General features: G+C 35.2%; 2 protein-coding genes and 1 long non-coding RNA gene across 3 annotated transcripts; 1 reads left to right on the top strand and 2 right to left on the bottom strand.

The window, feature by feature from the left end:
- Positions 1–26,002: 26,002 nt before the first annotated feature.
- Positions 26,003–30,297, bottom strand: LOC114754202 (uncharacterized). Its single transcript, XM_028942974.1, has 2 exons — positions 30,130–30,297; positions 26,003–26,457 (listed from the first exon to the last, which is right to left on the bottom strand). Exons 1-2 carry the CDS (start codon positions 30,265–30,267, stop codon positions 26,359–26,361), a joined length of 237 nt encoding a protein of 78 aa, XP_028798807.1. The 5' UTR covers positions 30,268–30,297; the 3' UTR covers positions 26,003–26,358.
- A 29,818-nt stretch (positions 30,298–60,115) lies between these two features.
- Positions 60,116–61,624, bottom strand: LOC114754204 (uncharacterized). Its single transcript, XM_028942975.1, has 2 exons — positions 60,522–61,624; positions 60,116–60,198 (listed from the first exon to the last, which is right to left on the bottom strand). Exons 1-2 carry the CDS (start codon positions 61,609–61,611, stop codon positions 60,164–60,166), a joined length of 1,125 nt encoding a protein of 374 aa, XP_028798808.1. The 5' UTR covers positions 61,612–61,624; the 3' UTR covers positions 60,116–60,163.
- A 48-nt stretch (positions 61,625–61,672) lies between these two features.
- Positions 61,673–62,191, top strand: LOC114754205 (uncharacterized). Its single transcript, XR_003741133.1, has 2 exons — positions 61,673–61,713; positions 61,753–62,191. It is a non-coding gene; the product is annotated as an uncharacterized LOC114754205 (long non-coding RNA).
- The last annotated feature ends 9,898 nt before the right edge of the window (positions 62,192–72,089 follow it).

The following is a 72,089-nucleotide window of genomic DNA, read 5'->3' as shown; positions in this document are numbered from 1 at the left end:
ACGGATAAGTTCAGTTTGATATTTTTCTCTTAAAGAGAATTGAAGGAGCTTTCCCTAGAATTTTAGAATGACTCAATACAATTTTTATGGAATTAATTATGATTTCTCAAAATTGGACCTGAAATCTGAATTAAACAGTGAATAGTAATCTGAGTAGTTACGTTGAAATTTTAAATCAACGGGCTTGGTTCAAGCTTGTGTCATAACCTGCTTGAACCATAATGCTTACTAATGTGCACTCTGAGGAGTTAAAGGTAGGATGTTTCAGTCTGCATAGACTATAAAAACTTAATGATGCCATATGAAAAGATCACTTCCCTATCCCTTTCACAGATCAAATGTTAGAGAGGCTTCCTGGTAAATCACACTATTGCTTTTTAGATGGCTTTTTGGGTTATTTTCAGGTCCCTATAGCCCCTAAGGATTAGGACAAAACCACATTTACATGCCCCTTTGGTACCTTTGCTTATTGTAGGATGCCATTTGGGTTGTGTAACGTTCCACGCACCTTTCAAAGGTACATAATGGCAATTTTCAGTGATCTTGAGGAAAACATAGAAGTCTTCATGGATGACTTAACAGTCTATGGGGAGAGTTTTGATCAGTGCTTGAACAGCGTAAAGCAGGCTCTTGAGAGCTGTGTAGATTAGAAGCTGGTCTTAAATTTTAAAAAATGCTATTTTATGGTAGATAGTGGGATAGTTTTAGGCCACCTCATCTCCCAAAAGGGGATTGAGGTTGATAAGGCTAAGAGTGAAGTCATTTCCTCACTTCCTTATCCTACTTATCTTAAAGATTTGAGATCCTTCTTAGGGTATGCAGGGTTTTATTGGAAATTTATTAAAGATTTTAGTAAAGTTGCCCTACCCCTTTCTACTTTGTTGAAAAAAGATGTGGAATTCAACTTTGATGACAATTGTAAACATGTCTTTGACACTCTTAAAGCTATGCTTGTTTCGCCTTCAATTTTAACTACACCTAACTGGAATTTACACTCTGAACTATCATGTGATGCCTCTAATTTTGTAGTAGGTGCCAGGCTTGGTCAAAAGGAGGAGAAGCAATCCAAAGTAATAGCTTATGCTTCTAAAACACTTGACCCAGCTTAAGTCAACTATACCACCACTGAGAAGGAGATGTTTACTATTGTTTTTGCCTTAGCTAAGTTTAGGCAATATCTAATCAATTCTCAAGTGGTGTTTACAGATCATGTAGCTGTTCGCTATCTACTCAAGAACCCACAATCCAAGCCAAGATTGATAAGGTGGGCTTTGCTTCTATAAGAGTTCGATATTGATATAAAAGATCGAGTCGGGGCAGTGAATCAAGTAGCCAATCACCTAAGTAGGCTACCAAAGGACACAAGGGGAGTAGACTCTTCCAAACTCACTTGTGATTCTTTTCCTAATTTCGCTTCATGTGCTGTGGTTGTTAAAGAGCCTTAGTATGCTAATATTGTCAATTATCTCATGACTGGACTCACCCCTCCTTTTATGTCTAGATTTTTGTCACAGAAGCTTTGAAGCAAGTCCAAACACTACATATGGGATACGTCTCATCTGTAGAGAATGTGTAGTGATCAAGTTATTAGGAAGTGCGTGCCGAGTGAAGACTTTGAGCCCATCATTTTAGCTTGCCATTCCATGGTTTGTGGCTGTCATTTTAGTGCAAGGAGAACGTCTAGGAAAATCTTGGATTCTGGATTTTATTGGCCAACCCTTTTTAAAGACTCCTTTACATTTTATCGGTCCTGTGACAAATGTCAACGTTTTAGAGGGTTGGGAAAAAGGCATGAGATACCTCAACAGCCTTTGTTGTTTTGTGAAATCTTTGATGTTTGGGGTATTGATTTCATGGGACCCTTTCCTTCATCCTTCGGTTTTGTATATATCTTGTTGGCTCTAGATTATGTTACACCTTACTATCGAATCTACTTAGGGTTTAATCAAAATCATTTTGGACCACATTGGATGGTCTTGGGCTCAATTTTTCACAAAAAAATGCTAATTTTCAGATTTTCACTATTCATCAGGTAAAAATCCAGTTTTTCTATCCCAACTTCAAAAATTCATAACTTAATCTAGAAAAGTCAAAATGGAGTGTTTCAAAATTTTATAAAATGCTCTTTGAATTTATTTTAAGAAAAAATATTCTTTTGAACCAATTCCATTTTAAAAAGTGTCAGGTTTTTGTGAAAGTCACCTCTGTCTTTTTGGTAAAAACTCTTTTTCCATATTATAAACCTTAAATTTGAAAAATCATTAAAAATCATGTAGTTGGCTATTTTTAACTTGTTAGCTATCAAAATGAAGCTTAGGATGTGATATACAGTCATGCCAAATTTTGTGGTTAAAAGCATTCAGCAACATAATCAAAATGTCACTTAAAGTTGGTAGTGTCAATAGGTTTACAGCACTGCCCAAGCTGAATATTTACATAACCAAAAGTCCATGAATTTTTATGGTTTGACACCATAATTTAACCTTCAATCTATAGCTTGCCCTTGGAAGTTTCAGGTCCTAAAATGTTAGATTGCATTTGGGGGATGAGATTTTAATGAAATCCCAGTAGCAAGATCAATCAACTAAAACATCAACATCATCATTATAAAGCATTTCAACATTAGCTATCATAGGAGAACTAGTCTTCTTATAAACAAGCAACCTCAACATGCAAGGCCATGACAATAAATGCAAGGAGTAACCATATCACAAACATCATAGTTCAACCATATAATAGCAAGCATTCATGCCATAAATAACAATGCAAAGTTAACATTAATGGCTAATTAAATCCCACTATCTTGATCCAATGCTCTTTAATTTTCTTGTTCTTCTTTCTTGCTTCCACAAATGCAAAAGCCCAACATGGCAATTCATAAAAAGAGCAGCCAGAATCACCGACCAAACCATGGAAAAACAAAAACACAACTCAAGGACAACCATTGTTCCTTAATTCCCTCTTATCTCAATCCTACATGATTTTTCATGTAGATTCCAAAAATCTATTTGGATTTAAGAAAATAAAACTCCTCTTCTGGTTTCAGCTTGGCCAAACCATAGAGTTCATTTTCTAAAAATTACAACTTTAGCTTTAATGCTTCCAACCTTTGTTCTTTAGGTTTATCCTACACTATTTTTCATTTTGAACACAATGGAAGCATCAAAATATTGAAAAACTCATCCTAGGGTCCATTTATTATCTTGGATGAACTGAACCTTAAGAGAAACATCAAAGAAAACACTTCAAAAACAACCTATAACCACTTGTAACCACTAGGATCTAACCATGCTTTAAAGTGTTTTAACATGTTGGACCAACAAAACTTCTTTTCTTCCCATAAACATGTTTCAACTAGCACAAGAAAAAGGGGAGAACCATGAATTTCTAACCATACAACTCAAGTAAACAAAGCAAGGCAAACTTAGAACCAAAAACTAACCTTAAACCTTGCTTGGATGATCAAAGTTGATGGCTTTCTCTTGGTTTCTCCTCCAAGTTCTCTCTTTTCTCTCTTGCTCACCCTTGACGAAAGTAATAATCTGAAAATAGGGGTGGGAGAGCTCCTTTACTAAACAAAAAATATCCCAACCACTGTAACATCCAAACTTTTGGGCCTAGAAGTACCAGAAATAGCCTAAATTGGATGGGCTACTAGACCCCTTTTGAGCAGAAGTCTCAAAGATGAGAAAGGAAGGCAAAGCAGTTTCAGGGACTAAACTGCAAAGTAAAAGTTTTAAGGGGCTAAAGTGTAATCAAAGTTAAAGACTCTAGTAAAGTCTCGAAGGCCCAGAGAGAGAAAAGAGACTAGATATAGGCCAAAGGTTAAGTTAGAAGCCTCAAAGAGAGGATTATATGAAGCTAAGTCCAAGCAGGGACTAAATCGTAAATTTAGAAAGTTATAACCAACAGGGATAAAAATGAAAGAGTATACAAAGAATTCCAAGAAAATCCTAGAAAATGAGAAATAATATTCTAAGGCTCTTCTGTTAAGAGAAAAGACGAAAATACCCCTGAGGCAGGTTAAATGGAATTTATGAGGTTATGGCCGATAAACAGTATACCGTTTGAGGTAAATATTTAAAATAGCAAGAGACCTAAAAAATGTATACAAAAATGAGGTTAAATGGTTGAAAGGTTGTACTAATTTATAAAATTAGTCCCGCAACCAAAAGGCCAGTGGAGTGGCTTTAATAAATTAAAGAGTCGGTTTTGCTGATAAAAAGGCATTTTGGTAAATGAATTTTTATGCAAGGCTTAAAGAGAGTGTTGTGGCCTAAGAAAATTTATAGATATTCTCTAGAATTAAAGGGAATTTATGAAGCAGATAGAAGAATTTTCTGAGCTCCGGAAGGTCATAAAGGAAGCCGGAGAAACGTGGGCCAAGTAAATTCGGAGGAATTAAGTTTGATCCAACGGCTAGGATCTAATCTCCCATCTCCTCCACCACTTTTATGACACTTGGCATCTTCTACAAGGTTGAGGTAAGCATGATGCAAGAAGATGATGCAATGATGATGTAAAAGTCAACTTGAAGTTCCAAAATTGCCCTTACCCTTTCTACTAGCCACCAAGGGTATTTTGGTCCATTCAAGCCAAAATTTTGGCTATAAATAGGCATTCCCTCCCCTTCATTTTTGGCCAAGCAAGGATTTATAGGGAAAACTCTGCCACTCTTCCATCTAGAGAGAGAAAGAGCTATTTCTAGTGAGAGAAAGTCCACCTAAGTTCAAGCTTCAAGATCAAGGTATATGGTGGCTGTAGCACTTGATTTTATACCTATTTCGAATTATTACTGTTCATATCTGATTATTATATTTTGGATGGTTAAAGTACACTCTGTGAGCTTTAAATCCATGGGTAGAACACTTCATTTGGACATGTGTACAATTTATGGTGATTTTTCAAATTTAGGGTTTGAAATCTGGAAACAGTATTGATCTTTTGGAGGAGTTTCAAGTTCCGTACAATTCCGGTACTGTTTGGCATAGAATTGGATCCTAAAACTATTTTTCCTTTAAATTTAACTTAAGGAGCTTTCAGTGAGACTTGGAACCACTCAGTTTCTATTTTTCTAGAATTAATTATGAATTTTCAAAGTTGAGAAAAAATTCTGGAGTTTCTGCGTGAACAGTACCCGCGAACCAAAATTTCCAGATTTGATCTTCTTGAATCTAAGGCCATCTAAAGTGGTCCTAATTGACAAGAAATGGATCTTAAGGATGGGAAATGATGAGATTTATGTTAGAGAAGCTAGAAAGAAAACCCTAAAAGTAAGAGAATGGATTGAGGTTCAAGAGAGCTAGTCTTGAACTTTATGTAATTTAGTGGTCCTAACGGATTGTATGATCATTATGGTTATGTTTAGGACCTTTGGAACATCCAAGAGGATGTTTGGTGATGTTGACTGAACACCCACATGGTTGGAAAGTCAAGGGAGTCAAAGGAAAAGTAAGAGGAAAGCTTGAGGTGCAAGGTAGTGAACTTACCTATTGTCATTGCTTGATATTGTATACTTGTGTGTTGCTGTGTACATGTTATTGAATGTTATTGTGACATGTTTTAGCTGCTATAATTGCTATTCATGATGAGTAGATTATGTCTCCATGGCCATGCATCAAGAAGTTAGCTTTGAGCATGCTAATATGTCACTAATTAACAAGAGAATAAACAAGTTACGTGTAGTGTATTAGCATCCATCTAGTATGATTAATGTGGTATTGTTTGCTACTGAGATTCCCCTGAATCTTGTCACATCCAGTAATATGGCAATTAGGAATAAGAATATTCCTAAATATTTAAAGGCCAAAAATGACAAGGAGAAATAGAAGAATTTTGGTGGAAAATAATTATTATAATTTTCCAAGCCAATTATGAAAAGTTTGACTAATTAAGGAAAATTGGTCAAGAATAATTATGGAAAAATATTTCCAAGCCTCAAAAAATTAAGAAAAAATAAGGACAACGTTCTTTGAGAATTATATGGGATTATAAAATTGGTTTTATGACCAAACTGCCCCTAGAGAGATTACAAAAGAATTTAAGGGCAATTTAAGCCAATTTAAGGTCTTTATTTGGAAAATTCCAAATAAATATATTTAAGAGGAATAAAATTCCAAGAAAATTATTATGATATCCCAAGGAATTATAAGAGATTATAAAATTAAAAGAAGGCCTTCAAGTATCCAAGATTTTTCCCAATTCCTTAGAAAAGTGGAAAAATCACTAAAGAGAAGGAAATTAATTTTCCATTTTATTTAATTATTCGAAAATTTAATTTGAGACGAAGAGGGAAATTTGGGAAGATAAAAATGAGAAGAATAATTTATGGATTTGACAGAAAATAATTACAGGGGCCAGAGTACTGTAATTATAGAAAAGAAGGTAAACCCGGAGTAAAAGTGCACCGATAAAGCAAGACTAGAGTCTTGCAATTCAAATAGTTCACGCTTAGCCATGTGTCAAGCCTCTAATGGATGGTAATTAAAACTTTTCAAGTGTCAAGCCACCAATGGAGAGGATCTTGACTTTGGAATTTAATTACATTATGATTTAAGTTAATTAAGAGAGAAGTTTAAGACTAATTAGGCACTTGACACTTGGCTCCTCATTAATGATGGTTGGTGGGATATTTTGGTGCATTGAATGAGCTTCTCCTCCCCCTAAATCTGATTCATATTTCATGCAAGGCATGAAGAGAGGGAAAAAGAGAGAGTTCAAAGCAAAACCAAGAGAAAGGCATCAACTTTGGTCATTCAATCAAGGATTCAAGGTGAGTTCTTAGTTCTAGATGTGTTCTTGCCTTGTTTTCCTTCTCTTTTATGGTTGAAAAATCTATTCCCTCTCTCTCTAATGGTTGGCTGAACTGAATAATAAAAGGAGAAGGGAGTTTTGTTCATCACACTTGCTAAGACACAACAACACAAGTTAGATCCTAGTGTTTGCAAGTGATTATAGTTGGTTTTGAAGCATTTTTCATGGTTATTTCCTTGAGTGTTATTTTTGGCCAAAGCAAGATCTAAACCTTAGGATATGTTTTTCAAAGTTTTAAAGCTTCCATTGTGTTCAAAATGAAAAATAGTGTAGGGTAAACCTAAAGAACAAGTGTTGGAAGCCATGGAAGCAAAGTTGCAATTTTTGAGTTTTAAACCCTAAGGGTTCGGTCAAGCTGAAACTGGAAGAGAAAAATTTATTTTGTTAAATCCAAGTAGATATTTGGAATCTACATGAAAAATCATGTAGGATTGAGTCAATAGGGAATTTTTAGGGTTTATGGAAACTAACTCTAAAAATTCAAGAACAAAGATGGAAGCTTTAAGGGGTTTAGGAGTTACTTGAGTTATGTTATTGATTTTATGAGGAATGGTTGATGATTCTTGCTACCCTTTTTATGGATTTCCATGTTAGGGTTTGGCACTTGTGGAAGCAAGAAGAAACAACAAGAAAAACAAAAAGCATTAGATTAAGGTAGTGGGATCTAATTAGCCATTAATGTTAACTTTGCATTGTTATTTATGGCATGTATGCTTGCTATTATATGGTTGAACTATGAGGTTATGATATGGTTGCTCCTTACATTTGTTGCCATGGCCTTGCATGTTGAGGTTGCCTATTTATAAAAGATTAGTTCTCCTATGATAGCTAATGTTGAAATGCTTTATAATGATGCATGTTAATGTTTGGTTGATTGATCTTGCTACTGGGATTTCTTAAAATCTCATCCCCCAAATATAATCTAACATTTTAGGGCCTGAAACTACTATGAGCAAGCTGTAGATTGGAGGCTAAAGTATGGTGTTTTGCCATAAAATTCGTGGACCCTTTTTGGTTATGTATATATTAAGCTAACAGTGCTGTAAGCACACTGACACTGTCATGTTTGTGCAACTTTTTGATTATGCTCTCGGATGTGTTTAATCACGAAATTTGGTATGATGATAGATAACTTCCTGAGCTTCAATTTGATAGCTGAGACGTTAAAAATGGCCAAGTATACGAATTTTAATGATTTTTCAAAGTTAAAGATCAGAATCTCGGAAAAAGGGTTTTTGGCAATGGACAGTGTTGCATTTCACAAAAACCTGACGCTTTTTCATAAGTAATTGGATCATGAGATTATTTTTTCTTGAAATAAGACTTAAAGATATTTAAATAGAATTTTGAACCACCCCATTTGGATTTTTTGTGGAATAAGTTATGAATTTTTGAAGTTGGGCCAGAAAAACTGGATTTTTACCCGATGAACAGTAAAAATCCGAAATTTTGCGTTTTTAAAGTAAAAAGTGAGCCTAAGACCATCCAATATGGTCTAAAGTGGTTTTAAATGAAACCTAAGTGGATATAATAGTAAGGTGTGACAAATCTCACCCCTCCCTAATCAACCATTTAGGTCAATCATCAATGGGCAATAATAGCATGAGAAGCAAGAAGAAGAAAGTGGAGAATTATTGATGTTAATGAATGATATTATTATTCATTGTGTAATTCTCTTACGATGTAATTTATGTGTATGGATGGATATGATGCCATGTAATTAATTATAATGCTTATGGCATGTATAGAAATGTATGAGCATGAACGGGAAAGAGTAAGCCCATGTTATGTATGCCAAAGAAATAAAAAGAATTTAAGTAAAGAGATGCTAAGAGATAAAACGTAGGTCCTGGAGCAGCGAGTTTGTAGCTCCAGTTTGACCCATCAAACAAATGAGTTAAGTAACGAGATTTGTCAGACTTATAGTACACATCCCAAGCTTCAAAATGAGAGGTAGATCATCTCAATTGGATGTGTACACAAGGAGATATGAATTTCCAAAGTTGAAGCACAGAATCTGGAAGTTTCAGATTTTTGAAATGAATAGTAATATCCATGTATTTAACTGTATGAATTGGGCAAGGATAAGTCTCATTGGATATTTTTTTTCCCTTAAAGAGCATCAAAATAGCTTTCTGTAGAATTTTAGAACACCTCAATACGATTTTTATAGATTTAGTTATGAATTTTTGAAGTTGGACCTATAATCTGGAAATTTAATAGTGAATAGTAACCCAAGTAATTAATTGGAATTTTTAAATCCGAACGCTTGTGTCATAATCTACTTGAACCATAACGCTTACAAATGCGTGCTCGAAGGGGTTGAAGGCAGGACGTTTCAACCACTATCATAAATGAAGTTACAAGTGTCATTACCCCTTTTTGTCTTAGTTTCTCTTTCTTAATTAAATAATTCCAAAAGAATTTAATTACCAAAAGTCAAAATCCACTCCATTTGAGGAGTGACACTTGGAAAATTCAAGTCCTCTCCATTAGGGGCTTGACACATGGCCAAATGTGAGCCATTTGAATTGCAAGACTCTAGTCTTGTTTTATCGGTGTACTTTGACTCCGAGTTTAATTTCTTTTCTATAATAACAATACTCTAGCCTCTGTAATTATTTTTCATCAAGTTCATAATTTATTCTCCTCATTTTTATCTTCCCAAAATGCCTTCTTTGTTTCAAAATTGAATTTCCAATAATTAAATAAAAAGGAAGACTAATTTCCTTCTCTTTATTATTTTTTCACTTTTCAAAGGAATTAGGAAAAATCTTGGATACTTGAGAATCTTCTTTTAATTCCATAACCTCTTATAATTCTTTAAGATATCATAATAATTTTCTTGGAATTTTATCTTCCTTAAAAATATTTATTTGGAATTTTCCAAACAAAAGCCCTTAAATTAGGCTAAATTACCCTTAAATTCCTTTATAATTTCTCTGTGAGTAATTTGGTCATAAAACTAATTTTATAATTCCATATAATTCTTAAAGGATATTATCCATATTTTTCCTTAATTTTTCAAGACTTGGAAATATTTTTTCATAATTATTTTTGAACAATTTTCCTTAATTAGCCAAATTTTCATAATTGGCTTGGAAAATCATAATAATCATTTCCCACCAAAATTCTTCTATTTCTCCTTGTCATTTTTTACCCTTAATTATTTAAGAATGTTCCTTATTCCTAATTACCCTATTGCCGGATGTGACAGATTATGTGTCCAAATAGATAGAAGCGATATCTTCTAGAAAAGATGATGCCCAATCTGTTTCAAAATTTCTTAAATCAAACATTTTCTGTAGGTATGGGATCCCTAAGGCTATAGTGAGTGATAGGGGTACACATTTCTGTAATAGGATTGTAGATAATCTATTTGCAAAATTTTGTGTTACTCACAAAGTCTCCACTACCTATCACCCGCAAACCAATGGTCAAGCTGAAATTTCAAATAGAGAGGTGAAGCATATATTGAAAAGATAGCAAAACCTTCCAAGAAAGACTAGAGTTTATGCTTGGAAGAAGTGCTATGAGCTTACCAGACTACGTATAAGTCACCTATTGGCATGTCCCCTTGCCGTTTAGCTTTTGGGCAAGCTTGCCATTTACCAGTAGAGCTCGAGCATAAGGCATATTGGGCAGTCAAGCAATGCAGTATGAACATAGAGTCTTCAGGAAAGGAGAGGAAATTGCAATCGTAAGAGTTAGAGGAGCTTAGACTTGAAGCTTATGAAAACTCCAGACTCTATAAGGAGAAAACAAAGTTAGTTCATGACTGAGGGATCTTGCAGAAGCATTTCAAAGAAGGTGACCGAGTACTATTGTATAAGGCCCGGTTCACTTTCAAGCAAGAGAAATTCAATACCCGATGGGACAGGCCCTGTATAATCACAAGAGTGCACAACTTTGGCATGGTTGAGCTTTTGCATGAGGAGACTGAAACAAGATTCAAAGTCAATGGCCATCTATTGAAACTCTACTATGAGAATCAAAAGCCTCCTTAACTGCCAGGTTGTTTCTTTCCTTCACTCATTTACTTACTTTTTCCCTATTATTGCTCGTGATATATTCTGTGCATTGGTATGCCGATTGAGTCTGGGAGAGAAACCATCTCAATAGTATAGTTTTAGTGTAGTTAGTAATTTTTCTATCTAATAAGTTTCCCTTTTTGATTTTGACCTCTTCTCCTTCTCCTTATGTGCTTAATTGTTATAGTGCTGCAAATTGATACATTATCTAATTTTAATTTTGGAGGAAGTTTGCTATTGTGAATTTGTGTGCTGTGTTGCCTTATCTTGAGCTTATTGGGCACCTTTTGATCTCATTTTGTGTATTTGAAAGTTTTTGAAGTATCCAGCTGCCATTTTTGTTTGCGTGACTTTGTTCCTTTCCTGCTGTGTTTTTCTGCTTAATTCTGTGTTCCTGGCTACTTTCATCGCAGTGAAGATGCCTAGCTTGTTTGTGATTGCTCTCGGGATGGTTTAGCCTCAGTGAACTCCAACTTTCATCGTGACGAAGCTTACCCGGTTTCAGTGTGTTGTTCTCGAGACACTTTTGCCGCAGTAAACTTCTAGTTTCACTGTGGCAAAACTCCAGATTCTGTGCAAACCGTCTCTTCTAAAACCCTACTTGTTAGTGTTAAATTACCATTTTACCCTTTGTAACTGCTTACCTATTTAATTTCTTTAACTCCAGTTTTGTCCTTTCACTTACCCACCACCTCTAACCTCTCCAAAACCCCCTTATGTTACTTTCTCCTTCAAAACCGTCGGCCATACCCTCTCCCCTACCTTCAGATTCACCTCTCCCATTCCTTCTCTAATTTCTAGTCCTACCTCCCTCTTCTTATCCTAACCCACTTATTTTTCTTTCTCTATTGTTGCATCCCTCCACTCTCTCTGTGTAAGACCCTCTTTTCTTTTTCTTTTTTTTCCTTTTGTTCTTTCTTTCCTCTCTTTTCTGTTGTGTTTAGGGTTTATATTGTTTCTCTGTGTAGTTCTTTTAGGTTGTTGATTGGGTTGGGTTATTTTACTTTCAATTTGCAGTTTTGTAGCCCTTAGGCTATCTGTTGATTCATAGTGCATTTTGTTTTTCTATGATTCTGCTGTTCATTTGTGAAAATTTTTGGTAAATTAAAAACCTATGAATAATTGGATAGCCATTTGCTACCGTCTAGGTTATTTATTTTGGTTTTTAAGGGGTTTTTTTTGTTTCCTGTCTATTTAGTGTGTTTTGTGTATTGTGTTCAGAGAATGTCTCGTGCTAAGAACCCTGCACTTGTATTTGAATCTAACGATTCTTGGGATGAGTAAACTTTTTAGGAGCTGTATGAAAAAATTGACCAAAGAACTCTTCTTAAGGAGCGACCTTTCCCTTTAGGCCCCCTAGATAACTCCTTTGGTTGCCAACTCCAAGCATCCTAATTGACGAGTTTGGTCCAAGAGTGTTCCATGGGCAATGACGCTTTTGGTCGTCATTTCTACACCTATGCTTGATTCCATGGTGCCATGATCATTGATTTTCGCAACGTCCATGTCCACCATTCTTTTACCACTAAAAACATGTGCTACCATCACTACCTTCCACCTTGTCGCCATTTAGGTTATTCTAAATATAAAGATAACTATCCTTTTGACGATGTTGTCCAAACCCTGTGTCATAAAGGTGCTACTTGGCATCGCCCCCGCACTATAGAACAATACCTAAAGTGATCCGAGTTTCGACCTGAGGCTCGTCCTTAGCTACACTTCGTTTGCAACAACTTAGTACCCACCACCCACCTAACCAACGTCCCTAAGCACCAAGCCCTATACAACTACCTTCTCATACTAGTTGATCATTTAACGTAGCCGACACCATTTACTCAGCTCTCCATGATGCCATCAACACCCTCAAACTTACCAACAACATCATTTTTCCCCACCTAGTCACTGACCTTTTCTGCGCTGCCAATGTCCCTGAGTACAACAATGACAGCTACTTCGAGCCAGCCCCCTTATTTCAATATGACTGCCTTAAACAGCCCGTCATTGGCCCACCTCCTCTTATCTAACCAATCTATGATGTTAGAGCAGCCCCTGCAGCTGGTGCACCAGCCCAAGAAGGCCAGGAAGATCAGGAAGCCCCTGAACCTATTATATTGGACACCCTGGCTGATGATATTGATGAGCTAGCTGAACATGTCCACCAGTTACACGTCATACTCCTCCAAGAGATGGAGGCAGAAGGATCGCAATGCTCTTTATGATTGAGACCGATATTGCCACCATCGTGTGGATGCTTTGATTGCTGACTGATTAAACTTCCTCTTACCTCTCGAGGAGGATGACCCTCAGAGCGGAGCCAGGATGTCTGGATCAAGTACTTCTGGTGCAAGACCATATGGGTCTGGGGTGAATGATGTTAGGATGCAGTAGTAGGTCTTTCTTTGTTTGCTTTGTTTCTTGTTTTTATTTCTGTTTTGGGTCGGTGTTGCTGGATACTTTTTTAAGCTTTTTAATGTTTTCGTCACTTTGCACTTGCCTGGTTGGATTGGATGTTAGTTTAACTGTTTGGCTACTGATGGCCTTCTTACTTTACTGTTATCTTTCCCATTGCATTGATCCCATATCTATTTTCACTTATCCTTTTTGTTTTGCCTGCAACCTGTCACCCTTCTCCCTCCTCTTTATGAATTCGATGTGTTGTGCTTCAATTTAAAATTGGACTTCACAACTTTCATTTCACTCATTGATTGGTTTGCATGTACTGGCTTAAATATTGAGGACAATGTTACATTTAAGTACGGGGGAGGGATTTCCATTTTTTACTTCAGCAAATGCTTCTTCATGCATTTAAAGAGCTTTCCGTGGAATTTTAGACCACCTCCATACAATTTTTCTAGAATTAGTTATGATTTTTCAAAGGTGGACCTATAATCTGAAAATGTGCAATGAATAGTAATTCTACATAAATCAGTGGCCAGTTATGTTTTTATGAGCTTAAGGCTATCCGAAATGGCTCTAAATGGACTCTAAGATATGATATAAGTAAGGTGTAACATGTTTGCTGTAGCAAAGATCCATCTTCACCATGGCAGAGCCTAGATCCATATAAAAAAAAATTTGCCTTTTCACTTTTCTTTTTGCTTTGCAATTTTACTGTCTTTTTTAAACCTCTCACATCAACATCTCTCCCAACTTAGATTTTTCACACTTTTTTGTTTTGAAAATTTTAAAAATTCAAAGTCTTACATGTGTTTTTGGAAAACTATCCATATTTTTAAATGATAAGTTGATTTTGGTTGATTTCCTCTTCAATGTTTTCAAAGAGAAGTAAGTGATGTTATGCCATGAAGGTAGTGCTACATGTTTTTGAACCTTGAGGATGATCACTTGATATGCTAACCTTGTTGGAAGGATAGTTGGGCCTTAATTCTTTTGTTTGTGTGTGTTTGCTTAATTTCATATCTCTCTAGAACCTGTTTTAATTTTTAATCAAGGCTTGATGAACTAATACTTTATGAGCACGATAGAGGCATTCATTTCAAAACACTTCTCACCCAAACACAAGCCCAAACACTTAACCTTTGCTAGCCATTTTAGACCACCTTTCGAGTACATGCATATTTATAGAAATTGTTGTAAGTATCATGTCTTTAGTGTAAAACAAAAGAGTAAATAAATAGAAAAATGAAAAAAATGAAAAATGATGAGATAGAAATAAATAGCAAACAAAATGTTGTTATATTAGAATCTTAAAGTCATTCTTAGAAAGATATATGCTTATTTCATGAAGAGAACAACTGAGATGCATGGTGCTCATATTTTTCTTTTATTCTATCCATTTCACTTGGCCTTCACCAATCATTACAACCCTTTAAATCCTCTTGATTCACAATTTATGGTCTTATAGTGGAGAGCTAGAACTATTACAAGTTTATGGTAGAGAATGGATTAAGTAGCTCTTAGAATGGAATTATCCTAAATAAGTGAGCTGTGAGTTAAACACTTACCCTTGAGAGAAATCTCATTTGCTCAATCTCTTAGTTTAAACACTCATAGTGGTTACTTTCTTGGCATTTCTTCATTATGCTTTGGTTGACTTCTGAGAAGGTGGTTTAACTAACTCTCTACTTTCATTTTTAAGCATTGTTGGTATTTCCTTGCACACTTGTACCTCTTTGAGTACTTTTAAGGGGCTTTGTCTAGAAGTACAAAGGTTTAAGTATGGGGGAATTGATTGAGCCTAGTTATTTTATATTATTTTTAGGGTTTTTATTATAGTTATTGGCTCTTTTTGGTGATAATTGTGCTTAACTGAGATTAAGAATCCTTACTTTAAGTTAGTATCTCTTTAGGGATAAAATTGTCATAATTGGTTATTTATTGCATTTAATTGATTTCTAGGACAATTGATCCTTTGTCTTTCATTGCAGGACACTTAAGAATTAGAGCCAAGATTAGCAACTAAGGGATTACATAACACAAAATCAAGAGTATCAACACTGCAACCTTTTGCTATGGCCAAGAAAACTCTTCACCGCAACGTAACTTGAAGATTTCTATTCAACTCTATCCTCAAAAGGGATCTTGCCTGACTCTACTCTTTCTAACTTCTTTTACCTCCTGATCAATCATTCCTATGATAAGATATTGATCATCATACACTGATCACATCACACAGTAAATATTTAATCATCTTACTATGTTGTATCTAGGCCAGGCACCTAACTTATCAATTCTTCATTCAATATCATCTAATCTGTGTCCCTCTTGATTTTCTATCCCTTAGGGACTTCTATCTTTATTCAAGGATTTGAACAAACCTCAAGCATCTTGTTCTATTACGTTGCCTCTATTGAGGTCACATCGATTGCTTAAGTTTAGGCTGCTGCTCGGTTCCCCTATTAGGACACTGACTCATATGCCTGACTGGCTCATTGTACTCTTAGTCGCTGGGAGAGTTTTTTGACTTTGATTCATACCCTAGTCAATGATATGATGGGACATAACGGACCGGCTAGAGTCAAGTATAGGATGGAATGAGACCCCAAGAAAACTTGCCTCTTGTAACCCCAAACACAAGAAATCAAACAGATGATCGAGCTAAAACCTTAAGAGAGCCTGTCTCTTACAACCCTAGCTATGAAGACACCACAAGGTTAATCACTCCCTTGATACTATCGAGTATTCTCACAAAAATACGAGGATGTAAGCAAAGCTCACCTAAAGAGAAATAAAATTCTCATATTATTCAAAATCATCTCTTCTTTTGAAAAGAGTACATATTGAATTATTTATATACTAAGACCCCTTGAAAACCCTAAAATCAAAATCCTAATTGATAACCTAAGCTCTAAAAGCCCAATATAAGTTTTTAGAGCCTAAAACACTAACTAAATAAAATGCATCAAAAATAGATGTAAAAATACAATAAAAATAAGAAAATCAAAAGACCTTCTAGAATACCCCAACTTGCTAGTCAAGATAGAGTAATCTAGATCCCATACTACCTAGAAGGATCTTATTTAACTCATTACTAGTTAATGCAATAAAAAATAGTTAAGTCTTTTTCTTCAAGAAGCAATCAATACAAAATAGGAAAGTTTAAATTAGGAAACTACTTAAGGTAAATAGAATCCTAATTAATGTCATATAAAATCACTCTTGATGCTTCTTGAATCTTCTTAGACTTTCCAAATGGATCTTCATAGATGCTATTCACGTTCATAAGCAAGTATGCGCCTTTTAGACATCTATTTGGGCTTGAATCTGGGTGAATCACATTCTAAAACTCCCAGATCTATAACTCAATGCATTTGGGCCCTAATTTAAAAGATTACATCTCCAATGGACTTCTCCATGCATATATAATTGTGTTGGACCTTTAATAACGTAGGAATTAACTTCAAATGCTCCTTTTGGGCTCTTAGAACGTGCTCTTGTCCAAGTATCCATACCCCAATGATTCACATGCTATGGTGGCTTTCAGGGTGGCCTTCCATATCCTTCTCTATATAAGTATTCTCGAGTTATAAATTCCTTCAATACTCTGGAGGGCTTGTTGGGCCTCTAACTGAATGAATGCTATTTGGGCTTCATGACCTCCATATTGAACGCCTCCTGGTATGCTATCATTTCCTCCCTCTTTAAAAAGATTTGTGCTCGAATCTTGACCTGGATCAAAAGTAAAGAAGTTAGAATTCACAAAAATAATTTGAAAATAATATTTACTGAGTAGAAGAACCATGTAAGTTATATGATGGGTCCTAGCAAGATCTTGAAAAGGATCTTGATTCCTTGAAGTCACATGAGGATACTCTAATATCAAAAGATGTTGAAAATTGGTTTGGGCTAGAAATCTTTTCTTTCCCACATGCACTCAAATATAAATGATCATATGTATCCCTTGTGCACCTACAAAATAACCTAAAGCAACAACCATATTCAGGTAATAAGAAAGCCTCTTAACCACAATATGCATATGATAAGAGCACCTATGAACAATAAAATTCATGTGACAATTAAAATCTAATGCGTGAAGTTCATGGCATCCTAAAGACAATAAGTCATTAGGAATAACAAAATTTAGGCCATCAGAATGTTTTTCAATATTGTTTGAATGAAATGAGAATCCATCGAGTGACCCTTTGGAAAACAAATCAAATACCTGCAACACAACATAATCACAAGGCAAAGATTGATTAAGATTATTAGTAATCAAAAAAATATCCTTACAAGCACTCTCAGCCTTATTTTTCACACAATACTTTTCATTTTGTTCACTCAACTCAACATTCACATTTTCACTCTCTTTCAAAGTAATATCTTTCGAATCATTCTCAACTTCACTTTCCTCACAATTGATTTTATTTTTCTTTTCACTCAACTCAACATGTTCATTTTTACCCTTATTATTTTCACAGCACTTACTACTCTCTATTGCGCTTGTTTCTTTACTCAAGCTCTCTTCTTTTTTACAATTATCCACAATAATGGAGTTATTGTCATTTGAATTAAATGTGGAGATGACATCTTTCTCTTGGTTCTTCTTCTTTAAAGAGGAGCATTGCTTTTCTAAATGCTTCTTTCTCTTGATTTCTTGTTCATGCTTGCTAAGTAGAGAAACCAAATATTCAATCTCCATGAAGTTGCACATTTCTGCAACACAAGCTAATCTAGGATTAACCCCATATATAAAATGATCCATAATGGCTTCTGGAGTCTCTTTTATACCAGCTCTAGTAATCGCTAACTCCATCTCATGATAATAATTCTCAACATTCATAGAGCCTTGTTTTAACTCCTATAATCTTCTATGTAAATCTCTTTTAGACTTGGAGTTGCAATTAGACTTCAAGTGGTCTACTTCAGTATTTAGCTTTTGGACTTCTTTTAGGAAGAATTTGAGACTTTTCCTAAGTTCTTTGTGACCAAACATATTTGGTACTTGAAAGGTTAGAAATAGGGAGAAAATAGACCTTACCACTCTACTCATGTGCTTTGCTCAAAATAATTTATGACACTCATGTTTTTCTCAAATTTGGCTTTTAAACTGATGTATAACACTTGCCTTTTACCACTCAAGCTTGCCTCTTATAATATTCTTGATTGAAACTAAACAAGTTCAAGAGACAATAGTAGTTTGTGGCAATCTTCACAACCAAAATTGGTAAGAAACTATGAGAGAGAAGATAGGAATACGGGATAAAAGTGGGGGATAAAGGGGAAAAAAGTGAAAGAAAAGTATATGCTGAAAAATTAAGGATAGGAAAGAAAAAAAACATATAGAAAAATAGTAGAAAATTTATGGACACAAATATAGTGTGGAAAGAAAGGAAAGTAGGAATAAAGACTTTAGGAAAGGTGCTACCTTGAGAGCACTTTAAGAAAGTGAGTACCTTGCAAGAAAAGACTCAAATTAAGCAAATAGTATGAAAAAGGAAGGAAAAAGAATAGGAAATTAAAAAAAAACAGAAGGAATCTTGAAGAAAGAGAATAGGAAAGTAGTATGAAAAGGAAAAGAATTCAAAATAGGAAATTAGATAAAAGAACAGAAAGTAGAAATGGGAAAGTAGGAGTCTTACCACCCAAGCATAAAGATTTAAGAAATTAATTTGTGACTTGCAATGGAAGATCTTTCAAATTAGGAAACTTGCCTTTTATTTTGCAGTCTCTAAAACCTGAAACTCTTTCTTTTTTTCTTTTGATTTTTGAATTTAATTTTTTTTTCTAGCAATTCTGCAGCCCCTTTTGTTCCTGGATACAACTGCACCTTTTTTCCTTTCTTTTTTTTACACGATTTTTTTTGCTCAACACAGCTGGACCTATTTTTTTTATTTGCTACTAAAAAAACAAAGCAAGTTAAATGAACATAAATAATGGGTGGGAAGAAGATAAAAAGGAAAACAAAACAAAAAGGATGGAAACAAGGAAGACAGAATAAGGAGAATGGAAAACAAAAGGAAAACAGAAGCAACAAAAAATGAAAGCATAAAAAGATAGAACTTGAAATCTAACAAACCTGGCTCTGATACCACTTGACATGAGGGGACATAACGGACCAGCTAGAGTCAAGTATAGGATGGAATGATACCCCAAGAGAACTTGCCTCTTGTAACCCCAAAAACAAGAAATCGAACGGATGATCGAGGTAAGACCTTAAGAGAACCTGTCTCTTACAACTCTAACTATGAAGACACTATAAGTTTGATCACTCCCTTGATACTAGTGAGTATTCTCATGAGAATATCAGGATGTAAGCAAAGCTCACACAAAGAGAAATAAAATTCTCATATTATTCAAAATCATCTCTTCTTTTGAAAAGAGTACATATTGAATTATTTATATACTAAGACCCCTTGAAAACCCTAAAATCAAAATCCTAATTGATAACCTAAGCCCTAAAAGCCCAATATAAGTTTTTAGAGCCTAAAACACTAACTAAATAAAATGCATCAAAAATAGATGTGAAAATACAATAAAAATAAGAAAATCAAAAGACCTTCTAGAATACCTTAACTTGCTAGTTAAGATAGAATAATCTAGATCAGATACTACCTAGAAGGATCTTATTTGACTCTCTACTAGTTAATGCAATAAAAAATAGTTAAGTCTTTGCCTTCAAGAAGCAATCAATACAAAATAGGAAAGTTTAAATTAGAAAACTACTTAAAGCAAATAGAATCCTAATTAATGTCATATAAAATCACTCTTGATGCTTCTTGGATATTTCAAGGTCCTAAACATAATCACATTGATCATACAATCTATTAGCACCACTAGATTACATGAAGTTCAAGACTAGCTCTCTTGAACTCAACCTTTTCTCTAAATTTTTGGATTAATATTCTAGTTTTGTAAAAATTATTCGCTTAGGCTAATCCTACACAATTTTACCCAATGAATCCAAATATAAGCTTAGATTAATGAAAGGAAAACTCCTTCCCTAAGAAACAATGTTGGCCAAATAGGGGGTCATGAAATCCAAAAATTTCAACTTTAATTCTAATGCTTCCAATGATTGTTTTTGAGGTTTACCTTACACCATTTTTTCATTTTAAACCCATTGGAAACCTTAGAATCATCAAAATCACACCCTAGATTATAGTTTTCATCTTGGCTGAACCATACCCCTAGTGAATCAACCATGAAATCTTTTCAATAACAAATTAAAACCACGTGAAACAACCTTGAATCAAAGCATTTTAACTAAATATACCATCAAAACTTCCACCCCCTAACATTATACATTTCGACCAGTACCAAACCCTAAGGGAAACCAAGCTTTTCAACCATATAAACTAAGGAATCAAGGCCAGGAACAACATAGAACAACCTACTAACCTCAGATTCAAGCTTGATTGATCAAAGGAGGTAACTTTCTCTCAGCTGTTCTTCAAGAATCCAAATGGCAAGAGTTTCCCCTAGTGTTCTTCAATTTGGCCGAAAATGAAGGGGGCTTGATGGCTATTTATAAGCTAAACATTAACTAATTGTCATCCAAGTTTAAAGAAATTATGATAATGATGTGTCAAGCTAGGATTTCTCCTCGCATTTTCTCTTTCCTTTATTTAAATAAAAAAGAAATCGATTTTAGAAGTCAAAATCCTCTCCATTCCTAGCTTGACAAGTGGCACAATATAGGCCAAATAAAAAGCAAGTGTACCTTTAACTTTATCAGTGCACTTTTACGGTCCCCTTTCTCAATTTCAATCTCCTAGAGCACTGATATATTTGTCACATCAGTTTTGTCTCATTCCACTACCCTTCTCTCCTATTTAATGCCTTCACATGTGTCATGATTGCCTTACATGATGCATTAATAAGCTATCATGACTTTTGTTTTATCCTTAGATATTTTTCTTGATTTACTTGGCTCTCGTCTTTTGGAGTTTCTTTATGGCTTTCTAGAACTCTGAAAAATTATTCTGTCTACCCCAAAAATTCCTTCTACCCTTAGAAAAAATCTATAAATTTTCTCAACCCATAACACTTCCTTTAAGCCTTGCATAAAAATCATTTACTAAAATGTCCTTTTATCAGTGTAATCGGCTTTTTAATTTATTAAAGCCATTCCACTGGCCTTTTGGTTACAGGACTAATTATATAAATTAGTATAACCTTTCAACCATTTAACTTCATTTTTGTGTACATTTTTTAGGTCTCTTGTTATTTTAAATAGTTATCTCAAACGGTATAATTTTTACTAGTCATAATCTCATAAATTTCATTTAAGCTGCCTCAGGGGTATTTTCATCATTTCTCTTCACAAAAGAATCTTAGAATATTATTTCCCGTTTTCTAGGATTTTCTTAGAATTTTATGTATACTTTCTATTTTTACCCTGTTAGCTGTAACTTTCTGAATCTACGGTCTAGTCTCTATTTGGACTTAACTTCATACAACCATCTCTTTGAGGTTTCTAACCTACCCCTTGGCCTATTTCTATTTTTTTTCTGGGCCTTTAAAACTTTATTGAAGCCTTTAACTACCTCAGTCCCTGAAAACTTTCACTTTGCAGTTTAGTCTCTAAAACTGCTTTGACTTCATTTCTCATATTTGGGACTTCTACTTAAAAAGGGCTTAGTAATCTACTTTTTTTAGGCTACTTCCATGACTTTTCGGTCTAAAAATTAAGATGTGACAAACAACCTACGAGTATGAATAATAAGTGGAAAGTAGTTACCTCTTGCCCACTAGGAAAATGATTACCACAAGATTAACCCCATGCTCAAACCAACAATCCAATAAATTTAATCTACACAATCAATATATTTGCATATCAATACACAAGCTATTTAATTAATTACTTGAGCTAATATATATATATATAAGTTAAAGTTTCTACTTTTATGCTAAAACCCAAACCTCTCATAACCCATATATATACAGATTTTTCTCAAATTTTTAAAAATCTGAAATTATAATATTTAAAATTTAAAAATCCTATCTCAAGTTTAAATCTCAAGAACTAGTCATTAGAAATTCAATATACATCAGATACACTTGAGTAAAATTTAGTCAACAGTTTCATAGTAGAAATATCATATTTTTCACAAATAAATATCTGTTTAACTAAAATAATTCATTTAAAAATATTAGGTCAATCAAAAATAAAACTAAACTGATAGAAATAATCAACTAAAATAGCTCTACAATACTATGCTCATCTATCATCAAAACTCAACACTTGTTTCAAATCCTAAACCCAAAAATTCTCTCTAATCAATACAAAACTATCATCATTAGATAGTTAAAGATTAGTAGAAAAGCTTTTACGTAGAGAGTTTGATGAAAAAAATTCATTTGACTTACCAAAATGACCTGCAAATGTTGAAATCCTAGTGACAAATGAGAGAACGGCGCTGGAGAATGAGAAAAAAAAGGAGGATGACGCCTCTAGACCCCACCGCAACGGGTAAAAAGAAATTTTGGAGTAAATTCCTGTTAAAGACCCCGTGTTAAGATGAGCCGAGATTACAGTTTAGAACCCTGTTTTTTCTTTTTTCTGTGCATTTCCTTCCTTTTCCTTTTTTTTTTAATCCGTTTTGTTACTATTATTTAGTAAATTTTCTTGTATATATAATTTATAAACCTTATTTTCAGAAATTCTCTTTTCTTAAATAACTAGAGAATAAAACTCATTTATTAAACATTAAACTACTTCTAAACTTGTTTAAATACTAGAAATAAAAACTAGGAAATTACCTTATTACATTTAGATTTAGTATTTTGCATTTTAGTTTAGATTCATTCCATTACACTTTTCATCATCTAAATTCATATCTAAATAAAGCCCCATAAATTGCTCCTTCGGAGAATGACCCAGGTGGCTACTATGTTGCATTTGTAGTTGATCTTAGTTTAATTAAATACTTTAGTGACAAAAGCATCATTATCACCAATGAATATGCACCTTCGATCTCCAATCTTTGATGACTACACAACCTAACTAAATGGCAGCGACAAAATCTATGTTCTTCTCATCTTCGCAATTTTCATCTCTTTTGGTTCTTTGATTTTCTGACATGGTGTTCTTCAATCGTCGATCTCTATGCCTTGATTTTCATCTCTGATTTCTTCAAGTTTTGGATGCTTTCAATTTCACTTTTTGTTGCCGTCGATTTCATTCTTTGATTTCTTCAATTGAATGCTTCCAATGATAATAAAGGTTGTTGGATATTGGAGAAAATTTTCTGGGTATTTTCAACGAAAGAAGTGACATGAAGCGTGCTTTGAGATTCTACCAAGAGAAAATTTCGATTAAGGACCATAAATGAAAATTAATCTCAAACAGCCTCCAAAAACTTCTGAAATGTCACTGCAGGACCAAAAAACAAAACTGAAATTAAAATTAAAAGTAATATTATAATAATACCCCTTATTTTTTAAAAATAAATATTAATAGTCGCCAAAGTTCCAGCCACCGGTGCTCAGGTGGCTGCCGCTAGAGGTTAGAGCTGCGGTAGCCAAAAGTTTTTTTTTCTTTTTTTTTTTTAATTTTAATAAGGTGGCCAAGTGAAGGTATGAACACATGACTCCTTGGCACACTAAAAGTGATGTAACCACCAAGCCAAGTAAACCATTTAATTATGTGATGCAAATAAAAATATATATATAACAAAGCAAACACAAGTGTCCAAGTGTAAGTGAACAAGTGAAATTCAACAATTTACAACAAAAATTTAGCAATTTACAAATAATATAATAGAATTCATAACCCAAAATGCAAGTGTTTAAGTGTAAATGAGTAAGTGAAATTTGAAGATTACAACAAAAGTCTATGGATTTACAATCCTAATTTGGCTATTCACAAGAAATACAAAAGAATTCACAACTCAAAATATAAGTGTTTGAGTGTGAATAAACAAGTGAAATTTAGCGATTTACAATAACAATTAAAATATTTACAACCCAAATTTAAGAATTCATGAGAAATATGAATACTTGTATTTGAAGTTATGAATTCTCTTATTAGTTTTGTAATGTTTATGTTTTTTTACAAATCACTGAATTTAGGTTGTAAATAGCTGAATTTCACTTGATCATTTACACTCAAATACTTACATTTTGGGTTGTGAATTCTCTTGTGTTTCTTGTGAATAGCCAAATTTAAATTGTAAATCTATAAACTTTTGTTGTAAGTTGTCAAATTTCACTTTGCTCATTTATACTTAAACAATTGTATTTGGGGTTATGAATTCTATTATGTTATTTGTAAATTGCCAAATTTTTGTTGTAAATTGGTGAATTTCACTTGTAAATTATCAAATTTCACTTGTTCATTCACACTTAAACACTTGCATTTGGAGTTGTGAATTCTATTATGTTATTTGTAAATTGTCAAATTTTTGTTGTAAATTGCTGAATTTCATTTGTAAATTGTTGAATTTCACTTGTTCATTTACACTTAAACACTTGCATTTGAGGTTGTGAATTCTATTTTGTTATTTGTAAACTGCTAAATTTTTGTTGTAAATTGCTAAATTTCACTTTTAAATTGTCAAATTTCACTTGTTCACTTACACTTGGATAATTACGTTTGCTTTGTTATATATATTTTTATTTGTATTACATAAATAAATGGTTTGTTTGGCTTGGTGGTCACATCACTTTTGGTGTGCCAATGCGTCATGGGTTCAAACCTTCCCTTAGCCACCTTATTTAAAAATAAAAAAATTCCAACCACCGGGTCTATAATAGTAGCCACCAGAGCTTCAACCTCCAGCGGCGGCCACCTGAGCACTGGTGGCTAGACCTTCGGTGGTCAAAACTCTGGCGACCATTAATATTTATTTTTCTAAAAAAATAAAAATGGGAGGTATTAAGTAATCTTCTCCTAATTTTAATTTCATTTTGGTCCTTTGATCTTGTAGTGACGTTTCAGAATTTTTTGAGGACTGTTTGAAATTAATTTTCACCTGTGGTTCTTAATCGAAATTCTCCCTTCTACCAATGGGGAAGTTACCCTGCAATGCTGGATGTGCGTTACTTCACTTTTTCGATCTTGATACAGCTTTGAATTAACCGCCAACTTTTTTTTTGGGGGGGATAATTTCAGTTTTTTGTTTTAATTTGATTAACACTTAAGTTTGTTGATATGGGATGATTTTTTTTATTTAATTTGGTGATGTGGGACGACTGTTGGTCATGCAATTTGCAAATTTGAATATGGTTATGTTAACATGGGTGAGTGATGAATAGTGTTTTTGAGAAAGTGAATACGAGTGACTGCGCTGACCTAGACACTAGCATGGCCCAAGATAAGACGGGTTTAGGCAACGATTGTGATATTTTTGCCCTCTTTTACATGTTCATGAGTATTTTTACATCTAATAAAAAGTTCATTGTGCTTAACACACATTAGATTAAAATTTATGTACAGATTTGCATCTTTACTCAAAATAATAAATGATAACGTCCAAAGGCACTTGCACTTCATAGCTGCAGGGATACATTATGGCCTCCTTGGATTATCACTTCATCTCCAGCTAAGTTTAATTTGAATTCAAATTAAGATTTCACAGGATTATTTAGGACTAGGACACTAAAATCTGTGCTGCATGGTCATTGATTCACATCAAACCAGTAGAACTTTGTTCGCGTCAGAAGACTTCATTTTTCTTCGTCTCTTCTAAACCACATGGGGTGCCTACCATATCAACACGTCAGAAAATTCTGTGAAGCACGCAACGTCCAGATACTTTGACTACACGTAAAATATTAGATCCAATCTTGTTTCTTCCACCAGTAAGCAATGTTCTTCAATAAGTCGCATTCAAAACCAGAAGAAAACCGCATATACTTAATGGGGCACTGCCATACTCATTTTTCATGCAATCGGTAACAGTCCCAATTAGAGAGACATGTGCAAGCAAAAATGTAGGATGTTCCGTAACGATACTATTCTAAAGCTCTTTTCTGTAAAATTCAAACGAGAGCTCAACTGCTGCAATGGAGAATAGCATGCAGCCATATATTTTGATGTCTGAATCCTAAAATATCAATGATACAACCTACAGACTGGCTTTTTGTTGTCCAACAACATAGGCCCTTCAACTCAGTTTCCCTTCGCAATGTTTTCAGCACCTTTAATGGCACCATCGGAAGTGGTTGTTGATGGAGTTTCTTCAGCACACGCCTTTAAGACAGCTTCATTCTTTAATAGAAAAATACAAATTTTCATAATATCAGCCATTGAATTGAAAGTAGAAGAAAAATCATACTCAAGGTATAAAAACGAGTTAGGCAGTTTTCATTTTGGAAACAGAATACGGCAGCTTCTAACAAATGCGGATGCATTAGGCTTGAAGCCCTAGAAGCATGAGACTGAAGGAAATAGCTCATACAAAAAGAAATAAATCAACACTATGCAAATATTTTCTTAGTGTAGTTATTGCTGCTAACGCTGCTTCCAAAACTTTACATCAAAAGTATCCCAAAGGCATAACCAATTGAAGTGAACAGTATCCCAACTGATCTGCTAGATATTTATGTGGGGATGGAGTTCATCACAACATATACAGAACAAAGGAAAAGGAAAACAAGTGTATCAAATCAGAAAAGCTCATTATTCTAACATGTATGACTAATGATTAACAGCCCAAAAAGGAGTATGGATCTCTAAACAAGAAAGATTCTATGTTTTTTTGGGGTGAAAGATACTGTGGTTTTTCTCTCTGTCCTTTTTAGCCAAGGAACCTATGGTTTTCAAAACCAGTCGTCCGTCAGTTCCTCGTTCAAGGACAAAGGACTCTAGATTTGGAACATGAGGAACGGGGTCGATTCACTCCCAATTTTTTGTATTGCATTTTTGCAGAACGCTAGATCTGGAACCTTATAGACTGGGTTGATCCACTCCCCAGTTTTTGGTATAGCATTTTTGCAATGACATTACTTCTTCATACAACAACAATCCTTATCCCGTGAGGTGGGGTTTTATGTATGGAAAAACTCTCCTCTGTTTCTAACTTTAGCTTGGCATTAAGCATTTAGTTTTCTAAATAGGGAAAATAGATCTGGAGGTCCCTATAGTTCACACACTTTTTTAGTCAAGTCCCTATACTTCAAAACCCAAGAAATGGTCCTTATAATTTACTTTGTTAGTGGAATTAATCCTTAGTTTCAAAGGACCAAAAACTGGTTTGAGCAGGGCACATCTAGTATTAACGGCATCAATTACATGTTGAGGTGGAGAAGTTTGCTTACATGGATCACACACATCAGAATAGATATTCCTAATATGCAACTGAGTTAAAATCTGAAGAAAAAGAAATAATCCGCTAGCTAGAAAATAAAACCAGTGGAGAGTTGTGAGCATCTCCAATCTTGCATTAGGCCCTAATGCAATCAAAGGATTTGAAGGGCTGTGTCTTGCAGGCTTCACCAGTCGCCATTGCATTACCGACATTTCGGGAGGGACATCCTCACTCAGGGAGCAAAGTTGAGACAAAACCAAACTACACATCTTAACATCAAAGCATATACTGCTTGACCAAATCTCTCTTCTCAACAGAACGTATTGAAACGTGAAAAAGTTGACCAAAGTATGGGAGACGCATGTAAAAAAGTGGGTTGCGCATGGAGGCCGAGGAAACTAAACAGATGCCAACAAAGGTGAAGCCAAAACTCAGGCATGCATGTATAAACCAAGCAGAAGACAATGAAATTGAGGCACTACAATTTCGAAATTCATCCACTGAAACTAGACATTACCTGCATCACCTTCCAGCTGTGGCATCACCACAGCTTCCTTTTCATGCAGTTGAACCAAACACAGTAACACATAGCACATGCAAGGGGTCGAAGTGTTTGGGATTTGGCCAAACAAAAGTAGAAATTCAAATTCCTCAAACCCAAATTATTTTGCAACGAACTAAAGTAATGCTTTCAATAAAAGAAAGCACACACTAATAATGCTAAAGAGAGAAAGTAATTCTTCGATTTTGCAATGTCTGGCAATATCAGATAAACTTACCATATGGGATTCTTTGATTTCACAACCTTGGGAAAATAGAATTCCCTCCTCACTCAAAATCCTCTGGTTACTGATGATCAACGACTTGCACGTTCACAGCTCTAGTAATATTCATCACTCACTCTTCCTTGCAACAATAGGGCTTTGGTAGGGAAGAGAATAGGTTTTCACCGAAAGCGAAAAAAAAGAGAAGAGAATAGGTGGAGCATGGAGATATGTGTGTGATGATAAAGCGCCCATGTAAGCAAATTTCTCCACATAAGCATGTAACTAATGCTGTTAATGCCAGATGTGCATGGTTGAAATCAGGTTTTGGTCCTTCGGAACTTTAAAGATTAACTCTACTAACAGAGTAAACTATAAGGACCATTTCTTATCTCAATTATAAGGATTTGATTAAAAAGATGTGTAAACTATATGGGCCTCCAGATTTATTTTCCCTTCTAAATTACAGGCCCATATATTCTGCTGTCAGAATTTAGAACTATGTTCTGCTTGTTTTAAAATTAAGGGTTGTAAACAAGTGCAATGATATACAAAACCAATGTCTATAGAGGAATTGTGTTCAGAGAGACACATAACAAGCGTAATGATATTTTAAAATAACATCGCTCAAAAGAAAATGCTAACATTTACTTTTATATTTCAGCTTGATTTAACTGCTTTCCAAGATATCTTGACAGTTAGTTTCATGAATGTTCTGCCAAAAAGGCATTTACTTGGGCCCTACGTTGAATGGTCTTGATAACAGCTATCCACTGCCAATTGGAGGAAATACAAAACCTAACTGCATCAATTCTTCAGGACATAAAAGCCATATATTGGGTGATATAATCTGCCTCATAGCTTCAGTTTTAAAACATTGAAACGTACATTTTTCCACTAAACTTGAAACAGCAGTCTCTCCCTCTCAAAAGGAAGTCATTTATCTGAGAATTGAGATTATGCTACAGAAAGGCGGCTTATATGACAAGCCTACCTCCTCTACTTGCTTGAATTTGGATGTTAAACTGAAACAAAAATTGTATATGGCACTGACATTCTAAGTACATGTAGGATTTAGCAAAGACAGTACCAGCGCTGGCGTATTTAAGAAACTGAGCAAAAACTTTCAAGCCAAAAGACCGTACATGGGCAATTTTGAGGGAATAGATACAATCGGAGATAATGAATTATATTAGAGCTAATGTTCTCGTCTTCAAATGAATGAATAACATTTATACATTTGTCTCATATTTCTCAATCGTCTCATGTTTGACCCTACCTTTTCCGGTGCTTTCATGCAATTCTTCGATTGAATTATAGTGGATTACCAGAACAGGAGGGGAAGAGACAAAAATTTCTGCCCCCTACACAGACATAATGTCACGGCAGCCATGTTAAAATAGCAGACTAACTTGACAAACTAAGGACAACTACATATACTACACGAAGCCCGGAAGAAATTTCTCACACAATAAAATCACTTAAACCAAGCTTGAATTTTATTATGAAATACTTGGCAAGGATTCGCAATTCAAATCGTCAAATAATTGTCAGAGCGCATGAACAATGGAATTGTGATAGCAGTTATTAAAAACAAAACATATGGAATACATAAAAACTTACTACACAGAACAAATTTTGTTCCAGTAACTATAAAGATTTCAACTGATTAACAAGAAAGAATACCGAAATTAAAAAAGTGACAAAAAAGGCCAGGGGCACCAGAAGACACCCTGAAGTAGCGCGCACTATGAAGAGAATGAGTAAGCAACAGTTCGTGCGTAAACCATCAATGGTTCACCCGTAAAAAATGAGGGAGGAAGAAGAAGGGACAAAAACTAAGAGAAACACAGGTAAGAAGGAACTTGCCTGCCAAACTCGATGAAGACGTTTCTTAGCATTGGCTTTACGAGTAGAGGTGAGCTTTATTCTCTTCCACACCAGGCCTCCCGAATCATGCTTCTTCACAATCTCCAGCACGCTCGAACCCCAAAATGCACCAGCCATTTTCCTCCCTTTCTCTCCGCCTCGCCGTGGGTTGAACGATGAAAAGAGAAAGAGCCATTAGGCCGAATGGGCCGAGAGTTGAGCAGATTCCTTCGAAAATAGTACAGGCCCACTGCCCAACGAAAATTACGCAGTGATTACGGCGGAGACGAACTTGATCCACAATGGTGTTTAAGTCCAATGCTTTTTTTACTTAATACTCCTCCAAGTCCTAATTGAAAAATTAATATTGGTCATATATATCACATCTATTTTATATATTTATTAATTTTTTTAAAATTAATCCTAATAATATTTTCTCAATAATAATCAAGTAGAGAATAGAAGAAAGGAATAAAGAAAAATACTTAAAGTGTTTTAGGAAAAAAAAATTATATTAACTTATTTAACTCATATCTTGAATTCATTCAAATTAGTTAATTAGGTCTTACACTACGAAACAAAGGAGTAAAAGATTAAACATTAGGATTAATATAATTTTTGATCCCTAAAGTTTGCCTTTATTTTAGTTTTGATCTTTCAAGTTTCAATTCATATATTTTAGTCTCTCAAGTTTTCTTTCAATTAAAATATTAGTCTCTATAATTTAATAAAAATTTGAACCAATATATCCCTTGAATGACCAAAATCTATAGTCTAAAACTTAAAAAACTAAAATCAAAATGAGAATAAATTTGAAAGACTAAAGATTATATAAACACTAAATATTATGTTAGACTAATAAAAGTAAAAACCCAATGTGGTCAGGTCATACGAGGCATAGTACGGACGCAATTGGATACACAGGAACGAGAAGCAGCACACATGAGACGTGAAGGACTCCAGACATAAGACATATGGCCAAATAAACAAATTGGTCGACTTAAGGGCGCGTTTGGTAGACTAAATTGATTTTGGAGGAAATGGAAATAGATATGGACATGCATGCATATGGAAATGAAATTCAAAAGTATGTCTGCTATGTCATGGCAATGAGATAATTTTTATATGAATGGACCAAAATGCGTTTCTACATTGAAAAAATAAAAAGTCTCCATAAGAACAATAGAGTGAACCAACTCGCATCTCCATTTGAAATCTCAACTTGCATTATTCAAACCAAATCCAATCAAGCTCAACAATATTAATCAAACCTAGAAAAAAAAAATCTCTTCAACATATGAGCAATCGAATGAAACCACAAAAAAAAAAACATTCCATTCACTAATTATGGAAACTTAGATCAAAATCAAGGAAGCAGAAGATTCGGCAATAGATAAAGAAGATGAAACTGTCATGGCACGTTTGGTTCAGCGCATTGCATCTGAATTCCTTGCAATCCTGATGCAATGCCAACTTTCACACGTTTGGTTCGGACATTTAGATTGTAAAGCAGATTACAAGGTGCATCAAGATTACTTTAAATGATGTAATAGGGATTACACTGTTAAAGGTCAAGAATAAGGATTACAACAAGTGGGAATTTGAGAAAAGACATTATTTATCCTTGCATTTTCCATCATATTTCTCCACCCTGATCTCTCGCTTATCTTTAAAATCTTCCTCCAGCTTTCACTCCTAGCCTTTCCACTTAGAGAGAGAGAAAGGTTGATCTAAAATGGTATTTGGGGTTTGAATAGATGACATATCGGAGAGATGTTTCGAGAATTTCAGAATACAAAATGAATCAGTCTTCTGAACTTTGTTTTTGGTTTTTACTTCTTATTTTTTTGATAAATAGTTTTTAATTCTTTCCTGTTTTGATTCAATTTTGCTAAAAGACATGCAACCCAAAACAGAAAAGCTTGTTAGAAGAAAAGCAATAGACACTCCTATTCTCATGATCCGAAAAGAAGAACCTTGCTCACCTGTGTGTGCTGTTTTGTGGGCCCATAAACTGATCAATGGAAAACAAAGAAGTTGCGTTGAGGGTCGGTGATGGATGAGGAAGAAAGAGGAAACAGATACCTAATTAAAATTTTATCTAAGTTTAGGGGTATTTTTATCCTTTTAGTTTTATTTGTGTTTAATTAAATATAAATAATAAATTAAATTTTATCATTCTTAATGTTGAACCAAACAATTTTATTGTAATCATCATTACATTACATTACATTCCCAACTATTACATTCCATTGCATTCCGACATATTCCATGAACCAAACGGGCCATCAAAGATCTGGTGATAGACGATGAAGATGAAGCTATTGTAAATCTGGTCATTGTCTTAATTCGACGATAGTGATAGAGATCCAAAGGTTTGGATAAAAACAAAGGCCATGCATCGATATGCATAAATTGCAAGTTTCACACCCTCAAACGAATAGCACAAGCTTGAAATAGAGGAAGGGGAGATCACTAGTGATATCTTGTCTTGGGCTTCATCAACGAGGGCTTGCAAATTGAAGAGAAGACGACCAGATTTGAAGAGGGGTTTGCTGGAGATCACCACCAAGAGTTGATGGAGGTTGTCATCACTGGTTGCTGGAGTTGTCACTGCCGGTTGCTAGAGGTCGTCGTCAATGGGGGAGACGAAAAATGATAATGATGTGGAGTAGGGTTGAGAGAGTTGAAAAATGAGAAGGACGTAATCTGGATTTCATAGGCTACATGATGGAAGCCAATTCCAAAGCATCCTTCTATTTATCTCCTTTAGTATGCATTTCGAAGTATTATAATTCAAGCGAATTAGGAAACAAGTCAATACATTGAAAATTTAAAATTTGATTCTCAGGTTACTATTTACTGGTAAATTTCATATTTTTGGTTCAACTTCAAAAATTCATAACTAATTACAGAAAAAATCATATTAAGGTGATTCAAGTCTCTATTTAAAGCCTTTTTAATTTTCTATAAGAAAAAAAATACTCATTGGTTCATTTTTTTTACCCATTCATTCCAAAATTATATATGAATTTATACTGTTCATTTGGTCAAACAATACGTTTTCATATTTTTTGCCCTAAGTTTAAAAAATCCTATCTCTTAGTACATACATCTGTGTTAAGTGATCTACCACTTATTTTAAACCCTAGTATGTGTACTAACTGCTGACCAAATTTCATGGGCAGATTCATTCATTTACTTTACCTTTATTTTGTTACAAATTCATTGCTCATAATGGGAAAGTTTATCCCTTTACTTGCATTAACATGCTATAAACTTTCTTTATATTGCATGCTACCATTCCATCATATCATTGATCATTTTCATGCATCATCAAACTCATTTATACATGTCAATATCATCATTTATCAAATAACATCATAGTCATGTTCATTACACACATCATCATAAGAAATTACATAACATAAAATAAGATAACACAACATTTCTTAAACTCTTCTTTTCTTCTTGATTCTATACCTTGCCAATCCTCTTCCTTGCTCATGAAACCTATTATGGTTGGTTAAGGGATAGTGAGATTCGGGAGAATTTCAATAGCGAATAATAACTACCCAAATATACATGGCAAGCTTGACATTCATAACATACTTATAAACTTCACATCTTTATAACATAATGACATGTTTAGAAACTATCATACATTGAACATAAATCACATAGGCCTATAGCATAATTTAAACATATTCACATTCAAAATATATGAGTTCATAAAATCACCTAAACATACAAACATGTCTTACATGCAAGCAAATACCAAGTACATAAGAGTAGGGTAAAGTTTATTATCTTTAGCCTTTTACATTTAATCTTTCTTCTTGTCTCTTTTGCTTTTAGCCATCAAGGTTGCTGAATCAACCTTTCCATTTCTCTTCCTTTATATCTCATGGCCCTAAATGCATCAACACATCATTGTCATCCATTTATTAGAGTCATGGCATCAATGACATTCATACTTTACTCTTTAAAACACTTTAGCCTTTAACTTTTGAGCTTTAATTCCAGTCTTTTCAAAATTAATTTTACATGCTATTCCCCTATAATTTTGCATGTATAATCCATTTTCAAGGTCAAAATTACCAAAATCTAACTCTTTCGCCTTCACCAAGACACGAAGACATGGCCGAAGGGGTTTTAGAACAAAATTTTATTTTCAATTCCAATGCTCCTAAACAGAATTTTTCATTCTAAACACATTGGGAGCGTCAAATCAACTAGAATCAAACTCCAACCCTATGAATCCCTGTTGGCCAAACCATATACTCTAGGTAAGTAATCATGAAATCTTTCATAAACTAAGTTAAAACATAAGTTTCCTAAACATTTTCTATCCTCTTATCCCTATGCCATAACAAGTTATGTGGCATTTTGGGCAACAAGGTTCTCTAGGGTTTTTAGCTATTTTCAATTATCCAATTCAATCCCAAATCATTCACTAATCAAGATAATTAAATCCTGAATGAATGCTTTAACTTACCTTAGATGATTGTGTGAAGGTTCTTAGTCTTCTTCTTCTTTCTTTCCCTTCCTTTTCTCAAATTCAAGAGCAAAACCTTCCTTCCCAGTTTTCTCTAATTTTTTGAAATTAATTTGAATTAGGAGGTATTTATAGACAAATTTTTGACTTGGATTTTCTATTTTTCCCTCAAAGTTGCTTGAAATTACAAGGTTCTTGTGGCTTGATCTCTTACCATCTATTCGAGCCTCCTGCCATGTGTTCACATCCTTTGCCATATGTTATGTCACCTAATGTACATTTAATCATAAAACAATATTTTATTATAATTTAACTCCTTCTAATTATACCCTTAGACAAATTATATAATTCCTTTTATGTCCCTTCATTAAATTAACATAAAAACAAGGAGGAAAATAGGAAGAAATTCATGCTCTATCTAACCCTTGACTATTCCTTTATTTTACAATCTTACTCCGTATCGAGTATTTTTTTGAGTCTTGACATACCCAGTAACATTGGGATATATTCTGGCATCCTTTTTTATCACAAATAACTTCACATGGCATTATATATACATGTAAATAGAGGGAGGCGCTTTTCTCCTTGTCTTTCCATTAAATATTTAATAATATTTATTTTGAAATAAACTTGATTGAGTTCTCTCTGTTGGTTCATGATTCTGAAAATTTGTCTTTGAGTACCAATAACTCCTTTTTATCATAGGAAATTTTTTTGATTTTTCTCAAGTCAAACTTTGACCTGTAAATTGTCTATTTTGACTTTTTCCTGATAAGGTGTAAATAGGCTTTAAATTCTGTTAAAGCCAACCTCTGCATATTACTGGGATGGAATCATTTTTAAAACCTACAATAATTTATCAACTATTTATTCCTCATCTTTTCCTAATCCTCTAAGGCCTCTTAATATTATAAGTATTTCAATGTCGGCTAATAACCCATAACGAGCCAAACCTTAGAAATTTCATAATTTGTTCCAAGGGTATTTTTGTCATTTTTAACCTTATATAGTTAATTTAACCTTTTGCGTAATGCCTTGGGGTTAAGTGCAAAATTAATCTAATGATTGCACTATAGGGTGTAACCTCGGGTCGTTCTCTTATTTCAGCCTTAGCTATTAATCCTAAGTTAACTATATGTCATAAAAATACAAATTGGGGGTCTTCATTAAAACTATCAATTAAGATGAAATGTGATGTAAATATATTTTTGGATTTTCAGGAGATTAAAATAGAATGGATGGAAAACATGTTTAAAACAGTTGATAAAACCTCTTGAAAATGGATATTTGGCAATCATAGTTCAAAATAATTCTGGGAATAGAAATCACTAAGTTTTTTAAATGAAAAACATTAAAGTATCCTTTAAGTCTATGGCCTTAATGAATCGCCATCCAATCATAAAACCATATGAAGCTCACTTAATATGTGTATTAGGATTAATTAATGCACTTGGTTCAATGCAAATCTAGATTAACTTAACAATCAAACAATATCATGCAAGAAAGGGAGTATCAAAAGAATTACACATAAACATATATGTAATCATGTATATTAAAGCTCACATTTAACATTAGCAAATCTAATACACAAGATAATCATCCAAAATTGGTTATAATCATAATCAACATAGTTCAGCCACCATTTTACAAACCTTAGATCTAGGAATTCATAAAGGAGCAACTACAACTATAGATGAAACCAACTCCCCTTTGAAGCTCTTGGAACTCATGCCAATCAACCCAGCTTCAGGAGAATAGATGCTTAGCAATGCATTGGAGTAAGAAGCACCATAACTGATAAGTCTCATATTTTATATATGTTTCCCAGTCCAAACTTACGCTTTTGTGGTCTTTAATTGTGTAATTTGGGTTAGGATAGAGGTTATTGTGCATAAGGGGTATAGGGGTCAATTATGTGCTTTTATATGTTAATTCCTCAGTTTACTTCATTCATTGACTCCTAAGTATCCCACATACCCTAGAATAAATGACTATAAGCTTAAATTGATGTTACAGGTGATCAAAGGTTGAAGAAGATCAAGGGAAGCTCGTTCTACCTACATTCGTTGCGACTATATATGGTCTATGCTGCAACTAATATTTGTCTTGAGGGAAACACCGTCACTTATTCGTACGATGTCGTTTTTAATTTAGTCGCGACCAACATATTAATTAATCACGATGAATATGTGAAATCTCAAGATTTAATTTCAGAACACGTGCCAGTTCGTCATTCAGCAATTTTTCTATTTTTCTGCTTCGTTCCCTCCGTCCAAAGCTCTCCCACTTCGTCTCTCTTCACTCCCCTATCATTCTCCATCATCAATCCCCCATTTTTGCCCCAATTCTTTCATTTCCACCGATTATTCTCCTCTATTTCCCTTCACATCATTGCTGCTGTGGCCATGGAAGTTGCAGAGCTTGGTGAAGCTGTGATTTCAGTCATGAGAGGCTTGATCTTCATTCCTTGGTGTTCAATGAAGCCAATCTGAGTTCCTGGAGCTGCAATTGGGAGTTTCTTCTATCTTAATCTTAGTTTCACTCTCTACATTCATAGATTGTAGTTTCTATGGTTTAGATATGTGATTTGTGATTGTAAAGAGGTGTAATCTAGTTGTTTTACATTGAGACTAAGATTTGGATTGTATTCTGCACTCTAATTGATTAGTTGAATTGATATTTCCTTCTGTTATATTGATTCTTTCTTCTCAAGTGTTTGAATCTCTTGATTGGCCAATTAGGGTGCTAGCATTGTTAATTAAGAGAGCTAAATACCTTCTGCAGAACATAATCCATATTAGACATTTAGGTGAGTTTGATGATTTAGGGTTCTAGCTCATTGAATTCATTATTTGTAGAAGATCTTCACAAACCGAGTCTAGTAAAGCAACTGAACTCAATGAACAGAGGAACTAGGATGATTGGTGGACTTGGCCATCAAGGATAATTCATACATTGTGTAAAACCCTTTACCTTAAAAACGTTAGAACTCATCACAAAGTCCACTACTATGGTAGAAAAGGAGAGCTGTTAAAACGAGCTACCATAGTAGAAGGAAATTTTCATATTTTTAGAAATTGACTTTCAAGCTCGGGTCAACCGTAAGACGTTGCATGCAACTAAAATAATCCATTCATATCTACTGGGCCTCCGAGCCTCCGGCCCGGGTAACACATACATCAAAATCAGCCCATCTAAATAGTTTTCAACCATATAATCCAGAGTTCATCAAACACTAGCAATGGCCTCCGGCCAACTAAAATAAGGAGATACATTCTCTCCAGTTTACAACAAGGCCGGGTAATCAAATATATCAAAAAGCAGTCCTAAATGTGGCAATATATACTAGTCATACATATACAAATGCTAGAGGCCTAAAGCTAACCAAGCTCAAGCCTCTGCGTCTCTTCCCGAAGGTGCACGCCCGGAACCTTCACCTGAAAACATTGTAAACCACGGGGTGAGACAAAGTCCCAGTAACCAACCTTTCCAATACTAAGTACTACTAAATAGGTGCTCGTGAGGTGTCAAGTGGGGCAGTTCACAAATAATATAAAACGATAGCCACAACAATTCATGTAAGTGCAATGATGCAATCCCATCAACCAAATCCCTCACTTTGGGGGATTTTCAGGAGCCGAAGCCGGCCTATCCCTCACTATGGGGGACGTAAGGAGCCATAAAAGGCCTATCCCTCACTCTGGGGGACGTAGGGAGCCAAAGGCCTATCCCTCACTATGGGGGACGTACTAAGCCAACCATCATGCATTAATGGAGGCCTTACCACGTGGTAGTAACAGACAAAACTCTCACCAATTCCCAATTAATGCATCATGCTCAAATCATAATCAAAGAGTAATAATCATTTCACAATTAACCTCATTCAGTGGCATATCCTTCACAATTCCAAGATTTCATTCACCATCAATTAAAAACCCCACAAGACGGTTTTCCCTTTTTATATACAACATACAGTTCGAACATAATTACTACTTAAAGCACAAAACACAAATCTACTCACAGTACCACAGAAGCAAGTACTAAGGATTGGAAAGTGGTTACCTCTCGCCTGAGCAAGGAACAACAAACCAACGATGTGGCCCCGTGCACCACCAAGACTCACAACCGGTCTACACAAGCACACAAACACACAACCATCATATATTAGCTTTCAAACTAATAATGTGGTCAACACAACACTTGGGGACACAAAATTCCTATCTCCCATCAAAACTCTACCCAACTCAAAGGGTATATCTATCAAGGCAACACTCCAAAGTCATACCAATCCATTAACACCTTAATTCCTTTCCAGACATCAATTAAGATTCACAACCTCAAGGACCCACTATGGAATTCTACACCCAAACATCCATTTGAGCAATTAAGGTTCCAACAACAATTCTAAACCGATTAAACATCCAATTTAACCCTTTAACATAACCCAATTCACAAAACCCAAAATCAATCTCTACATTGTCATCCTCAATCCCAAATCATCCAATTCCATAAACCCTAGCTCCAAAAATTCATGATTCTTTAAATCCAAAAAAACTACACTGATTAAATACTTAAACTAACCCAATGCAATCAATTAAACTCAAAACAATCGGTCAAAAACCTCAATTCCATCACAACTTAGAAAATCCTAGGGTTCCACCAAAAATCCTCAGAAATTCCAAGAAATTCCAATAAAGAAAGAAGATTAGAGGTTAAAATCACTTACTTGAGGTAATGGATCCTTAGAAATGTCTCCTCCAAGCCAAAAGTTCGAAACCCTAGCAGAGCTCCTTTCTCCTCCTTCAAATTTTTCTTATTTTCGCACGCTGAACCCTCCCGCGACTATATAGATTCGGGACCTTTCGCCGCGGCGAACCCCAATCTTCGCCGCGGCGAACTAATCCCGAGAGGGATTACTCGCCTGGAAACCCGACTTCGCCGCGGCGAAAGCTTCCCGAGAGGAAACTCTCGCTCGCCCAGAAAACATTCGCCGCGGCATACCCCTACCTTCGCCGCGGCGAAACCTTCCCAAAAGGGAAGCCTCGCTCACCTGAACAACTTCGCCGTGGCATCCCCTAGACTTCGCCGCGGCCAAACCTTCCCGAGAAGACACTCCCCTCTGAAACTCCCGGTGCGTCAACTTCGCCGCGGCGAACATACCCTGAGAGGGGTACGTTCACCTATTCCTCCAACAAACCTCAAATCCAACCCAAACACCAAGATCAAGATTAAATCACTAATCTATCCTCAAAATCAACCCAAAAGAGGCTATTAAAACCCGATAAAACTCAGGATGTTACACATTGCATTCACTTTATTCATTAAAATACAGAAATTACAAAGAGTTTAGATAGTTGTACTTAGGTTTTGATATAATCACTAGTTATATACATACTTCATACATCATACTTGGTTAAATTGATATTTGTGATAAGATTACTAAGGCATTCAAAGGCTCCTCAAGAGATCGAGATCTAGGTTAGTGCTACTATATTGCATTTAGCTTAGTTTTATTTGAGAGTCTAACGACAGGGCTTCGTCAAATTTGGCACCGTTGCCGGGGAGCCTAACTCTTTGGTAATCGAGTGCTTAAATATAATTTTTGACTGAGTTTTGCTGTAGTTTCCCTTACTTGTGATTTCTGGTTTTTGAGAAAATTTTCTGTAAATCCAACAAAGATTTTGGAGTATAGTAGATTCTTTGATTTGTTTGGTGTTCTTGGTTGTGCATCTACTGAAAAGTTGCTATTGGAAGTTATCTTGGTGAATTGGGAAGTGGTTGTGATAGATCTAATTGAAATTTGCTCTATTCTGCACCAGGTATTCGATTCTATCAAATTTTTCGTTGCGACCAACCCCTACTTTAGTCGCGACTAAATCCTGAAAGAGGAGAATTCAATTTGGCAAAAGTTATTCGTCGCAACCAATACTACCTGTAGCTGTGACGATGTGCCATTTTATAGACGCTTTTAGGGACTGTTCTGAACTATCTATCATAGTATTCTTTCAACCTTTTGCCATTCTCTGGAGTATCTTAAGCTGCTATTGACTTGAATTCATTCATTCTTTGATTGGTTCATTCAATTTCTTGATTCTTGAAGATTGAATTGTTTTGGGTACTTAATTTCTTGAAGTAGCCTAAGTATTGTATGACCCGATCTGAAAAAGAAACACTTATGCCACTGGACACTAAAATAAATAAGACTTTGAGAGTACTTAGGAAAGAAAGATTACTTGAGGGTACTAGTGGTTTACATTTTGAACATCCTAAACCTTTTACACCCCTATTTTCACTACATTCTAAATATTCTTGTGATTCATCTGAGTTTTCTAAATCTAATTCTTCACTTGGCAATTACATAGATCATCATTTTATCATGGATTAGAATAATATGTCTAAGGATAATGAGCCACCTAGGGTTAATGAAGTTCATAGAGAGGAAGAAAGACCTAATGTGAATAATAATGCACAAGAGCAACAAGCTAAAAACAATAGAGCTAATGTTAGGCATAGAAGCATAAGAGAAATGAATTCTTCTAATATTGACTATAATCCTTATGGCTTCTACAATTTTAATGCTGATTTTGAATTGAAAGGAGCTTTGATAAGTGCCTTACCTAAATTCTATGGCAATGCAGGAGAGGATCCACATAGGCATCTCCAAAACCTTCACATGACATGCTCATCCATGAAGCCTCCCGGAGCCTACCTTAATAATGCACTGAGTAGAGGCTTCTTGTTTTCTATGGAAGGCAAGGCTAAGGAATGGCTGCACATGTTGCCTCAACATTTTGCAACACTTTCATGGGAGCAATTGAAGAAGCAATTCTTGGAAAAGTATTTTCCAGCTTCAAGGACAGCTAGAATGAGGAAAGAGATCTACAATGTGCAACAAGGGATTGGAGAAAGCTTGTTTGAGTATTGGACAAGATTCATAGCGCTCCTTGCCAAATGCCCACATCACCAGATTTCCCAACCATATTTAGTTCAATATTTCTATGATGGATTGCTAGATCATCAAAAGTCCACCATTGATGCTGCTACTGGTGGTTCTTTAATTGATTTGACTTCTCAAGGTGCTTGGCATTTGTTAGAAAAGATGGCTGCAAATAATCAACAATTTGGAGTTAGAGATATTGCTCAAGTATATGGAGTAAGGGCTTGGCAAACTGACGAAATTCTTAATAAGTTGGCCCTTCTAAGTGATCAAATGGTTTGTATGCAAAAGGCCATGTAAACTCAACAAAGCCACCAAGTTAAAGCTCTACACTCCGCCCCCATGACTCAAGCTCTTGTTCCTACCACTTGTGATGTGTGTGCTAGTCCTATGTGCACTACTTTTAATTGTCCCTCCATGATTAAGTCAAGAGATGTAGCTGCCATGAACTTCCAAAGATCTAACCAATTCTCTCAAAACACGTACAATAATGGTTGGAGAGGAGACTTCACACCTAAGTGGAATGGCAATGATAATAGAGGATTTTAAGGTGGTCAAGGCAAGGAAAATATGTATAGAGGTGCTAGAAATTCTCAAGGACAGTTTGAGAATGCCTCTATGGGAAATTATGTAGGACCATCTACAACAAGAGAGATCTTAACTCAAGAACTAAATAGAGAGAGACACTTTATTAAAGATGATGAGCAAGCTATGTGACAAAGTGGAGCAACTTGAGGTCAAAAACAACAATCTCCAAGCCTATATTACTCAAATAGTAAGTTCTAAAAGTAAGGAAGATGCTAGGAAAGGAAATTTGCCATCTAACACTGCAATTAATCCCAAGAGCCTAAATGCCATAATCTTGAGAAGTGGCAAGCTAGTTAAGAAGAAAGATGAGGAAAGTGAAGATGAAGATATAGGAGTTGATTTTGATAAAAGTTTACAACTCAAGGAGCCAACCCTTACAGCTTTACCTTCATCTAAAAGTATGAAAGAGAAGAACATCTTAAAGAAGAAGGCTACTACACTTGTGAATGATAAAAAGGATGTTGGAGCTGCTAAGGGAAGTCAACCTCACACTCAAGAAACTGCTTACAAAAAAAGTAATGAGGTAAATCTTCAAGAACTTCCCTTTCTACATTCTTATCTTCAAGGTATGAAAAAAGCTAGTTCTAAAAAGAAAGATGATGACTTGTTTGAGTTGTTTAGCAAATTGGAAGTTAATATACCTTTACTTGAGTTGGCCTCTCAACCTAAATATGCTAAAATTTTGAGGGATATATGTAAATATAAAAAGAAGTTCAAGCCTAATGAGATGGTCCAACTACCTTCTAATGTTAGTGCACTTTTTAAGCCCCAACTACCGGTTAAGTGTCAAGACCCGGGGAGTTTCACCATACCTTGCACCATGGGAAGGACCACTATTCTAAAAGCCTTACTAGACCTAGGAGCTGCTATTAATATGATGCCCAAGTCAGTCTATGAGTCCCTAGGTATCATTACTCTTAAGCCCACTAGTGTTATGTTGCAATTAGCGGACCACACTATTAGATATCCACATGGGGTGCTTGAGGATGTGTTAGTAAAGGTTAAGATTTAATTATTCCTGCAGATTTCTATGTTTTAGATATGAAGGAAAGCATGAATGAAGGTGCATTAATCCTAGGTAGACCTTTCATGAGAACCACTAGTATTGAAATTAAAATGAAGGAAGGTTCTATCACTATGAGTATAGGTGATCATTTTGTGCATTTCAACATGTATGAGAGCATGAAGCAACCTAATGAAGATTATCCTTTGCATGATGTGCACTTTATTGATGAAATTGAGGATGATTTGCATGTTAACAATGATAGAGCTTCTCATAAGGTTGTTGAATCTTCTAATACACTTATGGTCCATCACCCACATTCTACCCCCTCTTTTATTTCCCCTTCCCATGGTAGTGATGTGTTGTGTTCTAATACTTGTTCATTGGATTACACTTCTTCCACTCCATGTACTATTTCCTGTGACAATACTATGCTCGTTGAACCTCGCACTAACCCTAAAGTGCTAGAGAAAGGTGCTTCTTATGATGAATTTGCAGGGTATAGTGGAGCTGTGAGGTCTCAACCTAAGAAGCCATTGAATTTGATTAAAGCATTAAGAGAGATAGGGTAACCTGTCAAGGTCTTGTGTGAGATTCATCATCCACCATCAAAAGAAGAGACATCATTAGACCCTATAGCTGAACAAGTGATGAGTCCACTTCTTCCACTACATGCTTTGACATTGGATCCTAAGACACTTGCCAAAGGAGCTCTCCAGGTCGATAAAGAGAAATATGACGTAGGTGACTATATCATGGCTTATGTTCCTAGCTACTCCACACCTCATGAAGACTTCAAAGACACTTGGATAGGACCTTTGGAGGTAGTCTCAAAGATTTCAAATAGAAAATACAAAGTGAAGGATGGCTTTGGCAAGCATTTTCACTCCAGAGCTAACCGCCTCTGTCTCTACCACACTAGTTACCAGCCTCCATGATTAAGGTTGTATCTCTCCTTCTCCTTGTTCTTAGTTATCTACATTGAATTCACTGCTATGTGTCGTTGAACAAGTGTGGGGGAGAGATATGCCAGTAGGAAAAGGGTAGTTTTTAAAGTCTGTGTGACGTTTTATCTTTCCACCTTATTCTTTCCAGTTCCAATCATACTGTTGAGTCTTGTTTTGGGTTTCATTGAGGACAATGCAAGATTTAAGTGTGGGGGAGTGTTTAGTACTTTGTTTGTTTTGTTTTGTGCTATGTTTATTTTGTTTGTGTTTAGTTTTCAAACTCTCTTTATGCAAAAGGGACTCATTTTGGGGGTCAATTTTTCAAAATTTTATGCACTTTTGGATTGAATTGGCATGTCTTGTATCTCAATTGCATTTTGGTTGATTGTGATTCCCTACTTGTTAAAATGAATTGTGAATGTCATATGCATTAAGTTCTAAGAGTGGTGCATAGACTAGGCTTGATGAGTGTGATAAGAACAAAAAGCCTAGTTAGAAGGATGTAGGCCTATCTTTCATTTCATTATGTGTGACTCATCCACTTAGTCTATTGTTCTCTAGAACTTGTCTTGGTTCTTGCTTGAAGCTGCATTTGTATTGACATGATTGAGATGACATAGGCATTCATTTAAAAAGCTAGTTCCACCAAAAAGCCAACCTTGAAAAGCTAATCCTTTGTTTAACCCTTTGAGCCCATTATTTTCATTTCTTCACCTTTTTTATATAGGAATGAACTTAATTGTGTTGTATCCATATCTTTTCTTGAGTTAAAAGACCTCTTACATCAATTGAAGGAAGAAAATGGGTGTGAGATTTAGTTGCGGAAAAGTAACCTTTTAGCTGTGATGAAATTCCCTACAAAGAGGAAAATACAAAAAAAAGAAAGAAAGGAAAATAATAAAAAAAAGAATGGAAAAGAAAAAAAAAGTAAGAAAAGAAATATATATATATATAAAAAGAAAAAAAAAGAAAAGAAAAGAGAATAGCAAAATATATATTATTAGAATAAGTGAGCTTTATGGAGTTGTCTTCTATACTCTTATGCATTCAATTGCATACAAGCATTTAGTTTATTCTAATTTCCATTCTCTTTATCTCCCTTCCATTACATCCATGTATTTAACCCTTCATTCATTTGTCTTTCCAACATTACAACCTAATAAAAGTCCTATAGATCTTTTATGTCATTGCTACTAGTGGTGGAGAGCTTAGAACCACTACAAGCATATGGTAGAGCATAGTTAAGTGGATGTTGAGTGAAATTAACCCTTGAGAGTTTGGAGTGAAACACTTATACTTGGGAGGTTTTTTTAGCATTCATTTGGGTTAGTTTTTGCACCATTTGCCTAGTTCTTTTAGCATATGACATGAGCATGGATTTGATGTGAGTATGGAATTGTGATTGCCAAATGTAATTCTTGATGCTTGCATGGTACATTTAGTCTTACCTCTTGTTTTGCATTGAGTGTTTTGCCCAGGAGTGCAAAAGCTAAGTGTGAGGGAGTTGATAAGTCTCATATTTTATATATGTTTCCTAGTCTAAACTTATGCTTTTGTGGTCTTTAATTGTGTCATTTGGATTAGGATAGAGGTTATTGTGCATAAGGGGTATAAGGGTCAATTTTATATATGTTTCCTAGTCCAAACTTATGCTTTTGTGGTCTTTAATTGTGTAATTTGGGTTAGGATAGAGGTTATTGTGCATAAGGGGTATAAGGGTCAATTATGTGCTTTTATATGTTAATTCCTCAGTTTACTTCATTTATTGACTCCTAAGTATTCCACATACCCTAGAATAGATGACCGTGAGCTTAAATTGATGTTACAGGTGATCAAAGGTTGAAGAAGATCAAGGGAAATTGGTTGTGCCTATATTCGTCACGACCATATATGGTCTTCGCCGCGACTAATATTCATCCTAAGGGAAATACCGTTACTTATTTGCATAGTGTCATTTTTAATTTAGTCGCAACCAACATATTGATTAGTCACAATGAATATGTGAAATCTTGAGAGATTTAATTTCAAAACGCATGCTAGTTCGTCATTAAGCAATTTTCTCATTTTTCTGCTTCGTTCCCTCCATCCAGAGCTCTCCCACTTCGTCTCTCTTCACTCCCCTACCATTCTGCATTATCAATCCATCATTTCTACCCCAATTCTTCCATTTCCACTGATTATTCTCCTCTATTTCCCTTCAGATCATTGCTGCTGTGGCTATGGAAGTTGTAGAGCTTGGTGAAGCTGTGATTTTAGTCATGAGAGGCTAGATCTTCATTCCTTGGTGTTCAATGAAGCCAATCTGAGTTCCTGGAACTGCAATTGGGAGTTTCTTCTATCTTAATCTTAGTTTCACTCTCTACATTCATAGATTGTAGTTTCTATGGTTCAGATCTGTGATTTGTGATTGTAAGGAGGTGTAATCTGGTTGTTTTACATTGAGACTGAGATTTGGATTGTATTCTACACTCTAATTGATTAGTTGAATTGATATTTCCTTTTGTTATATTGATTCTTTCTTCCCAAGTGTTTGAATCTCTTGATTAGCTAGTTAGGGTGCTAGTATTGTTAATTAAGAGAGCTAAATACCTTTTGTAGAACATAATCCATATTAGACATTTAGGTGAGTTTGATGATTTAGGGTTCTAGCTCATTGAATTCATTGTTTGAAGAAGATCTTCACAAACCGAGTCTAGTAAAGGAACTAAGCTCAATGAACAAAGGAACTAGGATGATTGGTGGACTTGACCATCAAGGATAATTCATACATTGCATTCACTTCATTCATTAAAATACAGAAATTACAAAGAGTTTAGATAGTTGTACTTAGGTTTTGATATAATCACTAGTTATATACATACTTCATACATCATCCTGATTAAATTGATATTTGTTATATACATATTTGGTGAGAGAGAGTTAGAGAGGATAAATGGAGGAGGCCCTTGATGAATAGATGGTGTGTTAGGTCGAAAATAGGATTTCTAAGAGTTTAAGGGGGTGAAATGGGTCAGATTTGGTGAGTGGGTACCCTAATTTCATGATTAAGGTCTGAATCTGGTTTGCTGATATGAGGCGTTTGATGTGGCATAGGGAAATGTTTGCCGTGACGGAGCTATCCTAAGAGGAGCTTCAATAAAATCTATGAGATTACTGTGATGAAGACATCCCGAATAGACACTGATACACATCTTCAATTGCACCACAACACAAAATCTTCTTTATGGTCATGGTAAAGCTTCCAAGGATAATATTTTAGGCTCTTCTGTTGTGTAATCCCTTGGAATCTAATTTTGGCTCTAATTCTTAAGTGTCCTACAATGAAAAGCAATAATTTAAAGTATTAATTATCTTAGAAATTAATTGAATATAATTAATAACCAATTATAATAATTTTATCCTCATAAAGATACTAACTCAAAGCAAGAACTATTAATCGAAATCAAGCACAATTATCACTAAAAGAGCCACTAACTATGATAAAAGCCCTAGAAATGATATAAAATAACATAGAAGAATTTGGCTCAATCAACTCCCTCACGCTTAACCTCTTGGACAAAGGCAATACAAAACCAAAGCAAGAGAATAGTATAGATACAAATGGGAAACTCTATGAATTCAAAGTAACAAAGCATTAGTGCCATTAACCCAACTCTTCAAACATGCATTCATAGTGATCTAAGTTAATTAGAAGGATTAAAGCAGAGTACAATCAATGCAATGGGAATGAGCAAAAAAGAAAAATACTCAAGGCATAACTGTTTCACTCTACTCACCAAGCTAGGTAATTCTCTCTTAAATCCACTTAACTACTTTACCATAAGCTTGTTAAAATCCTACCTCTCTACTTTTAATGCATAAACGCAATGATCAAGAGAACTTCTAAGGTTATGATGATGGAAAGGGCTAAATGAAATAAGATAAAGTGAAAAGATATGAAATAATAAAGCACCAAGCATTTCAAAAATGGTTTCCAACTATCAATTACTCTATTCTCCTGAAGCACAATCTTGTTCTTCAAACCACCAATGAACTGCCTTATATCAAAACTTTATTTTTTTGGTACCATTTTATTTTGATCTTTCTTTCTTTAGCTTTTCTCAAATATTTTCTTCTATTTCTTTTCCTTTTTGTATTTATTTTTTTTCATTTCATTTTCTTTCTTTTTCTTTGGCAATTCCAAACCGAAGAAGACAAAGTTTAAAACAACATAAATGTAATAGTAAAGTGTTAGAAACTTGAATGTGCAATGCACGGTTTGGCACTTGAGAGAAGATGAAGGCTCAAATGGCTAGCAATGGGTAAAATTATGAGAGTTTATGTTTAGGATGTAGGGGTTTAGAAATGAATGCATCTATTATGCTCATAACATTAATGCAACTAAGTCTTGAATAAGGACTAGAACAAGTTCTAGAAAGTAGTAAGTGTAGTAGATGCAGCACACTATAAATGAAAATTAGGCTCAAAGAATCTACCAACAAGACTAAATCTTGAATGCTTATGCACAAAGATTAATTGTACTCCAAATTAATCACAATAAATCAACTCAATCAATAAAAAGGCAAGCTTAAAGAATTATGACCAATGAAACTAGCACAATCAACCTTGAACAAATAGTAATTCTCATGAGTGTCAATATAAGTTCAAAAACATTCACCAAAGTCTAAGAATACACAAATTCAAGTATAAGTTAATTGAAGCACAAATTTTCAAAAATTTTAACTTAAAATCTTCAAGTTAAGTTCAAAAATCAACCAAAATTTGAATTTTTTTTAAAACAAGATTTTCCAATAAACACATAAAAACACAAACACAATTAATTACTAAATATCAATCCTTCTCCTACATTTAAATTTTGCATTGTTTCCAATGCTTAACCAAGTAAACAATTAAGCACAAGAGAAGAAAAGGCAAAAGCCAAGAACATAAAAGGGAGATTATTGAAATGAAAAATTGCAAGCTAAAGCCAAACTACTTTATTGAAATGAATCACTAAGTTTTCTAAATGAAAAACCTTAAAGTATCATTTAAGTCTAGGGTCTTAATGAATAGCCATCTAATCACAAAACCCTATGAAGCTCACTTAGTGTGTGTATTAGGATTAATTAATATACTTGGTTCAATACAAATCCAAATTAACTCAACAATCAAATAATATCATGCAAGAAAAAGAGTATTAAAAGAATTGCACAGAAGCATATATACAATCACATATATAGAAGCTCACATTTAATATTAACTAATCCAATACACAAGATAATCATCCAAAATTGATTACAATCATAACCAAAATAGTTGAACCATAATTTTACAAACCCTAGATCTAGGAATTCATAAAGGAGCAACTAGAACTATAGACAAAACCAACTCTCCTTTAAAACTCTTAGAACTCATGTCAATCAACTAACTTCAAGAGAATAGATGCCTAGCAATGCATTAGAGCAAGAAGCACCACAAGAAGTAATGATTTCAAGCTACTAATGGTGGATGATGTCATATCCAGCATTATGGTAATTAGAAATAAGAAATATTCTCAAATTATTGAGGATTAAAAATGATAAGAAAAAATAGAAGAATTTCAGTGGAAAATAATTACCATAATTTTCCAAGCTAAAAATAGGAATTTGACTATGGTCAAATGTAAATAAGGAAAAATATTTCCAAGCCTTGGAAAATTAAGGAAAAATAAGAACAATATCCTTTGAGAGTTATATGAAATTATAAAGTTGGTTTTATGACCAAATTACCCTTACAGAAATTACAAGAGAATTTAAGGGCGATTTAGGCTAATTAAGGGATTTTATTTGGAAAATTCCAAATAAATCTTTTTAAGGAGAATAAAATTCCAAGAAAATTCCTATGAGACCCTAAGGAATTATAAGAAATTATGGAATTAAATGAAGACCCTCAAGTATCCAACATTTTTCCAAATACTTGTGAAAAGTGGAAAAATCCCTTAAGAGGAGGAAATTAATTTTTCCTTTTTATTTAATTATTAGGAAATTAATTTTGAGGCCAAGAGGGCAAATTGGAAAGATAAAAATGAGGAGAATAAATTAAGGATCTGACAGAAAATAATTACAGAGGCCAAACTATTGTAATTATAGAAAGGAAGTTAAACTCAGAGCCAAAGTATACTGATAAAGCAAGAGTAGTGTCTTGCAAATCAAATGGATCACATTGAGCCATGTGTCAAGCCCTAAAGGGAGAGGATTTGAACTTGCCAAGTGTCACTCCTCAAATAGAGAGGATCTTGACTTTTGGTAATTAATTTCATTTGGATTTTGTTAATTAAGAAAGAGAAAGCAAGATTAAAGAGGGTAATGACACTTGAATTCTCATTAAAGAGGGTAGTTGGGATATTTTGGCTCATTAAATAAGCTCATCTTCCCCCCCCCATTTTCAGATATTGGTTCGACCAAGGGAGGAAAGGAGAGAAAAGAGAGGGTTTTGAAGAAGGAACAAGGAAAAGCTAGCATCTTGGATCATACAACCAAGGATTTAAGGTTAGTTCTTGGTTCTAGATAGGTTCTTACTTTGTTTTCTTTCTTTCTATGGTTGAAAAATCTGTTCCTCCTCTCCTTTGAATGTTGACTAAATTGATTATTTTGAGGGGAAGGGAGTGTTGTTGATCACACTTGCTAAGACACATCAAAACATGTTAGCTCCTAATGGTTGTAAGTGAGTATAGGTTGTTTTGAAGCATTTTTCTTTGTTGTTTCTTTGAATGTTCATTTCGGCCAAGATGATGAATGAACCCTAGGATGAGTTTTTCAATGTTTTAAGGCTTCCATGATGCTTAAAATGAGAAATGGTGTAAAGTAAACCAAAAGGAACAAGTGTTGGAAGCATTAAAACAAAGTTGTAATTTTTGGTTCAAGTATCCCTAGTGGTTCGGTCAAGGGTAGCTAAAAGGAGGAATTTTATTTTCATAGATCTAAGCACATATTTGGAATCTACATGAAAAACCATGTAGGAATAGATCAAGAAGCAATTTTTAGGGTTAAAAGAAAACAATTTCAAAAATGTGAACAAAGGTGGAAGCTTTAAGGAGCAAGAGTCATTTTTGATTGTGTTCTTGCTTTTCTCGATTGGTTAATGATTCTTACTACCCCTTTTTGTTGGATTGCATTGCTAGGGTTTGATATTTGTGAGGGGAAAGAAGAGAAAGAAAGAAAGCTCAAGCTTTTGGAGCAAGGTAGCAAGTTAAACCTAGCTACTAACACTAATTTGGCATTATTGATTATTACATGATTAATTGCTATTATGTGATTGAACTTTCTTGATTATAATGTGGCTGCTCTTTGTACTTTCTTGCTTTGGCCTTTGCATGATTGATTTTACTAGATGATAAGCATGCTGGTTCACCAATAGTAGTTAATGCAGTTATGTTGATGATGCTTGTTGGTGATATAGTTGGTTAATTTGCTATTGGGATTTCAATGAAATCTCATTCCACAAATGTAATCTAACATTTTAGGACCTGAATCCTCCAAGGGAAAGCTGCAAATTGAAGGTTAAATTTGTGGTGGCTTGCCACAAAATTTCGTGGATCTTTTGGCCATGTATATATTATACTAACAGTGCTGTAACACACTGACACTACCTCGTTCACACCACTTTTGATTAAGCTCCCGAATGTGTTTAGTCATGACATTTGGCATGATTATAGATAATGTTCTGAGCTTCAATTTGATAGCTAAAACGTTAAAAATGGCCAAGTATATGAGTTTTAATGATTTTTCAAAGTTAAAGGATAGAATCTGGAAAGAAGGGTTTTTGGCAAATGGATAGTGTCACCTTTCACAAAAGCCTGATGCTTTTTCCTAAGGAATTGGATCACAACATTATTTTTCCTTGAAATATCACTTAAAGAGATTTAAACAGAATTTTGAACCTCCCCATTTCAATTTTTTTGGAATAAGTTGTGAATTTTTGAAGTTGGACCAAAAAAAACTGGATTTTTACCCGATGAACAGTAAAAATATGAAATTTAGCATTTTTTCAGCTAAAAAGTGAGTCCAAGACCATCCAATGTGGTCTAAAATGATTTTAAATGGAACCTAAGTTGATAAAATAGTAAGGTGTGACAGACGATGAAGGAAAAATTGAAGAAGATGAAGATTTGGTGAGAGAGAGTCAGAGAGGATAAATAGAGGATGATCTTGATGAGTGAATGACATGTTGGGTTGAAAATAGGGTTTCTAAGGGTTTAAGATGAAACATCCTACCTTTAGCCCCTCAGAGTACACGTTTGGAAGTGTTATGGTTCAAGTGGATAACAACACAAGCCCGTGAATTAAAAATTTCAACATAATTACTCGGGTTACTATTCACTGTTTAAATTTCAGATTACAGGTCTAGCTTTGAAAAATCATAACTAATTATACAAAAATCATATTGAGGTGTTCTAAAATTTTACAAAAAGCTCTTTGAAATCTATTTAAGAGAAAAATATCCAATTGGACTTATCCTTGCCCAATTCGTACAGTTTAATCAATAAAGATTACTGTTCATTTGGTAAAATTTGGAACTTTGAGATTCTGTGCCTCAACTTTGAAAATTCATATCTCCTTGTGTACACGTCCAATTGAGGTGATCTAACTCTCATTTTAAATCTTGGGATGTGTACTATAAGTATGCCAAATCTTGTGGCTAAAATCATTCATTTGCTAGGTCAAACTGGAGCTACAAACTCACTGCCCCAGGACCTACGTTATGCCCCTTAACTACTCTTTACTTTAATTCTTTTTATTTCTTTGACATACATAACTTGGGATTACTCTTTCCTATTCATTCTCATACATTTCTATTCATGCTATAAACATTATAATTAAATACATGGCATCATTGGCATCCATAACATAGTTTACAAAATAAGAGAATTATACATTCATTAATAGTCTCATCCATTAACAAGAATAATTCTCCGCTTACTTCTCCTTGCTTCTCATGCCATTATTGCCCATCGTTGATTGACCTAAATGGTTGGTTACGAAGGGGTGAGATTCAAGAGAATCTCAGTAGCAAACATTACCACATACATGCACAAGATGGATGCTAGTGTATGGTATGTAGTTTTTCATAAACTTAAGTTAACTAGTGACATGCCATCATGCTTTATGCTTGGTATAAAAATGCATGGCCATGGGAAACATATTGAAAAGAGCATTTCCAGCAACAATCATCATGTCACAACATCATTCAAACAACAAATGCAAACCAACACATGAGCATACCACATCAGGCATATAAAGGGTAAGTTCACTACCTTGCACCTCAAGCTTTCCTCTTGCTTTTCTTTTGATTCCCTTGACTTCCCAACCATCAGGGCTTTCGGTCAACATCATCAAACATCCTCTTGGATGTTCCAAGGTCCTAAACATAATCACATGGGTCATACAATCCATTAGGACCAAGAGATTATATAAAGTTCAAGATTAACCTTCTTGAACCTAACCCTCCTCTCTTAATTTTGGATTGATGTTCTAGCTTTGTAAAATTATTCCCTATCATTTTGATAAAATTTGGGCAGCACTTCCCCTTAGGAAAATGACTTCCCATCATCATCAAAGTATCATAAAATCAACATATAACTACCATAAACCAACATAGAGAAGTTTGGAAGCCTTACCTTAGTTCCAAGTCACTTCCCCTCTCTAGAATTCTCTTCTTTCTCTCTCTAGTTTTGATTTTGCAAGAGTTTCCCCTCTTAAAATGGTCTTACATGAAAATGAACTATGGATGGGGGGTATTTATAGGCTTCATACTTTCCATAATGCCACACATGCCCTTCTTGAATAAGAGCTCATCCGAGCCCTCTATTCAACCACCTTTCCATGTGTACACATCTTAAGCAACATAGCCTAAGAAGATGACAAGTGTCTTGGTAAGTCATGACTTCAAGAAGCTTGTAGATGCTTCTAGAGATTTCTAGTTCCCTCTAGGTTCTTCTATACTCTTCTTGATTACTCTAGATTCTTTGAACAACTTGAAGAATTCCTTTCATGCCCAGTCATCAACTTGGCATTAAAATAGGGAGGAAATAAATGGAAAATTCGTGTAAAAATATTTTCTTAATTATTTTTCCACTTATCAAGCCAATCTTGCACCGTATCGGATGTTTTTCGGGCTCTGACTTACCCTATACCACCGAGACATCTTCTTCTTAAAATTTTGGCCAATAAAAGGTACATATATGGTACCATTTTAGAGGAGCATAGATGAAAATAATTATCTTTGCTGACAGGCTACTTGACCTTACTGAGTCACGCAGTAGAGATTTCACTATAACGGGTAGACAAAGGACTGTCTAAAATATTCCCATATTGCGTTCTGATTTTTATGCTGTCCATAAATATCTTCTGCTGACTCAATATGATGACTCGTAGGTGTCATGATTACGCTTGGTGACTCAGCATGATGACTCGTAGGTGTCATGATTATGCTTGGTGACTCAGCATGATGACTCGTAGGTGTCATCATTATGCTTGGCGACTCAGCATGCTGACTTAGCATCGTCATGATGGCTCTTAGATATTTTCTTTGGTTTTATCTCCTATTTAGGGGACAAAATTATTTAATATTTGACTGGAGCGTTTTATTCAATCCAGAGCTCTAAAAACTCATCCAAAAATATCATAAAATTCTTCATATTCTAGAGAAAATCTGTGAATTTTCTCAGGTCATAACTCAACCTGGAGCCCCATTTAAAAATCATTCTTTAAAATGCCCTTTTTCGGCATAACTAGATTTTAAGTATTCTTAAAGCCATTTTACTGGTCTTCTGGGGATGAGACTAATTTTATAATTTTCTAAAGTCTCTTAGATCATACATCCCCATTTTATCATAATTTTCTGAGGTTTCCTTATGACTCAAACAATTAAATCTACCTCTACATCTCAAACTGAGCCATAAACTTATAAATTCCTTTTAAGTTATCTTAGGGGTATTTTCATCATCTCTCTTTACAAAAGAGCCTTAGAATATTATTTTCCATTTTCTGGGATTTTCTTAGAATTTTCTAAGTACTTTCCATTTTTACCCTTGATGGCCGTAACTTTCTGAATTTACAATTTTACCCCTGCTTAGGGTCAACCGCATAAAACCATCTCTTTGAGGCTTATAACTTAACCTTTGGTGTGTATCTAGCCTATTTTCTCTTTCTGAGCCTTTGAGACTTTACTGGAGCCTCTAACTTTGATTACACTTTAGACCCTTAAAACTTTCACGTTACAGTTTAGTCCCTGAAACTGCTTTAACTTCCTTTCTCATCTTTAGGACCTCTACTAAAAAGGGGTCTTGTAGCCTATCCCATTCAGGCTTTTTCTAGTACTTCTAGGCCCAAAAATTAGGATGTTACATAAGAAGGCGAAATGGGTCGAATTTAGTGAGTGGGTACTTTTTTTTAAAATTAAGATTTGATCTGGTTTGCTAATATGAGGACTTTACTGCAATGTAGGGAATTGTTTGCTGCAGTGAAGCTATCCTAAGAGGAGCTCTATTAAAATTTGTGAGGTTACCGTGACAAAGATGAATTGTGGCTGCAGCGAAAACATCCTGAATAGACACTGATGCACATCTTCCAATTAGGCCACGACACATAATGTTCTTGATCGCAGTGAAGCTTCTAGGGACAATATTTTGGCTTTTGTATTATGTAATCCTTTAGTCTCCAATCTTGGCTCTAATTCTGAAGTGTCCTACAATAAAAAGCAACAATTTGAAGCATTAATTGTCCTAGAAATCAATTGAATACAATTAATAACCAATTATGACAATTTTATCCTTAAAAAGACACTAACTTAAAGCAAAAACTCTTAATCTAAATCAAGCACAATTAACACTAAAAGAGCTACTAACCATAATAAAAGCCCTAAAAATGATATAAAATAACATAGGAGAATTAGACTCATTTACTAAGGCATTATGGAGGCTGATAGCTCTTGTTGAAGAAACGAAGGCGGTCCTTTTTTACTCGGAAGAATCGACTTTTAGTGTCCTTCATTACAACCTTCCCATGCTAGCATGTTGATAGAACTTTAAAGGGTCTAATTAATTTGGCCCGTTTCTTAGCTACTAGTGTCTAATAGGTAGACAGCAGACCCCATACTTCAGTACTAGTTTTAATCTTCATAGCCTCCTCAGGAGTTGATAGAAAAAGGCCTTCAGAGACCAGATCAATGATCTTAAAGCAGTTAATCTAGAAGGGAGGGAAAGTGGTGGAGGGTGTCTTAATTTTCTCCTCCTTTAAATAGGACATGGGAGACACAGGCTCCTTGCTCTCCTCCTCAAAATCCACTTTGTCACTATCTATAGCAGCAACCACTATCTCTTGATAAGCTCCCTCAGTTAAGGATGTAAAGATGGTAGAGTGGATAGCAATTGGAGCTGCAACAAGTCCATGCACAGCATTCAGGGCAGGCAACTCCCTGAAAAGGTTGAAATGTTTTTTCTCCTTGGAAGTCTTTTATGCTCTACTAACACCTGTAATAGCATCAGAAACAAAGCCTTTGTTGAGCTTATAAGGGTTAATAGAAGACTTCTTATCACACCTTCTTAGTTACCTCATTATATATCAATTGGAACCATTTAAAGTCATTTCCCAAAGCTTAGGAATGGAAAATTTTTCATTTTAAATTTTTAAATTTCAGATTTTCATACACTATTCAATGAATTCTGGCCCAACTTTGAAAATTCACTTAAAGCTTTCCATGAGTTCTTTAAGGGGAAAATACTCATTGGCCTTGATTCCGTTAGAAACAACACCAAAAAATTTGAAAAATGCTTTGTTCATATAGTAAATTTTTGAATTTTCAGTATTTTAGCCCAACTTTGAAAAGGCATAACTCTTAGCATAAAACTCTAAATTTAATGATTTACCTTTAAAGTCATTTCCCAAAGCTTAATGAAGTTAATAGAATAATTCTGTATATCTTATTATTGAATGAGAAGGAATACATCATATATATAACCGAACTAAAGATAAGATACTGCTATCTATCCTATCTAATCTAATACGGAAAAGATAAATGAGTAACTGAAAAACTAATTAATAAGTAAAACTAAGTTTATTTGGCTTGGGCCTTGGGCTTTGTCTTTCAACACTCCCCTTCAAGCTGGAGAATAAATGTTGACCATTCCCAGCTTGCTCTTTAGTCCTTCAAATGAATCTCTTGGTAATGGCTTAGTGAGTAAATCTGCTACTTGACTTTTGGTTCCGATGTAGGACAATTTGATGTTGCCTTCTTCAATTTTCTCCCTGATGAAGTGTCTATCAATTTCAACATGTTTTGTCCTGTCATGATGAACAGGGTTTCTAGCCATGTCTATAGCTGACTTATTATCACACCATAGTTTCATCGGTGCATTGTGCATAAGTCTCAGTTCTTTTAGAACTCTGATTATCCAGATCCCTTCACAGACTCCGAGAGCCAAGGCCCTTAGTTCTGCTTCAGCACTACTCCTAGAGACCACGGGTTGCTTTTTACTTCGCCAAGTCACTAGGTTGCCCCACAAGAAAGTAGTATACCCTGTGGTGGATCTTCTATCCAACCACGATCTTCCATGGTCTGCATCAGTATAAATTTCTATACTTCTAGACCCATCCTTTCCAAAAAACAATCCCTTTCCTGGATTCATTTTTAAGTAGTGCAGAATTCTCTGGACAGCTTCCATATGATGCTCTTGGGGTTTATTCATGAATTGACTTACTACCCCTACAGCATAACTTATATCTGGACGAGTATGAGCTAAGTAGATAAGTTTTCCTACTAGCCTTTGATACCTTCCTGTGTCGACAGGTATACCATCCGCTTTGTATTCTAAGTTGCAGTCTGCCTCCATGGGAGTTTCTGCAGGTTTGGCTCCAAGCATCCCAGTTTCTTGCAGTAAATCAAGAGTATACTTCCTCTGGGAAACACTAATTCCCTTTTTAGATCTAGCGATTTCCATCCCGAGAAAATATCTTAGTTGTCCAAGATCCTTCATCTCAAACTCAGTTGCTAAGGATTTCTTCAATCTTCTTATGGCATCCTCGTCATTTCCTGTAATTACAATATCATCCACATATACTATAAGGACAGTTATTCGGTTTCCTGCATGCCTTATGAACAGGGTATGATCTGATTGGCCTTGTGTGTATCCCATTTTTTTCATGGTACGAGAAAATCTCCCGAACCAAGCTCGAGGGGATTGTTTCAGCCCATACAACGACTTCTGCAGTTTACAAACCTTTGAAGAACTATTACTGGAATTCTGTAATCCAGCTGGTATCTCCATATATACTTCCTCTTCGAGATCCCCATTTAGAAAAGCGTTTTTTACATCTAGCTGGTAGAGAGGCCACTCTAGATTTGCTGCTACTGATAGGAGAACCTTAATGGTGTTAAGTTTTGCTACTGGGGCAAAGGTTTCCTGATAGTCAATTCCGTAGGACTGTGTATATCCCCGGGCTACAAGCCTGGCCTTATACTTACTTATGCTTCCATCTGGATTGTATTTTATAGTAAACACCCATCTGCAACCCACTGTCTTCTTTCCTGGGGGTAGATCAGTGATTTCCCATGTTCTGTTTTTCTTCAAAGCTTCCAATTCTTCTTTAACAGCCTGCTTCCAATTTGGGTTCTCGATTGCCTCATGGAATGTCCTTGGTATCCTCTCATTTGAGAGATTTGTAGTAAATGCCTGCATTCTCGGTGATAATTTATCATATGAAACAAATTTGCTAATTGGATGCTGAGTACAAGATCTCACACCTTTTCTGAGAGCAATAGGCCAACCGAGATCATCAGGATTTAACATTGAGTCAGAGTCCTGGTCATGCCTTGGAATGGGAGGGACTCTAGTTTCTTGTTGCTCTTCTACATCATCTGACTCTGCGTTTTGCTGCTGGTCCACCCTTATGTTATTTTCCGCACTGGTTCCCAAGTTGGTGTGGTTAGGTTGAGAGTTTTGGTGTTGTGGGATTGTTGATTCAAGGTTGTCTATTGGCTCAGGTTCAGGGACAATAGGTGAATTAGTAGGGATATCGATGTTTAGGTGTGTTGAATCTGGAGTTAGCCATTCGTTAATGTCATAATTCTCCCCCTGAATGGGTATTTTGGGATAATAAGCATCGGCCTCAGAAAAAACAGCATCTTTAGTGACATAGACCCTTTTTGTTGTCGGGTGATAACATCGATATCCTTTTTGAGATGGGGAATAACCAAGAAAGATACATTTTAATGCTCGGGGCTCAAGCTTGTTACCATCATTATGGTGTATGTATACTACACAGCCAAATACTCTCAAGGGAATGTCTGAGACTAAGGGTGAACTGGGGTAGGTTGCAAGCAATTTTTGTATAGGGGTTTTGTAGTCTAGGACTCTTGAGGGCATTCGATTGATCAAGTAGGTTGCAGTGAGAATAGCTTCTCCCCAGAATGAGTTTGGAACATTTCGGGCAATCATAATGGCTCGAGTTATTTCTAGGAGGTGTCGGTTTTTTCTCTCGGCAATCCCATTTTGTTGGGGTGTGTAAGTACATGAGGTTTGATGGTGGATTCCCTGTTGATCAAGGAATTCCTTAAAGGCTGTACTAAGGTATTCTCGTCCATTGTCACTTCGTAATATTCTAATTACCCCTTGAAACTGAGTTTTTATAAATGCGTGGAAGCTTTTGAAAACTCTAAGAATTTCAGATTTTTCTTTCATCAAGTATACCCAAGTCACTCGAGTGTGGTCATCAATAAAGGTCACAAACCACCTAGCATTAGAAGTTGATTTAATTCTTGTGGGTCCCCAAATGTCACTGTGTATTAGGGTGAATGGTGATGTTGGTTTATAAGATTGTTTAGGATAGGAGGTTCTTGTTTGTTTGGCAAGTTGACAGGTTTCACACAAAAAGGGAGCTAAATTCTTATTAAATAAGTCTGGAAACAAGTGCTTCATATAATCAAAATTGGGGTGGCCTAGCCTAGAGTGCCATAGTAATACATCTTTATTCAAGGAATCTGAACTAAATAATGCCTTGCTCACATATTTATCTGTGCCTTCAAGATAATAGAGTCCATCCCATTCCTTAGCAACGCCAATCCTCCTCTTCGCTGTCAAATCCTGAAAAACGCAACCAACATCGTCAAAGATCACTCTACATTGATGACTCTTAGTTACTTTGCTTACTGAAAGCAAATTACATGCCAGTTCTGGAACAAATAAAACATTCTGCAGCTCTAATTTCTCAAAAATTTTGACAGTTCCAACACCACAAACTTTGGAAAATATTCCATTTGCAACTTTCACCTTTAGGTTCTCGTGGTGACAATACTTTAAGGTTTGGAATAAAGATTTGTTACCGGTCATATGATCTGTAGCTCCTGAGTCAACGATCCAAGTATTATCATTGGTCATTATGGCATTTAGAGCTATGATAGAATTACCTGACTTTACCAGATTCGCCTTTGGAGTTACAGATGAGTTATTGTGTCTCTCAAGGATCCGTTTGAGTACTTGTAATTCTTCCCGGCTTAAGGTTTCTCCATTCTTCTCCTCATCTACTACTGCAGAATAGCTCCTGCTTTCAGGTCTTCTTCTTTGTTTTAGATTAGCTGGTTTGCCATGCAGCTTCCAGCATATGTCCCTGGTATGACCATTTTTGTTGCAATGATCACACCAGCCTTTTGAATTCTTCTTTCCTCTTGGTTCAGGTACATTACTGCCTTGTACTGTCAAGGCAGAGTTTTCTGATGGTGTAAATATATTCTGAGTGAGTTGCTTCCTGCTCTCTTCACATTTTACCATGTTGAATGCTTCAAATAACGATGGCAGCTGCTTTAATCCCATGATTCTTCCTCTCACGTCTTCAAATGCATCTATCAGGCCGAGCAGAAATTCATAGGTCCTCTCTTTCTCAACTATTTTTCTATATAATTGAGCATCATCACTGCAACTCCATTCATGGATATCAAACATATCCAGCTGCTGCCACAGGCGTGTAAGGGCAGTATAATACTGAGTTACAGTCATAGAACCCTGTTTTAGCTCTTTTTGTAGTCTCTTAATATGAAATAGTGCTGCAGTGTTGTCTATGGCAGAATAGGTTCTTCTTGCTGCGTCCCATATCTCCTTTGCTGTCTTAGCAAGTAGGTAGCCTTCACTAATCTCTACGGTCATCGAGTTACACAGCCAAGTCATTACAAGGTTGTTCTCAGCAAACCATGTATTATAATTACTGTCACCAGGTTTTGGCTGTGGGGCTTCTCCCGTGATGTATTCTTCCTTCCTTCTTCCTCTCAAATACATGAGAACGCTTTGAGACCATTGTAAGTAATTGCTTCCATTCAGTTTATGGGCAATTATCATTTGTTGTGTCTCAGCGGAAGAGACCGGTTCTGTTCCCATCGGAGATGATGTAGACGAAGAGGAAGCAGATTGTTGTGATATTATACCTGCTGTAAGAGCCGAGGGTGGCGGGTTTGGGTTACCTCCGGATCGTCTCATTGATCCGAACAAGGGTGGAAGTTCCTCCATCGTCGTCTGCGTCCGACTCGTGTAACCAGTTCTTCAAGTCGCGACTCGTGTAACTGGTTCCTGGTCGTTGGTACGCGTCTCTGAATCGCCGAGTAGTTTCAGGTCACTGGTACGCGTCTCCGAATCGCCGAGTAGTTTCAGGTCGCTGGTACGTGTCTTCTGAATCGTCGAGTACTTCTGGTCGCAAGGAGGCTTCTGGTCGCAAGTTCACATCTCTGAGTCGCCGAGTATCTCTGGTCGTAGGCTCACATCTCCGAGTCGCCGAGTTCCTCTGGTCGCAAGTTCTCGTCTCCAAGTCGCCGAATATCTCTGGTCGCAAGGAGGCTTCTGGTCACCGGTTCACGTTTCTGGGTCGTCGAGTACCTCTGGTTGCAAGGAGGCTTCACGTAACTTTACCAGATCGTGAAGAACAGGGCCGAATTTGCACCCGCTCTGATACCATGAAGTTAATAGAATAATTCTGTATATCTTATTATTGAATGAGAAGGAATACATCATATATATAACCGAACTAAAGATAAGATACTGCTATCTATCCTATCTAATCTAATACGGAAAAGATAAATGAGTAACTGAAAAACTAATTAATAAGTAAAACTAAGTTTATTTGGCTTGGGCCTTGGGCTTTGTCTTTCAACACTTAAGAATGAAAAATTTTCAATTTCAAATTTTCTAATTTTGGATTTTTATACACTATTCACAGAATTCTAGGCCAACTTTGAAAATTCATAAGGAGTGGTTTCAATTTTCACTTAAAGCTTACCATGAGTTCTTTAAGGAAAAAATACTCATTGGCCTTGATTCCATCTGAAACAACACTAGAAATTTTGAAAAATACTCTATTCATATGATAAATTTTGGAATTTTCAGTATTTCAACCCAACTTTGGAAGGACATAACTCTTAGCACAAAACTTCAAATTTAATGGTTTACTGCTTGTTTTTAAGCTAAAAATGAGATCTATGTGCCTATAAAATTTGAGGTTCAGATTCCACCATTTGCTTATTAGTTTATGTACCATAAGATTGGGACTGTTTAGGGAAATTTTATCCCCTAATCCCATTTTTCTTGAATTTTATTTCCTTTTTCCTTTTACCATACCTTTTAGACATTCCATCATTTATAATTTCAGCATTTGGGCACATTATACCAATATGGATACAATATAATATTATCCAAGATCCATAATAAAATTGACATAAAGTGCGTCAAAACATTACATAATATTTCCTAATGTTATGGAACCATAAAGCTCCTTCATTCCAACAACATTTCTTTGCCTTGGTCCATGGATGAGCGACCCCCTAATTAATTCATGAATTGACATAGGAGGAATGAGATTTTATAAAAATCTCAGTAGCAATGAATTATAATTCTCATGTTCATCGAGCAAAGAGTAATATGTCATGTAATAGCACTTCAAGACATCCTCAAGTCATGCAATTTCATACTATGCATTCAATCAAAAGAGGAGTCAAACACACTTTCACATTAACATGTTATCATGCATTTGGCCAAAGCACATCAAGTATCATCAAATCAACCATTCCTCCACATAGATTCCTCAAAGCAAAGCAATTAACACAACACATTAAACAAACAAGATAAACAATCAAATTATAAATTCAATGCTACCTTTCATACTTGATAGGTTTCGGCCTGCTTGGGACAATTAATCTCCCCTTGTATTCTCCTCATAAAACCTATCAATTCAAGTATAATCGTAACCCACATTAACAATCATACAACTTAAATGCAACACTTTAACCTTAACCAACATAATTTTCCGTTTTTTCTTTGATTTTTAACAATTTTATTCCTCTTTTACATTCCATAATCTATTGGCTCAATCCTACACAATTTTTCATGAGGAATTCAAATATCTAATCAGATTTTTAAGAATCAAACTCCTTCCCTCTAAATCTGCCATGGTTGAATAGGTGTATATAGTTTTCAAAAATTTTATTTTTGATTCTAATGATTTTAAACACTTCCCTTTAGTATATTCCTACACAAAACCATATTTTAAATCCATTGGAATCATCAAATTACAGTAAAACAAGTTGCTGCGTCAAGTTCCCACTTTGGCTGAATTCATATATATAAACCCTAGGTTGGTTTTCTTCTAAAAACCAATCCATATGCCACTTAAACAAACTTATTCTACTTCATTATTAATATTTCTATCCTTCCCTAAAGGTCATATGTTCATATCAAAAAGGTGCAACAATTCCCCTTAAGTTTTCATGCCAAAAACCTGACCAAAACTAGCTTGAATCTTAACTATAACAAGGCTTGAACATACCTTGATGTTTTCTTGACAAAAGCTAGATGATTTCTTGCCCGGACTCCTGAAGAACTTTGGTTTATAGGTCAAGTTTCCAAATTAGCAACACCGCCCTTTAGTTTTCCAATTTTTCCTGCCATTTTCATGTATTTTGAGGGGGAATTTATAGGAAAAAGTTTTCTGCCATCCCCCCTCCATTTGGATGACCAAGCTACCACTAAAGGGGGTACTTGGCAGCCATCAACAACAAGAAGCATTCAAATTGATCCAAGTGTGCATTTACTAGAATTTTTCATGATTTATCCATAAAAATTGGATTTTATTTTAATTAATTCAAAGTGTCTAGAGAAATCACAAAATTGGGCTTCATTCCAAGCCTAACATGGGCCCCACACATGGTTTAGGATGGCAAAAAAAGATGGTCCACAAACCAAATCACAATCCCAAGCCATTTTGAAACTTTATCAGTTATTATTCACTAGTAACATTCCATAATTTTTCTAAACCTCCAAAAATTCATTTCTCTCCATAGAAAAACCCTTTTTCATATAAGGATATGATCTAGAAATTTTCAAAATTTTTCTCCACTATTAACTATTTATATTGAACTTTTCCCGATTAGGCCTTTATCAGTGTAATTGTAGGAAAATAAATTCCCTAAAATTGATTCCTGAGCTTCCAAGGCTGAAAACTAATTTTATAAATTCAAAAAATATTTATATGGTTTTTTCATATTTTTTTAGAATTATTGAGGCCTCTAACTAATTAAAATAATTATTTTTTTTCTGATTTTCTAATATTTTCCCAAAAACCTTCGTTTGTGGAAAATTTTATAACAATTTATTTTTATAATAATTCCACCTTTCAGGCCTCAACCAAGATTCTAAAACCTCTAATTTATATTTTTCCCATTTTTTGGAAATTTTTTGGAATTTTTTCAAAATTTCCCGTTTCACGCTTCTTAAACCGATAATTATGAAAATATTAGCCTAGACGTTATTAGAAATTCACATCAAAAGTAGTTTTGTCTCCCAGTTTAGTATTTACATTAGCCCTCATCTCAATTTTTAACTTCCTATGTCCAGATGCAATTTTCTTTGGATGTGACAATGCCGAGAGGGAAAATCTAGAAATAAACTTGCTTCGCCACGGTAAAACCAAAAGTTGACCACGACGAAGTATGGCCGAGAGGCAAAAAGGGTGGAAAATGGAGCACTTTGGCATAGCGAAACACAAGTTGGCCGCAGTGAAAGTGGGCAGTATTGTGGAAAAAGTGGCAAACTGCAATGCGATTTCAAACTTCCCTGGAAACTAAGTTCAAAATGTTAAAAATGCACACAAATGATCTGTTCCAAAACAACTAAGGGGCCAAAACAATGCATGAAGAAACATTTGCTGAAATCCAAAATGGAGATCCCTCCCCCATACTTAAACATAACATTGTCCTCAATGTTTAAACCAATACAGTTCAAACCAATCATAAAGTGAACAGGAAGTTGTGAAGTCCAATTCAAAATTGAAGCATGACATATCGAATTCACGAAAGAAGGGAAAGGGGTAAAGGAGTACAGGCAAAACATAAAGGATAAGTGAAATAGAGTAGAGATCAAAGCAAGTGCAAAGATAACAACAAAGCAAGGAGGCCATCAGTAGCCATCCAGTTAAACCAAGCATCCATATAAGCAAGTTTGAAGTAATGAAAGCAATAGAAAAGCTTAATCAAGTATCCAACAACTCTGACTTAAAGGACAAAACAAAAACAATAAAACTAGTGAAAACAAAAAGATTGCTGCTGCATAGTAGGGTCACCTGCCCTACACCTAGATGGTCCTGTCCCATAAGTGCCTACCCTAGACATGCCAGCATCGCTTATCAGTTTATCCTCTTCAAAGAGTAATTGGAATTGTAAGCGTTAAGCGATCAAAGCATCCACATGACATCGATAATGCCGGTCTTGATCATACATAGCATCTGTATCCTTTTGCCGCTTCATCTCTTGGAGGAGGGTGACACGCAACTAGTGGATATCCTCAGCAAGTCCATCAATATCATCAGCCAAGGTGTCTAAAGTAATAGGTTCAGGGGCTTTCTCGGCTTCTTAACCCCCTAGCCTTCCTGGGCTTGAGTAGTAGGCGCTGTACCAATATCAAAAATGGGTTGGATGGGAGGGAGTAGGCCAATGACAGGCTGTTTAAGGTGGTCATATTTAAAAAGGAGGGGTATTTGTGACATCATTATTATACTCAGGGACATTAGCAGCACGAAAAAGGTTAGTAATTAGCTATGGGAGAATGATGCTATTAGTAAGTTTAGGGGTATTTGTGACATCATGGAGGACTGAGTAAATGGTGTCAGCTAAATCGAACGATTGGCCAGTCATGAGGAGGTAGATGTATAAGGCTTGGCGCTTAGGGACGTTAGTTAGGTGGGTGGTGGGTAAGATGTTGTTGCAAACCAAGTACAGCCAAGGACAAGCTTTAGGCCAGAATTTTGATCACTTGAGATAGAGTTTTACGGTAGGGGATAATGCCAACTTGCACCCTCATGACAGAGGGTTTGGACCACAGGGTTAAAAGGATAGTTCTGTTTATATTCCGTATAATGGCAATGACGACAAGATAAAAGATGGTAATGGTAGCAGATGTTATTAGTAGTAAAGGAGCGATCAACACGAACATTATGAAAATCAATGATGATGGAGCCATGAAATTGGGCATAAGTATAGAAATGGCGAACAAAGCCATCATTACCCATAGAATGCTATTGGACCAAACCAGTTAGTTGGGATGCTTGAAGTTGGCAGACAAAAGGGTTGTTTAAGGGTCTAAGGGGAAGGGTCGCTCCTTAAGGAGGGTCTCTGGTCAATTTTTTCATAAAGTTCTTCAAAGGCATACTCATCCCCAGAATCAGATTTAGAGAGGGGTGCAGGGTTCTTAGTACAGGATTTTTTCCTAAATTATATCACACACTAGAGCAATCTAAACACACACAGATAAGACAATGACAAAATCTACCCCAGAACAACCAAAATTAACAACTTATGCAATATCAAATGGTTATCTAATGATTCAAAGGTTTTCAAATAACCAAAAAATTTTAAAATTAGACAGAAAGATCACAAAAAAAAAACAAAATGCACTATGAATCATTAGATAACCTAAGGGCTACGCAACCTAAAACTGAAACAAAGAACAACCCAACCCAGCAACTAAATAAAGGAACTAAACAGAAAAACAAATAAACCTAAACCAGAACAAAGAAACCAGAAGAACAAAAGAGCAAAGGAAAGGAGAGAAAGAAAACTTACATATAGGGAAGGAGGGAACCTTGCACAGAGATACAGGAGGTAGTCATAAAGGAGATTGGCTATAAAAGAACATAGAAGGTTAGGGAAAGAAGTAGAAGACGGTGGCACTGAGGAGAGGAAAAGAAGGTTACGCTGAATGGAAGGAGAGGAAAGAAGGAAAAACTGATTTGAGGAAGTGGAGGGGGGCTGATGATTTCTAAGGCAATAAGTAATGTATGAGTATGGAAGGTTAAGGGTAATGGGGGAGTGAAAAGATGAAAATGGAGTGAAAGAATATGAGTGGGTAAGCAATTAAGAGGGGTAGAATGGTAATTTGATTATTTAAAAATAGGGTTAAGAGGACTGAGTCTATGTAGGATTCAGCATTTTGTCGTGGTGAAAGATTAAGTTGGCCACAGCGAAAGCATCCCGAGAGGAACAAAGAAGAACACAAGCAAAGCTTGGGGACTTGACTGGGACACAAGTAGATATTCATCGCGGCGAAAGTGTCCCGAGAACAACACACACAAATTGGGTGATCTTCACCATGACGAAAGATTAAGTTCACTGGGGCCAAGGTAGCTTGAGACACATAACAGAAAGCAAAGACAGGCAGAGTAGACAGAGCAAACCAAACACAAACAAAGGAGATAAGTTGGATACTCAAGAAACTTTCAAGTGTACAAAAAAAGATCAAAGGGTGCCAAATAAGCTCAGAACAAGGTAGCACAACACACAATCAAAAGTAGCAATCTTTCTTCAGACAATAAAATCAGATCATTTATCACTTTGCATCACTATGACAATTAAGCACAGCAAGAGAAAAGCAGAAGGAATAACTAAAAAGAGATATTATTGAATTAAAAACTACTAACTACACTAAAACTAAGCTACTATTTTACTGAAGGAGTTTCTCCTCCATACTCATTTAATAGACCAATGCACCAAAACATATCACGAGCAATAACAAGGCAAAAGTAAGTAAAAAGTAAAGGAAAGAAATAATCTATGAGTTAAGGAGGTTTTTGATTCTCATGGTAAAGCTTTAATAGATGGCCATTGACTTTAAGTTGGGCTCCAGTCTCTTCATGTAGAAGCTCCACCATGCCAGAGTTATGCACCTTTGTGACTGTGTATGGTCCGTCCCAACGGGTCTTGAATTTTCCTTGTTTGCATGTGAAGCAGGCCTTATACGATAGTACTCTGTCTCATTTAAAGTGCTTTCTTAGAATTCCTCTGTCATGCATAAACCTTGTCTTCTCCTTATAAAGTCTGGAGTTTTCATAAGCCTCTAGTCTCAGCTCCTTTAATTCTTGCAATTGCAGTTTCTCTCCATTTCAAAAAACTCTATATTCATGTTACACTACTTAACTACCCATTATGCTTTGTGTTCTAACTCCATTGGCAGGTGGCAACTTTACTAAAGACCAAGCTGTAAGGAGACATGCCAATCGATGACTTGTATATAGTCCTATAGGCTCACAGAGCCTCTTCCAAACATAAGCTCTAATCCTTCCTAGAAGGCTTTATTATCTTTTCCAGAATATGCTTCACTTCTCTATTTGAAACTTCAACTTGACTATTAGTTTGGAGCTAATAGGTAGTAGAGACTTTATGAGTGACACCAAATTTTGAAAATAGGTTATCAACAATCCTATTATAAAAATATGTACCCTTATCACTCACTACAACTTTAGGGATCCCATGCCTACAAAAAGTGTTTAATTTAAGAAATGTAGACACAGCTTGGGCATCATCCTTTCTAGTAGGTATAGCCTCTATCCATTTGGACACATAATCTACAGCCAACAGAATATATACAAAGCCAAAGGATAAAGGAAAGGGTCTTATGAAATCTATACCCCAAATATGAAAGATTTCACAAAACAGTAAAGGCTGTTGAGGCATCTCATGCTTTTTACCTAACCCTCTAAAACCTTGACATTTGTCACATGATTGATAAAATGCAAAAGAATCTTTAAAAAGGGTTAGCCAATAAAAATTGAAATCTAAGATTTTCCTAGATGTTCTTCTTGCACTAAAATGACCTCCATAAACCATGGAATGACAAGCTGAAATGATAGGCTCAAAATCTTCACTTGGCATATACTTCCTAATAACTTGGTCACTACACATCCACCATAGATGAGGGGCATCCCATATGTAGTGTTTTGATTTGCTCTGAAGCTTTTGTGCTTGAGGTTTAGACATAAAAGGAGGGGTGAGTCCAGCCATGAGATAATTTATAATATATGCATACCAAGATTCTTTAACAACTAAAGCACATAAAGCTGTATCAGGAAAAGAATCACAAGTGAGGTTAGAAGAGTCCACTCCCCTTGTGTCTTCTGGTAGCCTACTCAAATGATTGGCTATTTGATTTACTGTCCTGGCTCGATCTTTTATCTCAATATCGAACTCTTGAAGTAGTAAGGCCCACCTTATCAATCTTTACTTGGATTGTGGCCTTTTGAGTAGATAGCAGACAACTACATGGTCTGTAGAAACAACTACTCGAGAATTTATTAGATATTGTCTAAACTTATCTAAAGCAAAAACAATGCCAAACATTTCTTTCTCTGTGGTGGTGTAATTGACTTGAGCTGGGTCAAGTGTCTTAGAGGCATAAGCTATGACTCTGGATTGTTTCTCCTCCTTCTGTCTAAGCATGGCACCTACTGTGAAATTAGAAGCATCACAAGATAATTCAAAATATAAATTCCAGTTAGGTACAATGAGAATGGGAGGTGAAACAAGCATAGATTTTAGAGTGTCAAAGGCATGTCTATATTTTTCATCAAAGTTAAATTCTACATCTTTTTTCAACAAAGTAGAAAGGGATAGGGCTACTTTACTAAAATGGCTAATAAAGCATCAATAGAACCCTGCATGCCCTAAGAAGGAACTCAAATCTTTTAGGCAAATGGGGTAGGGGAGTGATGAGATAACTTCCATCTTTGTACTATAGGGTGCAACCCGGGGTCATTTCACTTAATCAGAGTCTGAGGAAATAGATCTAAACTAACTTAAATGCCATGCATTACAAACAAAACAGGAAAACAAGGGTTTAGGCTTTTGAAAACATTAAGTGAATTGAACTGAATGGTAAAAATATTTTTGGATTTTAAGGATATGAAAAACAAAATGTTGAAAACAGGTGATTAAACAATGACATAATCCTCTTGAAAGTGTGCTCTGGCTATCATTGTCATGTCCGGCAATAGGGTAATTAGAAATAATGAATATTCCTAAATAACTAAGGGTAAAAATGATGACAACAGAGGAATTTTGATAGAAAATAATTATTATAACTTTCCAAGCCAATTATGAAATTTTGGCTAACTAAGGAAAATTGGTTAAAAAAATAATTATGGGAAAAATATTTTCAAATCTTGAAAAATTAAGGAAAGAATAGGATAATATCCTTTGAGAATTATATGGGATTATAAAATTGGTTTCATGACCAAATTACCCTTAGAGAAATTACAAAGGAATTTAAGGGTGATTTAGGCTAATTTAAGGCCTTTTATTTGGAAAATTCCAAATAAATATTTACAAGGAGAATAAAATCCCAAGAAAATTTTTATGATGTTCCAAGGAATTATAAAAAACTATGGAATTAAAAAGACACCCTCAGATATCCAAGAGTTTTCCTAATTATTTGGAAAAGTGAAAAAATCAATAATGAGAAGGAATATAGTTTTCCTTTTTATTTAATTAATGAAAAATTGAGTTTAAGATAAAGAGGGCTTTTTGGGAAGAGAAAAATGAGGAGAATAATTTATGGATCTAACAGAAAATAATTACAGAGGCTAGAGTACTGTAATTATAGAAAAGACATTAAACTCGGAGTAAAAGTGCACCAATAAAGTGAAGACTAGAGTCTTGCACTTTACTTGGCCCACAAATTGCCATTTGTCAAGCCTCTAGTGAATGGTAATTAAAGCTTTCCAAGTGTCAAGCATTAAGTGGAGAGGATCTTGACTTTGGAATTTAATTACATTGTGATTTACTTAATTAAGAGAGAAGTTTTAAGACTAAGTAGGAAGGTGACATTTGGCTTTTCATTTATGATAGTGGTTGGGATATTTTGGTGTATTAATTGAGCTCTTTCTCCCCCTAAATTACATAGAGTTTTGGCCAAGGCAAGAAGAGAGGGAAAAAGAGAGAGCTTGAGGTAGAAACAAGGAAGAATCAACTACTTTGGATCAAGAAAGCTTGGAGTTAAGGTTAGTAGTAGATTCTATGTTGTTCTTTGCTTAATTCTCTTGAGTTTGATGGTTGAAATTTCTGGTTGTCTCCTTTTTCTTGAGCTGGTCAAAATGTTTATTAAATGGGGAGGGAATTTTTATTGTTCAAACTTGCTAGAACACCTCAAAGCATGATAAATCCTAGTGGTTGCAAGTGGTTGTATGTTGTTTTTGAAGAGATTTCTTTATTGTTTCTCTTGAAGTTCAGTTCAGCCAAGATAATAAATGGACCCTAGGATGTGTTTTTCAAAGTTTTGATGCTTCCATTGTGTTTAGAATGGAAAATGGTGTAGGATAAACCTAAAGATCAAAGGTTGGAAGCATTAAAGCTAAAGTTGTAATTTTTAGAAAATAAACCATAATGGTTCGGCCAAGTTGAAACTAAAAGAGGGAGTTTTATTTTGTTAAATTCAAGTAGATGTTTGGAATCTACATGAAAAATTATGTAGGAATGAGTCAAGAGGGAATTTTTAGGGTTTAGGGAAACTAAACTCTAAAATTTAAAGAACAAAGGTGGAAGCTTTAAAGGACAAAGGTTGTCCTTGAGTTATGTTGTTGAGTTTTATGTGGAATGGTTGATAATTCTTGCTACCTTTTTATGGATTGCCATGTTAGGTTTTGGCATTTGTGGAAACAAGAAAGAAGAACAAGAAGA

This window comes from Neltuma alba, unplaced genomic scaffold (assembly GCF_004799145.2).
Source record: "Neltuma alba isolate B1F8T4 unplaced genomic scaffold, ASM479914v2 tig00010108_pilon, whole genome shotgun sequence".
NCBI lineage: Eukaryota > Viridiplantae > Streptophyta > Magnoliopsida > Fabales > Fabaceae > Neltuma > Neltuma alba.
The sequence above is the reverse complement of the archived record's forward strand: the minus strand, read 5'-3'. Positions and strand labels throughout refer to the sequence as shown.

What these genes read in the sequence shown, in the direction of transcription:
- LOC114754202 (XM_028942974.1), bottom strand. Translation starts at nt 30,267, where the DNA reads ATGGCTGGTGCATTTTGGGGTTCGAGCGTGCTGGAGATTGTGAAGAAG. An exon ending in GTCTTCATCGAGTTTGGCAG is followed by an intron (nt 26,458 to 30,129) that starts GCAAGTTCCTTC and finishes TTTCTATTAAAG; the next exon opens with AATGAAGCTGTCTTAAAGGC.
- LOC114754204 (XM_028942975.1), bottom strand. Translation starts at nt 61,611, where the DNA reads ATGGAGGAACTTCCACCCTTGTTCGGATCAATGAGACGATCCGGAGGT. An exon ending in GGCGAATCTGGTAAAGTCAG is followed by an intron (nt 60,199 to 60,521) that starts GTAATTCTATCA and finishes TGCGTTTTTCAG; the next exon opens with GATTTGACAGCGAAGAGGAG.